The sequence below is a fragment of the Schistocerca gregaria genome, chromosome 1 (genome assembly GCF_023897955.1).
Source record: "Schistocerca gregaria isolate iqSchGreg1 chromosome 1, iqSchGreg1.2, whole genome shotgun sequence".
NCBI lineage: Eukaryota > Metazoa > Arthropoda > Insecta > Orthoptera > Acrididae > Schistocerca > Schistocerca gregaria.
Window position 1 is genome coordinate 1,118,115,412 of NC_064920.1, and position 72,089 is coordinate 1,118,187,500.

The 72,089-nt window shown below is 42.5% G+C and overlaps 3 protein-coding genes across 3 annotated transcripts; all 3 read right to left on the minus strand.

The window, feature by feature from the left end:
* Positions 1-18,413: 18,413 nt before the first annotated feature.
* LOC126283678 (ejaculatory bulb-specific protein 3-like) lies at positions 18,414-19,399 on the minus strand. The gene has a single exon (XM_049982291.1). It carries the CDS (start codon positions 19,374-19,376, stop codon positions 18,981-18,983), a length of 396 nt encoding a protein of 131 aa, XP_049838248.1. The 5' UTR covers positions 19,377-19,399; the 3' UTR covers positions 18,414-18,980.
* A 21,155-nt stretch (positions 19,400-40,554) lies between these two features.
* On the minus strand, positions 40,555-41,488 carry LOC126283661 (ejaculatory bulb-specific protein 3-like). The gene has a single exon (XM_049982290.1). The coding sequence runs from the start codon at positions 41,441-41,443 to the stop codon at positions 41,048-41,050; it is 396 nt and encodes a 131-aa protein (XP_049838247.1). The 5' UTR covers positions 41,444-41,488; the 3' UTR covers positions 40,555-41,047.
* Positions 41,489-58,876: 17,388 nt separating this feature from the next.
* LOC126283629 (ejaculatory bulb-specific protein 3-like) lies at positions 58,877-59,853 on the minus strand. Its single transcript, XM_049982288.1, has one exon. It carries the CDS (start codon positions 59,796-59,798, stop codon positions 59,403-59,405), a length of 396 nt encoding a protein of 131 aa, XP_049838245.1. The 5' UTR covers positions 59,799-59,853; the 3' UTR covers positions 58,877-59,402.
* Between the last annotated feature and the right edge of the window lie 12,236 nt (positions 59,854-72,089).

Consider the following 72,089-nt stretch of genomic DNA (forward strand, 5'->3'; position numbering starts at 1 on the left):
CAAGAATGGCTCTGAGCACTATGGGGCTCAACTGCTGAGGTCATAAGTCCCCTAGAACTTAGAACTACTTAAACCTAACTAACCTAAGCACATCACCCACATCCATGCCCGAGGCAGGATTCGAACCGGCGACCGTAGCGGTCTCGCGGTTCCAGACTGTAGCACCTAGAACTGCTTGGCGACTTCGGCCGTGCACGTTATCCATCTTTTCTTATAGCTTATACCCTTTTTACAGAGAATTTCGTACACCGCCGTTTGACACTATTGAGCACTTTTTTCCAGGTCTACAAAATGTATGAAGGTGTTGACCTTTTTTCGTTTTTTTTCAGTCTTGTTTTCATTTTAACTGCAACGTCACAACTGTCTCTAGGGTGTCTTTACCTTTCTTAAAATGTCAATCAGATAGCCTTTCTTTTCCATAGACCTTATGTCTGTGGGTCTTGTAAACTCATTTCTTCCTCCTCTCATTTTTACAGTTTGTGTATTGAAACCGCAAATTTGATCTGAAAGTACTGTTGGTGTTCGACAGGTAACCCAACAAAATTTCCTTCGAATGCAGGCTGATTTTTTTCAGTGTTCTAACGATGATGAAGTCTCACGCTCCTTTACAGAGCGTAGGGGAATGACGCGGGAGACCCGCGCCGCCTTACTAGGCAAGGTCCTAGTGGAGGTGGTTTGCCACTGCCTTCCTCCGACCATAATGGGGATGAATGATGATGATGAAGACACAACAACACCCGGTCATCTCGAGGCAGGAAAAATCCCTGACCCTGCCAGGAATCGAACCCGGACCCCGTGGTCGGGAAGCGAGAACGCTACCGCGGGACCACGAGCTGCGGACAGGGTTCTAATACACAATATTATTTCCTACACTTTTGACTGCAAAACACCATTTTTTTAACAATATTCTTTCAATGCGACGGAGTTACGCCATCTTAATGTGTGCCCTCATGATATCGCTCTAGGGGCGGACGTCGGAACCGACGTCCTATTGCATGAACAACCACTCTATCAACCACGTACTGATTCCCTCGGAGTGATTCCCGTAAAAGTGTATCTTTTACTGAGCAAACAGGCGATCGTTGGAAGGTGCGAAATCTGGGCTGCAGGTTGAGATGATTAAGAACAATTCAATATAGTTGTGTGAACTCCTGTCAGGAACGCACAGTTGTGGAAGGTCGTGCATTGTCATGGAGAGGACAAGCTTGACGAGCTTTCGTCTGTCTTGAAGTCACAAGCTAGTACGTCGTGGCAGAACTGATGACTTGTTTGATACTGGCATGTCGTTCACATGTTACATTATTTTCGTGTAAACGTTTCACTTTAGTTTCGTGAATGTCATTTTATCCCACACGTCGGACTCGCAGGCATATTTTAGCGTCCAATGGCGAGTACGTTACTAATCACCAAGCATCCGTTGTGCCTCGGCGTTCGCTATATTTCTAACAGTCCACACAAAGCAGAACAGATGGGTATTATTAGTCTGTCTCAAAGACATCGCCCTTGTATTCGTTTTGTGTTAAAAGTTTCCACGCTTTTAGAGAACATACACACAGTGTTTCGTACACGGTATTGTCGTCAACCGTGTCTTTTTCACTATATAAAATCCAATATCTGCACTTCACTGAGTACAATAAAAAGTTTCAGTTTCACAGTTTGACATAGTTCAAGGTTTATTGCACAGCTCGCGGTGGTGCGGTAGCGTTCTCGCTTCCCACGCCCAGGTTCCCGGGTTCGATTCCCGGCGGGGTCAGAGATTTTCTCTGCCTCGTGATGACTGGGTGTTGTGTGATGTCCTTAGGTTAGTTAGATTTAAGTAGTTCTCAGTTCTAGGGGACTGATGACTGTAGATGTGAAGTCCCATAGTGCTCAGAGCCATTTGAACCACTAGTCCTTTTTTTTTTTTAGACTGTTTTGCAGTTCACTCAAGGTTTTTCAGTCCTCTCCTTTACAAATTGCAGTTTATGGTTATGTTTGCATGTATACAAAATGTCTCTAACAGATTTTAGATAATACTATTCTATGGTGAGTCCCATGTCATGCCTTCATTTTTTGCTCACTTGTCTCCCAGAGCCAGCCTTGACTTAACAGAAACTTTGCCCAAATTGTTATCTATGTATTATTTATTTATTTATTAATTTATTACATCTAAGACGTTCATATAGACTCAAAGTGCAGGCTACTATGTTTAGTGCTGCCTAACGAATTGCAAATGAATCATAATTATTTAAAGAAAAATTCTTAGTAATTTTAATCAAGGTTGCATTTTACAGGGGCCTATCTTTAGACGCGCATGTTAAATGCTCAATTTCCTGCACACACGACACATGAGGCATCTTTGGTGTCAGCGCATCCTACTCTCAAGTTCGCCTTTAAAATCAATGCTCACACATCACCCATGTTTTCAACATGTATCCGAAGGGCATTATATATAACATTTATATCTACATAATTCAACACCAACAATAAATAACACTTTTTCTAGACACTAATGATAAAATTCAAATTCTTTCAGCATTTTTTGCTGTCATGTTCAAATGGCTCTGAGCACTAATGGGACTTAACTTCTAAGGTCCTCAGTCCCCTAGAACTTAGAACTACTTAAACCTAACTAACCTAAGCACATCACACACATCCATGCCAGAGGCAGGATTCGAACCTGTAGCGCCTAGAACCGCTCGGCCACTTCAGCCGGCTCTTGTTTACAAGATTTAGTTATCCGTACAATCGCTTTGTTGACACTTCTGTGGTATGTTCATTAATTCATCCTTAATGTTAACTCCATTATTGTACCATAGCGCTTTTAGATTTGCGTCTTGTGTATGGAATGAGCTCTCATTACAAGCTCTCACAGCCAGCAAAGGAGAGCAGGCTATGGTTGTTTTGGTGTGACGCATCGGTTACAATGAGTGGACAATAGTCGGTCCCCTCCACTATCTTCACACTATGATTTTGATTATTATTACGATTGTTGAGTGTGCTGTTTTGCTTCCCCTGTGGTGTAGTTTGATAAGTAGTGTTATTTCGATATTATTGCTGGTTGCTGTAACCAGCCGTCCTATTCGGAGGTTAGTTGGACTTCTATGTCCATTGTGGTGCCGTATTTGGTTTCCACTGCGCTGGTTGTTCATTGTACTTGCAACCCTGGCTACGGTTACTCCGCCACTGCGGGTTACCGTTACCATTGTATCCGTGGTTCTTGTGCGAGTCGTGACGTCATTTACAACATTGATTCGTATACCCATTACCATTATTCGGCCCTCTATTCGGTTGCCTCCATTCTTACAGTTACCATTACTGTTAGGTGTTCGGTTAATACCGTTGCAGTTGTTTTCAGCATTTTGCTTACTACAACATGCATGATTAAATTTACTTTCGCTTTTCATGTCTTCGATAAGCAAATCTACAAAGTCAAAAAGCTGCATAAACTGTTCAATGTCATATTCCGGTAAGTTAATAAAGTAATTTTTTACGCCACTAGGTGATTGCATTTTAATTAGCCGTATTACGTCCCGGTCAGTCACTGGTTCATCCCAGTATCTAGTCTTATTAATATACTTTTCAAAATACTTGCCGAGGGTTCCCAGTCATGTATTGAACATTTCAGAACTGTACAACTCTTTCCTTAACATATCCTGGCCTTTCCGTCCATCCCCGTGGACAAAGATTACGGAAGCTTTTAATGAGTACCACACTGTGTACGGTCCCCTTTTCATTGTTGAATGGTTGAAACTGCCTATGTTTAATAACATTACCCTCTTTACGGGGCGGTGAATTACCACTGTCTAGCTCCATTCTTATATCCGGCGGTGAACATTAAGGCATGCCGCACTGTGAATTGCTGTTGTGAACCGGTGGTGCATGCTCTAAGCGCTCTGCCCATTGTTTATGTTATTGCTCATTTCCAACACAGGAATCTGACTGATTACCGGTCTTCGGCTGTCAGCTCCCTTTCGCAGTTCGGTTTAGAGAGCCTGTATAGGAGAGGAGAGCGTGGCCAACCGAACGATATGGCGGCCATTTTTCTGCCAAACTGCAAGCGGGACTTTTGAATGGTTATAACACTACCGTCTGTCACTGCTGTACCAGGTTGTGAAATAAAACAATTTTATTAAAGCAATTATGGTATAACGCAACAGAGCAGTGTTACCCTATGGGAGGAATTTTATTGTGTTGACCGTGTTGTACCTAATGGAGGTGGCTTATGGGAAATGAAAGTCAGAATTACGGAAATATTTTGAACAGTAACAAACAAAATTTTGCCTATCTGCACTGTTTAACAGGTAAAGAAAACGGTCGCCAGCCTAACTAGGCAAGAGAATGATTAACATTCTCGTTCAAGAAAATAGTTATTAGTAACTTGAATGGGTGAACACAACCTATACTTTGTCACACGCGAGTGCAGTGAACTCTTGACACATACATATGTGTACGGTAAGATTGAAACTATCAGTTAAAGCAGCACAAACTATTTGCAGAATTATAACAGATACTGAAACACACTATTACTTTCAGGGCTTACACAAACTGAATAGTCTTTATAACGTTATTATTACTATTAACTGCAGAATCATTAATTGGATATAGGTTAAGTCTCTCTCAGTTAAATACGTTACTATTTAAAATGAAAGTTAATTTGAATCCACTTAAAGGTTGCTCCTCACTATCATTTGACTAAAGAAATTAAGGTTTTCTTAATTAGTGGTCTTTCCGTTACTTGTTACCGAGCGTTAACCCAACTGATAACCTGTGGATCCCATTATATTATTAATAAGCACTTCTAATACACAGGAGAGACAGACACTTAGCAAACTTGAGTATATAACGTTCCACGCGGCAGTTTGCCACTTTTACTAGATTGAGACACAAAATTAACTCATATGTAAGATAATGGCCCACCTTCTGCGATTTACAACAGGCAGTAATGTGATCATTTACTAAGGAAAACTTTATAAGCCTCAGTCTTCAGAACTTTTAATTTGAAGTTGGCAACAACATATTAATAAGCAGTTTTATTGGGAAAATTACTTTCATTAACTTTTTCATTATGTTCAAGAGGCATTAATTAGCAAAAACACTGGTCTTTAATGTTCTTTCAGTAGGGACACTCGGAAATCACTTAAGTTCAAACGGAGAGGAACCTGAGAGCTGTTATGATAAGGAGAAAAATCAAGGTAGTTACATAAACTCAGTTATAAATTACCTTATATTTGAGCACACTAACACATCCATTAAGCTGATCCTTCACTGTACATTGCTATAGTGCTCCATTACAGTGATTGCGCAATGTGGTGGCGATTGTATGTCATTAGGTGGAATTACAGGTAGAATTACTGGACTCAGTCATTTCTTGGTGACGATGATAGATGCAAATTCCAGAATAGTTCCAGCTATTTATCCATCCATCCGAGGCATTGGAAAGTAGCAGAAAAAAGCCTCTCTCGGAACCAGCACAGTATGCAACATTTACATGGCAATGCACAGTTTGGTAGCTCGTCCACGACTGGTAGCTCGCCCTCGACTGGTGGCGCGTCCCCGACTGACTCTCAGCTCCACCTTTTCTACATGGCCCAACACCAATTTGCGCGCTACACAGTTCCGTTCCCGAGGGGAACCACTACACCTCTTACATACAAACTAACTAAGAACCCTAAGTGAGGATCAGCAGTTTACATAACAGCAACCAAATGCATTAAATAAAACATAGCATTTCCACACATTGACATTTCTACAAAAAATTATTCACACAAAAATTACAATTATATACATTAAGTTTTGTTCCCTCCAAATGGGACAAAGAATTTAAATAACAGATACACTACATTGCATAGAATCATATCATGACATCGAAGTTCTTACAAAGAAATGAGTAGACAATTTTATGTATTCGATTCAAACAAACACATTTACAGAAGCTCAGTGATGTAACATTAAATGAAACAAAAACCAAAATAAATCATTGGAGTATTAGAGCTATGGTGTTACATGGTCAGTAGTGGAGTAGTGGAGTACACACTCAGCGAACCGAAAGCACAAGACAATATGGCGCAATCATTCGCTAAATGCCTTTCTTTATAGCTATAATATACTCATAGTAGCCTACTACGTACAGCACAGGAAAATTTGATACAGTGGCTGTAAAAATTATTCGTTACTTGCTTTTATCTCCTTTAATGTTCGTTTACTAGACATATTGCAATGAAAGTAACGTAAATAGGAAAACGTAGTGTATAGCATTTGTTTTGTATCGGAAGTGCATGTGATTTAACGTACCTGTATTACGTCAGATGAATTAAAGTCGTAAGCAGTTGTTTACTTGTGACGTTCAAAAAGTGTGAGACGTATTAGTACTTCGTCTTCAAACTTGTTGCATGTCACAAGTAAACAACTGCTTACGACTTTCTTTCACACACACACACACATATATATAGGGTGTTAGAAAAAGGTACAGACATGCAGTGATTGAGCCGCGAAGGCGACATCGTCTGCTGCTTCAGAGCCAGCAGCACATCAGTGGCGCCGTTCTAGCATACCGTGAGGATAATTCGCAAATCCAGAGCGTAGAGAAACTCCGAGTCACCAATGGATTATATGAAATAGACTAGTTTCTGTCTCCAATTCACGGTTGCACTGTTGAATGTATGTTGTTTGTCGACAATCGTTCAGACGTCCGGTCACTCTATTTTGTCATAATATTTCAGGCAGTTGAGCTGCATGTGACAGGTATATGGTACTATAATAACTATGTTATTCAGAAGTACGGTGCAATGTTCCTTCGGACATGCATGCATATTCGAAACAACATTGCGTGCGGCAACTACAGTCGTTTTGAAATACATGAAATGTATTCTTAGTTGCGAATGTCGACAACAATCATGTGTATAATGAAATGAGAGTGAAAACTTGTGCCCGACGGCTCGCAATTTGCGGGAAATCCTGGTCCGGCACAAATTTTAATTATGGGCATTCCATTATACAGCAGATGCTTGTTCATATTTGAAATTATGAATACATTTAATATAAAATTAACAGGTTAAGAGTGAGTTAGGATTATGTTGCAAGGGCCTAATGATTCACCAAGAGGTGAGCCAATGAACACAGTCATTTTGTACTTGAACATTGCTCATTATAGATTTGGTTTGTGGATTATATGAACATCAAGTTTGCCCATGAATAAATTAGTGTCTAATTTCTCAGCATTTACATTACACACCTATCATTGCTATTAGAATAGATTTTATGACGTATTGCTTGTGAGATTAGTAGCTTTTTGGTTCATCAGATTACTTTACTGAGTTTATTGTGTACTTTGATTTCAGGACTGACTGACGAGATGTGGGATGCTTCAGTGAAACGTGTCAACTAGGTAATCAAACTCACACATACACGGCATATTGCAGTGGATTCCTGATGAAATCTTGCCATTAATATTGTGTAGAAATTGCGTCTATACACATTTTCTCGCTACCGTAACTATTGAGCCACTTGCAGCTCATAAGGATGTCGCACAACCAATGCAAAGATGTGAGAGTGATCTGTATCGTTTTAGAATGGAGATGGACAGATCATTGCGGGCTTTACTGCAGGGATGCACAAATTCGTCCACTGTTTTCCAGGGCTCAAACTGGTATTATAGGTCTCTTATGTTCATCATGAGTTACAGTACCCGTATCATGCCTTCGTTACACGTATCCAGTGGATATTTTACGTGTGTCTGAAACATGAGAATGGTGGTCTTTTCCATGTACGACAGCCCCAAATATCTACACATGACAGACCTCATCCACTGCCTCGATATGCACCTGTCCTGGTCAACGTTCCATGTTGAACTGATTGCGATACAATGTGGGTCCAATGAGATGCGGCGAATGTCGAGAGCGCACCTACATCTCATCACGGTGGACAACTGAACACATATGAAGGCCTTTAGGATACCGTCTCTATATTTTCCAAGGTTAATAAATTTTATTTATTCGAATAACCATTCTGAAGGGTAATTAGGCATGGCCTGTAGGGAAACCAGAACAGGAAAGTACAGAAGCATCTTGGAAGTAGTGTCAGAGAAGAACGTTGGAAATTAGGAGGGCTGTTAAGGCAAAAAGCGAGAAGGTTCTCTGCAGAATCGTTAGGGACAGGAATATACGGGAAACACCGACAAGAAGAAGGGACAGGATTATTGGACATCTGTTGAGACATCAAGGAACAACTTCTATGATACTACAGGGAGCTGTAGAGAGTAAAAATGGTAGAGGAAGACAGTGAATGGGATACATCCAGCAAATAACTGACGACTTAGGTTGCAAGATAGAAAGGTTAACGCAGCGGAGGAATTCATGGTGGGCCCATCAAATGAGTCAGAAGACTGATGACTTGAAAGACATGTATCCGTTCTTGTAAAAAAAGGGTCTTACAGTAGTACAGACAGATAGACAGACAGCAACAAATTGATCGTATAACGATTCTGGTTTCTTCCACAGAGGTAGAGAACACTAAAAAATAGCATTTTTTGCACGGGTCGGCGAGGCATGCGCCGTTTGAGTTGTCTCATTTTTCGAGCGCTGGCTGGAGCAAAGTTCTGAAAACAAAACATTATTTACATTGAAACTGTGTTCCGGACCGAAACTCGAACTCGGGACCTATGCCTTTCGCGGGCAAGTGCTCTACCACGTGAGCCACCCAAGCATGACTCACGCCTCGTCCTCAAACCTTTATTTCAGGCAAAACCTCGTCTCCTACTTTCCAAACTTCACAGAAGCTCTCCTGCGAACCTTGCAGAACTACCACTCCTGGAAGAAAGGCATAGGTCCCGAGTTCGAGTCTTGGTCCGGCACACAGTTTTAATCTGCAAGGAAGTTTCGTATCAGCGCACACTTCACTGCAGAGTGAAAATCTCATTCTGGGTTAATTACATTGCAGATAAACAGGAATAATGCTCAAAATATTGTGTTTATTAGTATTTTCATAAAGACGTGAAAAGCATAGCCAGAGTATAATCTTGGAACCAGTACTCAGAAGCCAGAGAACAACCAAAATATGTGTCTCATTTCCTTATCAAAATCTGGGAAACATACAACAGTCTTAAAAAAATTGATTGATGTGATGAAGACCTGCATGCTGGAGAACAAACTCATTGTGTCGACCGACTCGTGGGGAGGAGAAATAAATCCAAAGCCATACATGAAGATTTTTCTAGACGAAGGGCTGTCCTCGTGCAGTAACAAAGTGACTCCTCCCAAATGTATTCCGCCAGTGCAACCTTGCGATGACTGTTCTAGTTATGAGGTAAACGATTTGCTCACGGAGTTTCAAGACTGCTCACATCCCACACATTGGAGGAATTAAGCATACCTTGAAGATTGTGTCAAAAGACGTTCCATCGTGCATCACCAACTATCGTACCCAACGTTTGGCTAGATGAAGCGTTAGACGTGGTTTCCTGCCGAATTGAGCGAAGAGAGAAAAGTTTCTACGAACGAAAAAGCTTTACTACATAAACGTTAAAGCAACAATGTAATTGTTTAACAATGTAACGTTTATAATGCAAGGTGCTGAGAAAATTTCAGATTAACAGTTTTTACGTCCAGTACCACCCCAGCACATATAAAATCGTCACCTCTAAACTATAGGAGTATCTAATTTTGGGTATAAAGTTCTCGTGTACGCCTTGAATTTCTTCCTGCAAATTTATTTGCAGTTGCAAATTTTCCTTTTGCCTTTCCTCCTCGTTCCTTATTTCGAATTATGTGTAGTGTAAATTAAAAACTAACATTAAAACAGAAGTTGCCAGGTAGGCACTTCACCAGCGACCCTCACGTTTCCATTATGTACACTTTCTGCTGCCCCAAACACCGCCTAGAATCTACAGTAGCCGAAATAAAACATGCCACGCTCGACCACATTCAAACATGCTATTTCTTACACTTCTGTAGTTCCCACTTCCGTTACTTCCATTCCTGGTCATGTCCTGCAAATGCCATGAACTTCAACGAAATCATTGTTGACGAGTAGGCGCGGTCCGCTTATAAGTTGAAATTGTGGTGTCACTGCCAGACACCACACTTGCTATGTGGTAGCCTTTAAATCGGCCATGGTCCGGTAGTATACGTCGGACCCGCGTGTCGCCACTATCAGTGATTGCAGACCGAGCGCCGCCACACGGCAGGTCTAGAGAGACTTCCTAGCACTCGCCCCAGTTGTACAGCCGACTTTGCTAGCGACGGTTCACTGACTTCTACGCTCTCATTTGCCGAGAAGATAGTTAGCATAGCCTTCAGCTACGATATTTGCTACGACCTAGCAAGGCGCCAGTATCCGTACTATTGATATTGTAAATCATGTAATGTCAAGAGCGACGTTATTCATTAATGGATTAAAGTTAAGTATTCCACCAGCTACGTCCGTTTTTCACAATTCTAATTCCCTTGTCATGTTCCAGACCTCACGCCAGCCTGCGTGAGTTGACACCCGTACATTTCGGCCTCCTTTAACAATACAGGGTTGGCTCTCCTGCCAACCACAACATTGGCGACGAGAGTAAAAGTGTTCGTATCGATATTGCCCTGATTTACTTGTGTAATGGCTTCGCCACAATCTCCAGATATACTGTCCGAATTTTATGGCTTACAAAATCAGCAGACGCAGGCCTTACTGGATGCCCTTGGACAGCTCGTCCAGGGTCAACGTGCGATGCAAAACGATGCGGCAGCAGCCGCTTCACCGCTACCGCAGCCATAACACGCTGTTGCACCCAATTTTCGACCTTTTGATGCTGCACTGGAAAGCTGGACGGAGTGGTCACGCCAATTTGGATTCCATCTCGCCACCTACAGAATTCAAGGTAACGAGCGGCAGCTATTTCTCCTTTCTTCAGTAGGTGTGACCACGTACCGTGTGATAGTCAAATTATTTCCCCGACGCGACGTCGCAACTCTGTCCTACGAAGAAATTTTGTTTGCATTGGATACATATATAAAAGAATCAGTCAATGTAGTTGCCAAACGGTATACCTTCTTTCGTACAAAATTTACGACAGGTCAGACTAATAGGGAGGGGGTTGCAACCTTGTAAGGCCTTACTAGAGATTGTGCTTTTGAGTGTCAATGTGGACTCCCTTATTCAGATACTATGGTACGTGATGCAATTGCACAGAGCGTTTCTGATGTTCGTATAAGGGAACAGATTTTGAAATTAGTCAATCCCTCCCTTTAACAAGTGATGGACATATTGGATCGGCAGGACACACTTGACTTTGCTCCGGAATCATTCCAAACTTCGCCAACAGTGTGTCCGGTTAACCGGCCCGCCGGGCGAGCTGCACGGAGCAGTAAACAGTCCTCGCGCCCGGCCGCGCCGCTGCCGCCAGGCTCTCAGCCACGTGTGCCGCGCAGGCAAGAAAATGAAATGATCAAATCATGCCCGCGGTGTGCTACTAAACATTCGCGTAATAAAAAAGGACATGTTCAGAGTGTTTGCCAGAAAAAGCTCAGATCGGAAGCTCAAAACCGTTCCAGGCCCTTTGCTTCGCGCCGGAATCGGCATCGAACCAAGGATACTCAGGCTCGCGAAACTTCGCCCATGGAAATTCATGTAGTTCATTCCATTCCGCCCAGTGCCACACTCTCTAACAGTAACTGTGTTCGTCCCGAAAATAGTGTGCGTCGGTATCGCCGGAACTCCCGTCAAGTCGCAAGTGATTATGTACCAGTGTCAGTTCACGTTGTACGAGACAGTCGCTCTCGTCGTCAGCAGGACAATATACTTTTTGTAGGCATGGACATTAACGGCAAAGTGATACCATTCCAACTCGATATCGGAGCTGCAGTTTCACTGCTCAATTAAGACACTTACAAACTGCTGGGCACACCTCCGTTGCGTGCCGCAAATGTTACGTTAATTAGTTACTCCGGACAAAAGATCCCTGTGTTAGGACAGTGCAGCCTTCTTGCAACATACAAAGGTCAAACAAAACGTGTGTCATTTTACGTCCTTCGTTCGTCTTCTGCAGTGAACTTGTTTGGTTTCGATTTATTTCAGTTGTTTAACTTGTCTATAGTAAAGTAGGTCCTATCAGTGATCCAGACTGTGCCTTCAGACCGTGTTTCTCGTCTATGTGAAGAATTTGCAGACATTTGTGCACCGGGCCTCGGTTGCGCTAAGAACAATAAAGCACATTTGGAACTGAAAGTAAACGCGCAACCGAAATTTTTCAGAGCGCGCAATGTTCCCCACGCATTGCGTGATGAGGTCGCAAAAACATTACACGATTTGGAATCACAAGGTGTGATTGAACGTGTGCAGGCTTCTCGCTGGGCATCACCCTTAGTAATTTTGACAAAACCTTCCGGCAAATTGAGACTTTGTGTGGACTTCATGGCAACAGTGAATCCACCGCTAGCGATTGCAACTATTCCTTTACCCCGCTCGGAAGATCTTTTTGACAAACTGTTCCCGGGTAAATATTTTTCGCAGTTGGACCTCGCAGATGCGTACTTGAAAATACCGGTGGAGGAAGAATCCCAACGCGTTTTGGTGGTTAACACGCATCTTAGTTTGTATCAATTCAAACGACTGCCATTTGGGTGTGCATCCACCCTTGCATTGTTTCAGCAATATCTACAAACTGTTTGTGCGTCGCTCACTACTGTAGCAAATTATCTGGACGATATTGTGATCTCTGGAAAGCGGACGAAGAACATTTGGCCAATCTCAGGACATTATTTCAGGTCATGCGACAAAATGGTCTTCGCTTGTGAAAGGGCAAATGTGTGTTTTTTGCTCGGGACTTGTCATACCTGGGACATGTACTCAATCTCCTAGGCATACATCCCAGTCCCACGCACCTTCGTGCCGTACAAGACTTGCCGTCGCCGCAGAATTTGAAGCAGCTACAAAGTGTGCTGGGAAAAACAAATTATTACCATCGCTATGTACCACTGGCCTCTTCCATTTCAGCTCCGCTTCATCGTTTACGCCGTAAGGGGGTTCCGTTCGTCTGGACGACGGCATGCGAACGCGCCTTTCGCCAGTTGAAATCGGCGTTGCTTTCCAATACTTGCCTTACGCCATTCGATCCCCAGAAGCCCCTCTTGTTGATGGTGGATGCATCGGATTTCGGGATCGGTGATGTGCTTGCGCACATTGATGGATCGCACGATCGCCCTATTGCCTTAGCGTCCAAATTGCTCTCGTCTGCTCAAAGAAATTATTCACAGATCGAGAAAGAAGCATTGGCTCTCGTATTTGGTGTTACAAAGGTTCATGATTTCTTGTATTGTCGTCACTTTACCATTATCACAGACCACAAACCTTTGACATCGCTTTTTCATCCGAACAAGCCTGTACATCCGCGTACAGCGCAGAAATTCATTAGCTGTTCTATTTTCCTCTCGCAGTACCGCTACGATATCTTGTATCTAAGCACGAAAACGCCGATGCGTTGTCCCGCTTGCCTGTTGCTGAGGATAGGGCATTCGATTCCTCCGAACTTGCTTGAATGTCCATTGATGCGAAAACCGATGATGTGGTCGAATCGTTTCCGATTGATTTTCGTCGTGTAGCTACAGCCACAGCTGCCGACCCTGTCCTAGCTACCGTTTTGCGTTTTGTTGCTACGCAATGGCCCTTGTCAAAGTCACGGATCGGGGACCCGTTGGTTCGCCGATTTTTTGCTCACAAGGAGAGACTTTTTGTTCGACGTGGTATTTTGCTGTTGCCTTCTGATAATGATCAGTCCAGGGTCGTGGTACCACGTTCGTTACAGTCCTCTGTCTTACAGCTTCTCCACCAAGGACATTAGGGTGTAGTGAGAACGAAACAACTTGCTCGTCAGCACTGTACCTGGTTCGGAATCGATGCCGCAATTACGAATATGTGCTCTTCTTGCATGGTGTGTGCCAAACAACAATCTGCACCACCGCGGAAATTCTTTGCATGGCCAAAAGCCACTTCCTCTTGGGAACGCTTACACATCGATTTTGTTGGTCCATTCTGCAATTCTCGATGGTTGGTTGTGGTAGATTCACTCAGTAATTTTCCTTTTGTTGTCCGGATGTCTTCCACGACGTCATCTGCCACCATCCAAGCGTTATCCGCTATCTTTTGCATTGAAGGTCTTCCACAGACTATTGTTTCCGACAATGGCCCACAATTCATGCCGGCAGAATTTCAGTCAATCTGCAAGGCAAATGGTATTCAACATCTGACGTCCGCGCCGTTTTCGCCACAGTAAAACGGTGCCTCTGAACGATTGGTCAGGACTTTCAAGTGGCAGATGTTGAAGTTGAAAGAGTCGCATTCTCCGGAGGACGCATTATTGCTCTTTTTCTCCTCGTATCGCTCTCAGCCCCGAGATGTTCACTCTCCAGCTGAGGTGCTCCACGGTCGTCATGATCGAATCTTGATGTCTTTGCTACATCCGCCAAATCAGGTTCCTGTGCAGCGGCAGACACCTGCTTTTGCGCCAGACGACGTTGTCTACTATCGCCACTATCGAGGTTCACGGCGTTGCCTCGAAGGGAGCATTCTTCGCTACCTCGGACGCGCTATTTATCTGGTTTTGGGGGCCTCTGGTGAGGTGCGTCGGCATCTCAATCAGCTGCGCCTCTGTCGTCGCACGGGATCTGCCGCTCGCCGTCTGCTTTCAGCGTCGGAGCCGTCCGGTCGGCGCCCCGGGGACCCATCTACTGGCTCGCCTCAGCCCCAGGTGTTACCGACGCTGCCTTCCATTTTGCCCCATGGCGACGCGCCACCGCCGCCGCCGCTGCCGCAGCCGCCGCCGCCTGTTGTCCCGCCGGCGATGCCCGCAGTGGACGCGTCGCTCCAACCGCCGGGCGCCTCACTGGGTCACGTGCCGCCGATCGCTTCCCGTGACCAGTTGTCCTCCGACATGGAACTCTTGCCCGCTCCGGACCATATGTCGTCTTCGTCCGTCAGTTGCCCCGGCCCGATGGAGGTCGACCCTTCGGCCCCTCCTGTCTCTCTACGGGCGCATACACCGCATGTTGGCGTGCACTCTTGAGCAGGTTTTCAGGCGTTTCCTAGCTCCCCGCGGTCCGAATGGCAGGGTACGGGTGGCACAGCCTCGCCTGTTGGTAGGCTCCCCACCTCGTGGCATACGTCAACATGCGGTCCTCCCCGCGGCGGGTGGTAGCCTTATGCCACAACCGTACCCCGATTTGCGGGGGAGGTATGTGGTGTCACAGCCAGACACCACACTTGCTAGGTGGTAGCCTTTAAATCGGCCGCGGTCCGGTAGTATACGTAGGACCCGCGTGTCGCCACTATCAGTTATTGCAGACCGAGCGCCGCCACACGGCAGGTCTAGAGAGACTTCCTAGCACTCTTCACAGTTGAACAGCCGACTTCGCTAGCGATGGTTCACTGACTTCTTCGCTCTCATTTGCCGAGACGATAGTTAGCATAGCCTTAAGCTACGTTATTTGCTACGACCTAGCAAGGCGCCATGATCAGTTTCTATTGATATTGTAAATCATGTAATGTCAAGAGCGACGTTCGTCATTAATGGTTTAAAGTATGCCACCAGCTACGTCCGTTTTCACAATTCTAATTACCTCGTCATGTTCCAGACCTCACGCCAGCCTGCGTGAGCTGAGACGCGTGCATTTCGGCGTCCTTTAGCAATACAGGGTTGGCTCTCTTGGCAACCACAACAGAAATCATAAATATTATTATCATATTTATAATACTGTTATTAACAAAAATATTACCTTTTGGAATTAAAATAGATTATAAAATCCATAACTAATATGCTGCAGTTCAGAGAAGGCTTATGACACTCTGACATGAAACGCTTGTTGTCAGTTATGGAATGATGAACTCTGTATTAGTTTTAGATATATACGCAAACTCTTATAAATGAATTAGTGAATAATACGAAAAGAGGTGCCTAACCAAATATTCTAAACCTGTACACAGATGATTATCACTAGCATGAGAATCCCATCCTAATATCCCATCGATCCACATCTCTATTCACTGATATTTGGTGACTATATACATAATACTGTCTTTTGACTAGCTGGAGTTCAACACCAATGTGTCTGAAGTTGGTGCGTTGACTGGCATTTCCAGCTCCTGATATGGCGAAGAAAATAGAAAATGTAGATTGTACAGAGAACTACTGTAAGACGAAATCATAAATTTAATCAAGAGTTGTTGTTGTTGTGGTCTTCAGTCCAGAGACTGGTTTGGTGCAGTTGTAACTACTGCTACCTACATCCTTCTGAGTCTGCTTGGTGTATTCATCTCTTGGTCTCCCTCTACGATATTAACCCTCCACGCTGGCGTCCAGTATTAAATTGATGATCCCTTTGTGCCTCAGAACATGTCCTATCAACCGATCCCTTCTTCTAGTCAAGTTGTGTCACAGATTTCTCCTCACTCCAATTCTATTCAATACCTCCTCATTAGTGACATGATCTACCCATATAATCTTCAGCATTACTCTGTAGCACCACATTTCGAAAGCTCCTATCCCCTTCTTGTTTAAACTATTTATCGTCCATGTTTCACTTCCATACATGGCTACACTCCACACAAATACTTTCAGAAACGACTTAATGACATGTAAATCTGTACTCGATGCTAACAAATTTCTCTTCTCTAGAAACGCTTTCCTTGCCATTGCCAGTCTACATTTTATATCCTCTCTACTTCGACCATCATCAGTCATTTTGCTAACCAAATAGCAAAACTGATTTACAACTTTAAGTGTCTCATTTCCTAATCTAATTCCCTCAGCATCACCCGACTTCATTCGACTGCATTCCATTATCCTCGTTTTGCTCTTGTTGATGTTCCTCTTATATCCTCCTTTCAAGGCACTGTCCATTCCGTTCAACTGCTCTTCCAAGTCCTTTGCCGTCTCTGATAGAATTACAATGTCGTCGCCGAACTTGAAAGTTTTCATTTCTTCTCCATGCATTTTAATTCCTACTCCCAATTTTTCTTTTGTTTCCTTTACTGATTGCTCAGTATACAGATTGAATAACATCGGAGATAGGCTATAATCCTGTCTCACTCCCTTCCCAGCCACTGCTTCACTTTCATGCCCCTCGACTTTTATAACTGTCATCTAGCTTCTGTACAAATTGTAAATAGCCTTTCGCTCCCTGTATTTTACCCATGCCACCTACAGAATTTGAAAGAGAGTATTGCAGTCAACATTGTCAAAATCTTTCTCTACTTCTACAAACGCTAGAAACTTAGGTTTTCCTTTCCTTACTGTATCTTCGAAGATAAATCGTAGGGTCCGTACTGCCTCGCGTGTTCCAACATTTCTAAGGAATCCCAACTGATCTTCCCCGAGATCGGCTTCTGCCATGTTTTCCAATTCGTCTGTAATAATTCGGGTTAATATTTTACAACCGCGACTTATTAAACTGGTAGTTCGATAATTTTCACATCTGTCAACACGTGTTTTCTTGGGATTGGAATTATTGTATTCCCCTTGAAATATGAGGGTATTTAACCTGTCTCATACATCTTGCTCACCAAATGGTAGTTTTGTAAGGGCTGTCAGTAGTTCTAATGGAATGTTGTCTACTCCCTGGGCCTTGTTTCGACTTAGGTCTATCAGTGTTCTATCAAACCCTTCATGCAAGTGTATTTGATGCATACGTTTAAAGTTGTGTAAACCCTACGGCTATAATGTCTCTAATCTCACGATGGTTGATTAACATATCGATTATGTGACCAATACTTTAAACAGGCAAATAAGGCACACCTCGAGGTCCTTTACCACTGTACAGTTGTCTAAGTAAGGCGTTTTCAACATATTTTGCGACCTCACAGCCCTTTGAACTTACGTGTGCAATGTCAGATCTATTTCGATGTCCACCAGTTCGGTTCACTGAATGTTTTGGAACACTGAATATTGGTGAACTTAGTCACAGCGTGCTTCGCAATAACTGAATAGTCCCCATCCTCACTAAATTTTGTTGCTGTTTTGAAGACTTAAGTGCAGCTGTTGAACTTTGAAATTCCGTGGCAGATTTTAGTCATTTTTTGGTCAGCTTAAACATTCTATGAAATCTTCAGTTCCTATGGCGTCAAGTTAACAATCAATCTGAAGCCAGTATTCAAATACAAATTTATCTAATTTTATTTGAATAAACATGTTGTCTAAGATAATCCCATCGGTTGTTGCCCACATTTTTATCATATAGAGTTGTTTGTTATTACTTATATTTAATGAACATTAGTCATTTATAACTCATTTAATTATATTGCTAATGAATATGCTAGCAAATACGCTTCATATGTGATCCACACTTCTGTATCGACCCAAAGTACTAAGGCTGACTGGGCACTAACCATATCTGTTGACAAGACGTCGTCAAATTGCAGCTCTCACAGTATACATATTGAACAACTCTAATGTACCTTCAGCATTACTATGTGGCTTGTTATTAAGACAAAACAGCTAATAATTACACACATAAACTTTATTTCGAAGAGTGCATTACAGTCAATAGTACATTTTACCACAATATACAACAGAGTATGTGAAATGAATATCTAATATACAATAAAAGTTAGCTGATGTATGACAAATACATCCTGTAGCGCTAGATGGTTTCTTATTCTAAGATAAAAAAAAACACTCCTTAGAATTTCCATTCAATGAACTGAAAACAGCAGAAACTTTCATTTTGAATAATGCAACTACAGTTCAGAACAATTACATTTTTAAAAATCGGACCAGTCGGTATTCTGATAACTTGACTTAGAGACGTTGATGGAACTCTTAGCAGTGTACGTAATGTAGTAAATTGACAACAGCAGATGCAAATGTCATAAGGAAATTGTTACCACATTTGTAAGGACATTAAGTGACATCATATGATCAATGGTCGTTATTGCTTAGTTGTCAACGATTTGTGACTTCTTCTGAAGAGAGTTGGCAGAATGAATACAAGGCGTCCAATTAGGTGTCTGGTGTTCTCTGTGGTGCAGCTCGCTTATGAAAGTTCTTTCAGATGGTGCTCGTAGCGCTCGAAATAGGTGCCGTCGGGGTCGTACTTGGCCTTCAGCTTCTCAAACGCGTCCTTCTTGTTGTCTTTTATGAACTTGACAACCTTATCCACTCTCGCTTTCTGCTTATCATTGCATTTCGCACACTCAGTGTGCAAGGCGTCCGGAATGACTCCCTTTAGTTCCTTACCCTTTGGGGTGCATCGTTCGTCACCATCGTCCAGCAGGCAGTCAATGTAATTGTTGAAGAGCGGATCATTATTGAGGATCTCGTCCAGGTCTACGGTGTCGTACTTGGTGGAGTACTTCCCTTCGTCGGCGGAAGTCAGTGGCGCCACAGTGGCGACCACGAGAATGAGTAGTGGAGTTAAGGCCTTCCACATGTTTACCGGTAGCTGTCAGGGGACCTGGGTAGGAAGTACCTAACTGGACTGCAGGAGTCGAGTGCTAGCCTAAAGAGATCTGCTCTCTTATAAAGGTAGCCAGAGGTGGGTGTAGACACCCCAGTTTCCATACATGAATCATCTGCTGGCCGAGTTAGCAGGGCCATTGCTGTTATCTTCGTACGTCTCGTCAGAGGGGGAGATGTTGAGGTGCAGTAGCGTAGCATTTCCACTGATGAACAGATATCGTATTCTTCCATCTCCTCCGCACTCTCCTGCCTCACGGAGATAATTGGCCTTACAGCCGTGTCCAGAAGAACCTAAATTCCAGTTCTGATTGCATCATTTCGTGGTGCCCACGATGCATTAGAGATGAACGTTAGAGTTTACAAAATAATTTTTTCCTTCAGTCACTTTCAATCTGCAGTAATTACCCTGATCATATGCAACGTAGCGAGTTCACTGGGAACTTAAAGCCGCAAAACTGTTTCCTCTTACTTCACTACTGTGCTTATTGCAATGTAGATGGATACACGAAATTTGTATGAGAAACGAACTCTGTTGAAGTCGCTATGTCTTACCTGTTAAATAGAAACGACGTAAGTCAGCAATTCACCGTCAAAATTAACAGTCCTTCACTTTCTTTGTGTTTAAGTGCGTGTTGTCTATTTGATACGTTTGTTACTTAGAGATGAACAAGGTTCGATCTTTGCGAATCAATGACCTTGACATCTTCTCTTCTGTCTAATTATCGTCTGCCTGTCACTCTCCTATGAGGAGCCATGTATCTCTAGAGTTTCTATGCAGCTTAACTAATCAGGAATCCACTCCTAACAACAGACTTTAATGCTTGTGTAATAACTCACTCAGTAATAAAACATGCCTGAAATTTACGATGCCAAGAAACGTAACATGGTAACTTGTGGTACAAGCTAGTATAGAGAACTGTGTACCGTATCCTAATACTTTTGTGTAGCAAACATAAATATGTATTTGACAACTTTTTGTAACAACACACTATAATGCATAAATATCGCACTTATCATTTGAAGACAAATGTACCATACTAGAAATGGCATTCACTTAGAAAGCTACACAAATCACCCTAATTACTACGAAAAGGAGTGCATGATATAGAGTCTCCATTACATTTATATGCTTTTTATAAAGGGTGTCCCACAAAATGGTAAATATCGACTATCATAACAAAGATAATTCGAAGCAAAAAGTCATATAAATATGGTCACTGAAGTGCATACCTTAAGAGCTAACAGCACTTCATCTTCGATACAGTAAAACATAACTCTTTTACTGAAAGCCCTTTCATTCCTCAATGTGAAGTGAAATAAAAAAGTGTCCAATAAACAAAAATGTTCAAATGTGTGTGAAATCTTATGGGACTTATCTGCTAAGTTCATCAGTCCCTAAGCTTACACACTACTAAACCTAAATTATTCTAAGGACAAACACACACGCCCATGACTGAGGGAGGACTCAAAACTCCGCCGGGACCAGCCGCACAGTCCATGAATGCAGCGCCTTAGACCGTGTCCCGTAAACATGGACTCTACGTTGCTTACTCTAAGAGTTAAGAGCACTTGTTCACCTTTGCTACTGTGAAACACAACTCTCCTAATGCACACGTTTTCATAGCTCAAGAACACATTCTAGAGCCCATGTTTATAACCTTTTTCTTTTCTGAGTACGCCTCACGACAATCCAATCCCCACGCTGTAATTTATATTTTCCTCATAGATGCATGTCAGTATGGCTAAATCTTCGAGTACATTTTAGCCGCACCCTTGTCTTAAATGGCTCCATCTCAAGCATCAGTTTCTTCGTGTGCTTCATTAACTTTTAAGCATCATATTAAATCTGTTGATCTCATACTATGCAGGAGAATTGCGCTTATGAATCAGGTCTTTTTAATGTTTACTCTTCTTACTTGCGCTGCCATTGGCAAGGTAGTCTCAAGTCATAGTCATCAGTTAAAGTAAAAGAAGAAATGCATATGTACCCTTTTTTTTTGAATTATCGGGATTGTGAATGGTTTGACGTGGCCGTGACGAATTCTTCTTCTGTACCAATATTTTCATCATAGAGTTATAACGCCACCCAAATGCCTATTGTTTTTATTTGATGCAAGATACCTTGATAGATCTCCTGAATTGAATAGTCATCTTTTCTTTCAGGAACTGTTTTTTCAATGCTTTTGAAACTTTATTTAAATTATTAGGTCAAATACCCTTCCTATCGTCACTGTCGTCGGTTAAATTAAGAGACGAGAAGCATATGTACTTTTTTTTTTTTTTTTGAGTGTTCAGAAATGTGAATGGTTTGACGTGGCCCGTGATGAATTCTTCTTCTGTACCAACGTTTTCATCACAGAGTAGCAACTGCAAACTACATCCTCAATAATTTGCTGGATGTATTCCAACTTCTCTCTTCCTCTACAGTTTTTACCCTATACATCTGCCTCTGGTACTACAGACACGATCCCAAGTGCCTTAACAGCTATCGGAACTCGGTACCTTCTTCTAGTCAATGTTTTCCATATGTTCCTTAACCTCGCCGATTCTACGAAGAACCTCCTCACACCTTATCTTACCAGTCCTCTTGATTTTAAACGTTTTTCTGTGGATGCACAACTCACCCTAGTCGATTATCGCCTGGGTTTTCCACAGTCCATGTCTCACTACAGTGCTGTACACCGAACGTGCATCCTCAGAAATTTCTTCTTTAATTTGTGGCCTATGAGTGACACTAACAGATTTCTCTTGACCAGGAACGCCCTTTTTGTCAGTGTTAGTTTGCGTTATATGTCTGCCTTGCTCAGATCATCGTGGAAACCATTGCCGCCTAACTTCGATTGCTTTGTGATTCGCAATTCTGACGTTATGTTAGTCGCTCTTCTCTTTTCTGCTACTTCTCATAACTTTCGCCTTTCTCTGTTTTACTGTCAACTGATATTCTGTACTCATCAATCTGTCCATACCATTCAACGCATCCTGTAATTCTTCTTCACTTTCATTGAGGATATGAATGTTATTAGTGGGTCTGATCATTGATAATCTTTCACCATGAACGCTTCTTCTATGTCCAGGTTCAACAGTGCTGTCGTGCACAGCTATTAATCCGTGAACTTCGTTCTTTGTCTTCCAGTCTTGTTGTTCCACCTTGGTTCTGGTACATATGGCACATTACCGATCATTTCTTATAGCTTGCCCCTTTTTACAGAGAAATTCGTACATCGCCGTTTTACTTTTCTCGGGGGACAAATTGTATGAAGGTGTTTTGATTTTTTTTTTCTTTTTCCGGTCTTGCTTCCATTACCAAATGCAGTGTCTTTGCCTTTCCTAAAGTCAAACTCATAAACTTCTAACACATCCTCAATTTTCTTTTCCATGTACCTTATCCTTGTGAATCTTGGACTTTACGACCAATACCAGTCCAGCACGTATACAATCATCAACTGGAAAATAATAGAATTGTCTAATATTGTGTATAAAGTTCTCGTGTATGCCTTACAATTCCTTGCTGCAAATTTATTTTAAGTCACAAATTTTCCTTTGTATTTAGTTCTCGCGCCTCTTATGAATGTATTAATAAATAAAATGTACTGAGCTTTATTTCGGTTTATTTGCAGCGTAAAGTAAAACTGAAATTAAAACAGTAGTTTCCACGTAGTGATTTCATCAACAACCCTCACCTTTCCATTATGTACACTTTCCGCTGCGCCAAACACCACCTAGAAACTTTAGTAACGTAAATGAACCATGCCACGGCATGACCACATACAAACAAGCTATTTCTTACAATTAGCGACCTAAATTTCCCACTTCAGTCACTTTCATTGCTGGTCTAGTCCTGCATACGCCATGAACTTCACCGAAATCGTTGTTGACGAGTAGACGCGTTCCGAATGCAAGATAAATTCATAAAAACAAAGTTCTTAGCATTTGAAACTGCAGCAGTTCATAGAATGCATAACTAATATGTACCAGTAAGACACTCCAATATGAAACGCTTTTCCAGGTGTGGTATGATGATGTCTGTAATAATGTTAGATAAATAAGCAAACAATCATAAATTATTTAGTGAAGAATACGAAAAGGGGTGCCTAGCTCAATAATTCTAAATATGTACACAGATGATTATCACCAGCATGAGAATCCCATCTTATGATCCCATCGATACAGATGTGTAATCAATGATATTTTGGTAACTCTATATGTGTAATATTGTCATTTGACTATCATAGAACTTCTGCACTAATGTATCTAAAGAGAGTACGCAGACTGGCTTTAGCTCCAGCCACTGATGCGGAGAAGAAAATAGAAGAAGAAGATGGTAGAGAGAACACTGTAAGACGATATCATAAATTTAATCAAGAGTAGTTGATGTGTATGTTTAAAGGTGTGTAATTGCTAGGGCTATAATGTATTTAATATCACGGTTGCTGATTAACATAGCGGACATGTAAACAAGATTTTAAACGGGTAAACAAGCCAGAGCTCGATTCCCTTCGCCAGTGTGTGGTTGTGTTGGTAAGTTGTTTCCTATATATTCTGCGACCACACAGTGCTTTGAACTTAAGTGTATTATGTCAGAAATACTTCGGTGTCCACCAGTTGGGCATTTTGAATATTTTGGAGCTCTGAATATTGATAAAATAAGTCACAGTCCGCTTCTCAGTAACTGAGTAGTCTCCATCATCAGTAAATTTGTTGCTGTTTAACGACTTATAAGTAGGTGCTGAACTTTAAGATTTTTGTTGCAGATTTTAGTGATTTTTTTGCTCAGCAACCAGAATTTAGCCCATATTTGATACTGCCTGTGAGTGATTTACTTAAACATTTTGAGCAGTTTTCAGTTAGGATTGTATCAAGTTAACAATCAATATGAGATCAACATTCGAATATAAATCTGTGTTTATTTGAATGAACGTGTAGTCAAAAATCAACCCATCGGTTGTCATACATATTTTTATGATATAGAATTATTTGTTAGTCTTTACATTTTAATGATCATTAGCCATTTATAATTTATTTAATTACATTGCTAATGAATATATAAGTAAATGTGCTTCATGTGTGGTCGACACTTCTATATCGACTTAAAGCAAGAAAGCATCATCGAGCACCTATCGACTACGTAAGCCAAAAAACAAGAAAAAGTAAGGTCATGCTCTTGCTGTGTGCTAGTTCGTAGCAACTGTTTAATTCTGACTGGGCATTAATCACATCGGTTGTTGCCAAAGGTGCAGTCAAATAGCGGCTTTCTCAATATACAAGTGGAACAAATACTTCTAGGCCACGAGGGGTAGGCGCTCTGTCTAGGGCGTCTTGCCAGGGTTCGTGCGGCTCTCCCTGTCGTAGGTTCGACTCCTCCCTCAGGCATAGGTGTGTGTGTCGTCCTTAGCGTAAGTTAGTTAAAGTTAGATTAAGTAGTGTGTAAGCCTAGGGACCAATGACATCAGCAGTTTGGTCCCATAGGAACTTACCATTAATTTGCATAGTTTTAGAATTACTATGTGCTAAATTACTAAGAAAAAACAAATCATAATTACGAACATTGACCTTATTTAAAAGTGAGAATTACAGTCAATTCTACATTTTAGCACAATATACAACAAAATATGAATATCTAATACAGAATAAAACATAGCTGATATATGACAACTACATGCTCTATCAATATCTAGCTTGCAATTTTAAGATAAACACGTACACTTTAGAAATTCCATTCAAGAAACTGAAAGCAGATAACATTTACATTTTGAGTTATACAAATACGTCTTAGGACAATTAATTTTTTTAAATTGTCTCAAACCATAGGACCATAAAATATTCCAATATGTTGACATGAAGACTGAACGAATTTTTTAGCAGCCTGCATGACATAGTAAATTGAAACAGCAGATGGCAGCATCATAAAAAACTGTTACCACGTTAAGTAATATCATATGTTCAGTGAGAGATATTGCTTAGTTGTCTAGGATTTGTGACTTCTCCTGCAAGAGACTAGTCATAATAAATACAAGTCAACCAATTATGTGTCTGGTGTACTCCACAGTGCAGCTTGCTTATGCAAGTACTTTCAGACGGCGCTGGCAGTGCTCGTAATAGGTGTCATCAGGGTCGTATTTGCCCTTCAACTTCTCCCATATGTCCTTTTTGTTGTCTGTTATGAACTTGGCGACCTTATCGATTCTCGCTTTCTGTTTATCATTACATTTCGCACAGTCGCTCTGCAAGGCGTCTGGAATAACCTCCTTCAGTTCTTTACTCTGTGGGGTGCATTGTTCGTCACCATCGTCCAGCAGGCAGTCCATGAAATTGTTGAAGAGCCGGTCGTTGTTGAGGATCTCGTCCAGGTCTCTGTTGTCGTACGTGGTGGAGTACTTCACTTCGTTGCCGGAAGTCAGTGGTACAGCAGTGGTGACCACCGGAATGAGTAGAGGAGCGAAAGCCAGTGGCTGTCAGGGAGCCTGGGTAGAAAGAACACAACAGCGGTTCTTCTCTCTCATAAAGGTACCCAGAGCCGGTAGTAGACACCTCAGTTTTCGGACATCAACCACCTGCTTCAGGGCCATTGCCGTAATCGTCGTGCTTCACATTGCAGAGGGAGACTCTGACGTGCAGCAGTTTATTAATTATTCCACCAGGCTATATTTTATATTTTCCTCATCGGTGTATGTCAGCATGGCTAAATCGTAGAATACATTTTGGCCAAATCCTTGTGTTAAATGACTCCCTCTCAAGACCCTCTTCTTTGATTTCTTTGTGTTATTTATCTTCCACCGAGAAGTGCAGCTACTGTTTAATCAATTTATTCTGCGGTGTCATTTTCTTCGTCTGCTTCATTAACCTTTAAGGATCCTATTAAGTGCGTTAAACTCTGCAGGAGAATTGAACTTATGAATTAGGCCTTTTTAATGTTTACTCTTCTTACTTGAGCTGCCATTGGCAAGACAGCCTGAAGTCATAGATGTCTGTTAAATTAATGGAAGAAAAGCACATATATCTTTTTTTTTTTGAGTCATCGGAATTGTGAATGGTTTGATGTGTCGCTTGACAAATTCTTCTTCTGTACCAATCTTTTCATCACAGAGTACCAACGCAACCAATTTTTAATTCACACAAGTTGACTTGATTGCTTTCCTGGATTGAATAGTCATCTTTCCTTTCAGGATCTGTTTTCTTTAATAATTTAGCAGCTTTATTTAAATTATTAGTAATAAAATTATCAACAGCCGACCAGTTGCAATGGATAAAGAAATTCTTTACCTAGGTTTCGACAAATATAAATTTGTCTTCTTCAGAACGTAGCAATTTTACACGAATAAGAACTAATGTACTATCGCCATTTTTACAACTGTCGGCATAGATCCATGCGTTAATAATAAAATATAGCCCTAGAATTAGGGTTTGTCACGTAAATATAAAATAGCTCATCGATACAGCAGAGCTCACAACCGAGTCGGTTCTTTATCCATTGCAACTTGTCGGCTGTTTATAATTTTATTACGTGAAACCGTTGCTGTTGTTCAGCTATGTTTAAAACATTAAGTTATTAGGCCAAATGCCCTTCCTATCGCCACATTCATCGGTTAAATTAAGGGAAGAGAAGCCCATGTACCCTTTTTTCCAACCTTTCTCTTCCTCTACAGTTTTACCCTCTACTTCTGCTTCTACTAAAAGAGAAACGATCCCACATGGCTTAACAGCTCTCGGAACTCTGTACCTTCTTCTAGTCAGTGTTTTCCATATGTTCCTTAACGTCGCCGATTCTGCGAATAACCTCCTCACATCTTATCTTACCAGTCCTCTTAATTTTCAACATTCTTCTGTAGAAGCACAACTCAAATTATTTGATTATCTTCTGATTTTTCCATAGTCCATGTCCCACTACAATGCTATGCACCGAACGTACATCCCCAGAAATTTATTCCTGGAATTAAATGCCTACGAGTGACACTAACTGATTTCTCTTGACCAGGAGCGCCCTTTTTGTCAGTGTTAATGCGCATTTTATGTCTTCCTTGCTCAGACCATCGCGGAAACCATTGCCGCGTAACTTCGATAACTTTGTGATTCCCAATTCTGACGTTAAGTTTGTACTCTTCTCTTTTCTGCTACTTCTCATTACTTTAGCCTTTCTCTGTTTTACTGTCAACTGATATTCTGTGCTCATTAATCTGTTCATTTCATTCAACACATCCTGTAATTCTTCTGCACTTTCATTGAGGATAGGATTGTCATTAGTGCGTCTTATCATTGATACTCTTTCACCATGACCGCTTCTTCTAAGTCCAGGTTGGACAGGGACCGTGAACCTCGTTCTTTGTCTTCCACTCTGATTTGTTCCCCCTTGGTTCTTGTACATATTGCACATTACCCATCTTTTCTTATAGGTTACCCACATTTATACGGAATTTCGAACAACACCGTTGATACTCTTCAGCGGTTTTTCCGGATCGACAAATTGTATAAAGGTGTCTAGATTTTTTTCTTCCTTTCCTAAAGTCAAACTGATAGGCTTCTAATACTTCCACTATATTGTTTTCCATGTATCTTATGTCTGAGAGTTTTATAAACTCAGTTTTTTTCTCTTATAATTTTTGCAGTTTGTGTACTGGAACCGCGAATTTGATCTCTAAGTGCTAGGAGCGTTGAATAAGTAATGCAACAAAATACACAATATTATTTCCTACCCTAATGCTTACGGCACCCCATTTTTCAACACAATCTCCTTTCAATCTGACGGCCATACGGCATCTTACTAGGAGAGCCCTAATGCCCTCATAGTACCACACTAACTGCCGACGTCGGAACCGACGTCTTATTGGATCAATAACCTCTCCTTCAGTCACGTGCTGATTCCCGCGGAGTACATCCTTTACTCGTCCAAACAGGAGGACATTGGAAGGTGCGAAATCTGGGCTGTACAGTGGAGGATTAAGAATAATTCAACGATGTTCAGTGAGTTCCTCTCAGGAGCGCATAGTTCTGGCAAGTCTTGCGTTGTCATGGAGAAGGGGAAGCTGATCACTGAAGTGACTGACTGTGATCCATTCATCGCCTCGAATGAGTGTCTACGCACGTACCAGCACAACACGAGTCACGGCTTTGTGCATCCGGCTGGCACGAGAGAGATGGTACAGGTTTGCCCGACCGTGTTATGGTGATAACACACATCTCTCCCAACGATTTGACTCAACATGATTTTGTTCACTGCCAGATTTCTACAGACATTCTGCAAGCGCCTGTAAATATCTTAAACGCTCTGGTTTTCTACCAAAGAAAGTAGATGACGCAGCACAGTTAACGCTGCCATCTTAAAGGCGACGTATAGCGCTGTCACCTATCAGAAATTCATGAAACTATAGGGGCTGAAGCAGCGATATACCTATATGTCCTGCAGCAAATTCCGTACTTTTTCAACGAAACTGGCCGAGGAAAATATGTGTTGCATTTACTTAATGATCACCCCTCGTAACTCACCTCCCTATCTGGGAAGCCAGCAGCCTGTGCTTTAATGTGTAAGAGTTGGTCTTGATCAGCGCTTCCATTGCTTTGTGCTGTATCTTAGTGCAATTGTAGCAAGAAATCTGATCTTTACATTTCTCAATGTCCCTTAAATTTCATAACGTAATTCTTAACCTGCGAATCTGCATCACACGGTGCACATTTGCTGCAGCAAATATTTAGTTGCTACCACTGTTGACGCAACTGCATTTCTCTGAGTTCTTGGTTCGGCCAAGAAGACTTTAATGTGAAACGTTTTCCCTCTGTCATCTGGTGCGTCAAAGAAAAGCAATTCTTCCCAGTTCACGTGCACTGTAACATGTGTCCTACATCTGGCCATATGACGGTCGTGCCTGAGGTGCCATCTTGTTAAGAATTACAGTCATTTATTTGAGGATCTAAACTAATTACAGTTTCCTGTCTGCAGCTCAACATACATACTGGAATCTTATTGGTTAATTTCAGTAGGCAGTCAGTACCTTTCCGAATGGATATAAGGCGACGTTGAAGACAAGTAAAATACATGTATGATGACTTCTAACGAGAAACAGTCATAATTTTTTTATTGATCACCCGATAAAGTAATATAAAACAATTTTTTGGTTATGTCCTCGGGTACGCATTGAAGTCCTCACGCCATAATACCGTAGCACGCCTCTAGAGGAGCCAAGTCCATTTACACATTAAAAACGGAAAGAGTCATCTTGTTTTCTCTTTCAGCTTTAGTTTTTGGAGGTAGTAGTGGAAACTGTATGGGAGACATGAAACACCAACATTCACTACACAAAAATATTATTTGCTATTAAATCTGAATCATGAATACAAAGCCACAAATTGCCATCATGATCTCACAAAATATTATACAATAACAATTTAATCAGTCATATTGTGAGATTATTTATTTCAGTTACTGTTTATAGTATTGTCCATGGCCTAAAGTTTAGTTTATAATGCTGAGTGACAAGTTTGTTGCAGAACATAAATGAAAAAGGTTCAGTTTAACAGTACCTCATCCAAAGTCAAGACCTCACAAAATTTAGCATTATATCGATTTAACCTGCGATACTGTTTAGTTTAATTATTTGTTATGCTTAAGATTGTCCGTTGTGTAAATTGTTATTTCAACGATAAGAAACAAGTCTTATGCACAGTACTCTATGCAACTGCATTGTATCTTGGCTTATAACGTATGGTTATCTAAGAACTAGTGCCCCTTTCAGGTACAGGCCAGTTGTTTCCTTTAGATGGGTCAAAAATCCGGAAAGTACCTTGAAATACAAAAGAATCAGCAGAACAAATGCCGTGTACATGTTACTCAACTTTTAAAAAAGTAAGTATAACGTAGTAAATATACGTTGTTTTCTGCTTTTTGCCAAGGGGTGCCAAGCAGTAAAAGTGATAGGCACAGGTAGCAATGACACCTGTTTGCTTATCGACTAAGAAGCGGTACTTGGAGTCAGAGGACGTGTGTCCACACTACTTGATTACAGACTGAATTGTCAATCTCTTATGATAACAGTAATGTGCTAACAATGACGATGTCCACTAAATCCATAGTGGGCCATGAGGGGGATGGCGCTGACGGCAATAGTGACATAATACAGCGATACTCTGACCTCGTGGGTGGCTGAGAAACAGATCAAGCAAAGCGTAAAAACTCCGGGGTGGCTGTTGGATGTCAGTGAGTGTCGAACGGACGGTGCTCTCGATTAATGGTAAGGCGACTCCGTCCGATGGGGAGCAGAAGCAGCCGGTGTAGAGCCCGGAGTGGGACCCCGCCTAAGAGTAGTCAAATGGCGACTTCAGTTCCAGCCAGGTGATGGAGTCCGTAATTTCGCGGTAGAGCATGCGAGGGCAGCCATGTTTACTACGTCATGAGCATACCGGTGCTGTTCACATCCACTTGAATTCCAGTATGATGTCTGCGTGGAACTTCGAGAAAAAAACCTCGCGGGCTGTTTCCATGCTATCTCCTGGAGTTGACGTAATGGGTGATCAAAAAGTCAGTATACATTTGAAAACTTAATAAACCACGGAATAATGTAAACAGAGAGGAAAAAATTGACACACATGCTTCGAATGTCATGGGGTTTTATTACATCAACAGCAAAAAACAAAGTTCGCAATATGTCCGACGGTTGGAGCTGGACAGCAAAACGTCAGTGACTGGGCATCGCAATCGTGTATGAAAGGTGCTGTAATGAGAGAGAGAGTCAGATTTGTCAGCAGTCGTAGCATATTGACATTACCTGAAAAGGCGCTTTTAGTTAAGCTGCATTATCAGAATGGGGAATATGCTAGTCCAGTGTTACGATCCTATCGCCATATGAAGGGGATGTGAACGGGTAAAGGTCCGTTGACAAATGAAGCTGTGGCGAGAATGCTTTCGAAGTTGGAAGCCATGGGTTGTTTAGACGATAGACCCCGTGGTGGCCGACAGAGCACAAGGCGTAAGGCTCGTGAGACAGTTCAAGAAGAAATGGCGACTGTAGCGGGTTCGTCTATGCACGGGGAAGTCAGCGCTCGTGCAGTCGCACGTCGCACCAGCATTCCATACACAACTGTTTGGTTGGCACTTAGGCGGACCTTCCAATGCCATCCGTACAAAATCTATTGGCATCATGAAGTGTTACCTGGCACTTTAGTGTAGCGGAGTGCATTAGTCTCAAATGGCTCTGAGCACTGTGGGACTTAACGTCTGAGGTCATCAGCCCACTAGAACTTAGAACTACTCAAACCTAACTAACCTAAGGACATCACACACATCCATCCCCGAGGCAGGATTAGAACCTGCGAACGTAGCGGTCGCGCGTTTCCAGACTGTAGCACCTAGAACCGCTCCGGCCGGCCAGTGCATTTGCGGTGTGGGCGTTTCAAAAGATGGCGGAAGATGACGATTGGTTGAGTAACGTGTTGTGGATCTACGATGCTCATTTCTCGCTCCGAGGGTCTTTCAACGTCCACAACTGCAGAATTTGGACTAAAGAAAATTCCAGAACTGTCGTGGAAACTCCATTGCACGACGAGAAAGTCACGGTATGGGTTGGATTTACCACATTACCGTTATCGGGCCTTTTTTCTGAGAGGAAATGCGTGATTCTGGTTTTGTAGCTCCTACCGTTACGGGTGAGAGGTACGCCGTTATGTTACAGAATCGCTTCATCCACAGTCTGGCTGATGAACACCTGCTGTAACGACGATGTTTATGCAGGATGGCGCTCCACCCCATATTGCTAGACGCTTGAAATATCTCTTGCGCGCGTCGTTTGGTGATGATCGTGTAGTCAGCCGCCACTTTCGTCATGCTTGGCCTCCCAGGTCTCCAGACCTCAATCCGTGCGATTATTGGCTTTGGGGTTACCTGTAGTCGCAAGTGTATCGTGATCGACCGACATCTCTAGGGATGCTGAAAGACAACATCCGACGCCAATGCCTCAGCATAACTTCGGACATGCTTTACAGTGCTGTTCAGAACATTATTCCTTGACTACAGCTATTGTTGAGGAATGATGGTGGACATATCGAGCATTTCCTGTAAAGAATATCATCTTCGCTTTGTCTTACTTTGTTATGCTAATTGTTGCTACTCCGTCAGATGAAGCGCCATCTGTCGGAAAGTTTTTGAACTTTTGTAATTTTTTCGTTTCTAATAAAACCCCATGTCATTCCAAGCATGTGTGTCAATTTGTACCTCTCTATCTACATTATTCCGTGCTTTATTATGTTTGCAAATTTATACTGACTTTTTGATCACTTGGTATTGGCAGCAGGAGTCACGACTTACCCGCGGTGCACCCCTGTAGCTGTGGCGTTCGTATTACAGGAGCGCAGCCTGGCATGTATTAGAGGTTGCATATACACTGTCTTTTCAGTTAAATGTGACCCCTTCTCAAAAGCCTGAATAAACACCTTTTGCATCGCGGAGAGCTGCAGAAGTGCTGGAGGAGAGCCAATGATTCCCAGTGCCGTGGCCATCTACACAAGGTTTCAAGTTGAGGATCCATGACGGAAACAGCCTGGCCGAGTGGTCCCACAGAGTCTCGATTAGGTTAAAATCCTGGGAGATAGGTGGACAGGGGACTATGGTACATTTGTCGTGGTACATATTCGATCCACGCACATACGCTGCGAAATGTGTGACACTTTGCTTGTTCTGCTCGTAGACGCCATCGTGCCGAAGAAAAACAAACGGCATGTTCCCAAAGAGTAGGACTACTCGCGTATTGATCCATAGTGCATCCCAGAATGACGAGATCACCAAGGTAATGTCACGGAAACATTGCCCAGAGCATTACGTTCCGTCCTCCGTCGTGGAACCTTGTGACGATTGTTGCAGGATATTAGCTTTCCGACGTTGCACGCTGTACATGCCAATGGCCCTCTGTCGTCTAAACAGGCCAATTGTTTCCCTTCAGTTGAAGTCCATTTGTGGTACTGGCGTGCTAATTCAGCCTCCATTGCCAATGAACAGCAGTAAGCATGGGTGTAGGAGTCTGCTGCGTACGGTCGTCGCATAGAAAGTGATGGTAGCCCGTTGTTTTATTTTAGCATCTATTCGCCAATACACAGCTTTCAGCGCCGTCCTACAGTCCTGTCATCTATGGCACCACAGTTTGTTTTAGCGTCCATTTTGGATAGCACCATTTTGCCATACACCGTATACTTTAATGAAGGAGGCTCGTGAACAGTTTACAAAACTAGACGTTTCACTAATGATCAGGACTTTTGGACAACAGAGAAATAAGACCGTTTCCGAATTACAAGAGCAATTACACTGTTTTTCGCGTCTCACGACACGCTTTATATACCATTCACTGCTGGTGCTGCGACTTTCAGCTTATGAGTTGTTATTGCACGTTCACTTTAAATATAGGCAATGGTGCCATGAATGTGACTTCACGGTGTAAAACCAGTTAACTTGACTATGGAGGGAGCACTGACTACTCAAACTTACAAGTACCTGAGACAAACACTTTTGAAACATACAACGAAGAATAGACCTCTTAAAGGAAGAAACAGTGTGTTGAAAATAAAAATATATCAGAAATAACAACACCTCATGTATAAAATATGTAACAACCATCACCAAAGCAAAACACGAACTCCTCACTTAAGGACAAAGCAATTATGGGCAACCACCACGAGATATTGGCAACCATCACAGAAGGAGGAGGATGGCCTTGTAAGACGTGTATATTTCTATTGTCTATTGTCAAACCACAATTTATGAAAGATGTTCATATTTTATTAATAGCAATAAGTAGGAATAATTAATATTTGTCATGTTGGAAATAATTGTGGTAGCAGGAATGTCTGCACCAAAATATTGTTAGTAAGAGAGACCGCACATTGATATAATTTTAAAAAGGGCGGGAAAGATACATTTGAAGAAAAGAGCGGAAAAGACCGCGCATTGATAAATTTTGTAATGGTAGCAGGGATTGTGTGCACCAGAAAACATTGTGGTAGGAGAGACAGCACTTTAGTGTTCGCAGGAAGTCAGTAGTAAGCGAGATGTGAAGCGAGTTGGTAGTAGGTCTGAAGCGAGAGGTTGAGAGGAACAGTGTGCCTGCCAGCCACCAGCTATGATTTACAAGAGATTATAAACGGATGTACAGAGACATCAACTAACTATTATCATAAGAGGAACTAATATTATCGAATTATTTTCTTTGCGAAACTCGAGACTACAGAAGGTATGTTTTCGCAATGCTAGTTGTAAGATTATTGTAAAACGTAAGTCCCATTTGAACGTTTGTAAAATCATTTCGTTACCAACCCTAAATATTTGAAGCATATTCAGAATATAATTAATTTTTGCCTGAAATGTTGCATTACTGATTGTAATCCATCCCAAAAACCATCAACCTAAAACTCTGCAAAAATTTTATTGTTGTCAAGAAAAGTGTAACTATGAATTACGTAACTTTAGTCAAACTAATTAAAGAATAAAGTCAGCTTTGCTATAAAAGAATAACGTCAGCTTTGGTAATAGATACAGCCACTTATTATGACAGCCCACCAGCAGTTAATAGAGTATAGTAAACCAGAGTAAGTATATTCATGTCGCAGGTCGATGTAGTAGTCAAACGGCGATACAATAACAGTAAGAAAGTTAAAGAACAGTTTTGGGTTATTGCAGGTAACGACTGAGGGCCACGACGACGACACATTCTGTGTTTCGTCGAAATCATCAGCAAATCACTTATAATAAGCAGCATATAAATTTGTATGCGTAGATTGGGAAAGAGAATAACTTTCAAAGGGAAGATTTCATTTGTTATTATTACGCAAGAGATAGAAATCCTAAGGAAAGGTTTCATAGGTTATTGTAGAAGGGAAGTTTGCGAAAAAAAAAGATATATGGAGGAGCCGGGAAGGTTTCAACCTATAAAGCGAAGAAACGGTGTGTTGAAAATAAAAAATATAAGAAATACCAACAACCCTTGTATAACACATGCATTAACCATCATCTAAGAAAAAGACAAACCCCGCAGTTAAGGACAAAACAACTGTGCATAACCATTACGAGATATTTGTATTTATCGTACAAGGAAGAAGACAACCTCTTATAAGAAGAAACAGTGTGTCGAAAATTGAAACATATTAGAAATACCAATAGCTCTTGTATAAAATATGTAAAAATCATCACCTAAAAAAACCACGAACCCCACAGCTAAGGACAAAAAAACTATGCATAAACAGTTTCAGATATTTTTATTCATCACACAAGGAAGAAGATGACCTCTTAAAGAACGAAACAGTGTGTCGAAAAGAAAAACGTTCCATAAATACCAACAGCTCATGTATAAAAAATGCAAGAGGCACTACTTAAGAAAAATACGAATTCACAGTTAAAAACAAAACAACTTTGCATAACCATTACGAGATATTGGTAACCATCACACAAGTAAGATGATGACCTCATAAAGACAGAAGCAGTGTGTCGAAAATTAAAACATAGCAGAGGTACCAACAACTCATGCATAAAATTTGCAACGACCATCACCTAACAAAAACAAAAACTCCATAAAGACAAAACAGCTATGGACAACCGTTACGAGGTGTTGATAATTACCACACAAGGAAGAAGGTGACTTCTTAAAAGAAGAAACGGTGTGTCGAAAATTAAAACATATTAGAATTACCAACAGCTTATGTATAAAATATGTAACAACCATCACCTAACGAAAGCACGATCTCCACAGTTAAGATCAAAATAACTATGCACAACCATTAAGACATTTTTCATTCATTATACAAGGAGAAAGAGGAGCTCTTAAATTAATAAACAGTGTGTCGAAAATTAAACATATCAGAAATACCTACAGGACATGTAAAAATATGCAGCACCTTTCAGCTAAGAAAACAGCAATTCCACAGTGAAGGACAAAACAACTTTGCACAACCATTACGAGATACTGGCAACCATTACACAAGGAAGAAGGTGACCTCTTAAAGAAGAAACGGTGTGTCTAAAATACAAACATATCATAAATACCTACAACTCATGTATAAATTATCCAACAATCATCACCAAAGAAATCACGATCTCCACAGTTAAGGACAAAACAACTGAGGACAATCACTACGAAATAGTGGTAACCATGCACATAAATCCTGAAAGTGACAAGGGAAACATAATACATTACGAGAACATTTTGTCAACATTGCGATTAAACCAGCTTGAAAATGGTGATATATACCCAAATGCCTTACATTTGCTGCCGCGACTCAGTCATCCGTATGGACACAAAATACGCTACCCACTACTGAGCAACTGGATCGTGTAATCCTCCAAAATCTGAATCCCCTAACTAACAAACGCGAGCCATGTAGTCTTCTGAGAAGGACATGTACATGGGGGGAAGAGGCCTTTAACGTAGAAAAAAATTTACATGGGATCTAGTGACAGCATCTGGGCGCATCTACCTCTACCACAAGGAGACCGCAACAAAGTGCTTTGCATATGCTAGATATCCACTCTGAAGACCAAAAAGTTAACTGTCTGAGAAGAACTATGATAATTCAGAAGCTGATGAAGGAAGTACAGGCGATCGTCGTCTTGGTACAGGAACCCTACACGTGTGTTGGTACAATACCTGGTCTCCTAAGGAACTATATGATAATTACAGGGAGCAAACACACAAAGTAGCAGGTATCACGGTAACATAGATCACAAAACTCCGCACAGAACACACTGCAACAATGAAATCACACAGAGATGGGAAACATATGTAATACTCACAGCACTCACACGTCACCACTCATATGCCATTGAACCATTTTCAGACTTAATAAGGAAGTGAGCACGTTTCTCTAGGGGCAAAAGATTACTGATACCGTCGGATATAAACGCCTGATCTAGCATCTGAAAAGCTGACAGGACAGATACCAGAGGACAAACGACGGCAGACAAAAGAAATGAGTGTAGCCTTTTTTGGGTAAGTAAGAGAGGACAACCAACGACATATTGGGGATAAGCAGGAGGTACCAGCAATATATATATATCAGGTCACTCACTTGCAAATTTTGTACACTGTGGTCACATAACAAAAGTTAAACAAACAGCCACTTATCCAGACACACATGTACTCACTCAAGAACAACGAATGCTCCTAGCAGAGCTAAGTGACAAATGTTTAGAGAAACGACTGATAACTTCCCGTTACATACCACCCGTTGTAGTATTGACTACAGAACGCACGTAATAAGTAACTTTGTACTTAGGGTCCAAACTGCTGCAATCCCACAAACGAACAATAGACGGAAATAGCAACTAACGTGCTCCACAGAGCTGATGACAATAAGAGAGGACTCACGTATGAGGAGATTATACTGCCCAAGAGCAAAGAACAGCAACAAAAAGGACTGACCGCAAATGTACCGTGACGCCAAATAACGACACAATAATCAACTAGACGACGACGAACCATTGGGACAATTCTGAAGAAACGAATTTACGGGAAAGTATATGGATAGTGCCTTTTAAATTACGAACACAGAGTATAAAGGCACCAGTGGTACTGTCAATAAGCGATCAGATGTTATTGCTACACAGAACTGGAGATGGTCGTACCTGCAAACAAGCTCCTTCCCAACGATGATTATACACACAACGAACATTATCACATGGATGTCCGTACACAAATGGACAGTCTTTATGAAAACGATTAATTGACCAACAAATTTGCTCAGGAAGTACTTACGCTGGCAGGCACACCACTTAAACATTGCAAAAACCCCAGCACAGGTGGCGCACACTCAGAAACCTTAAAAAGGCTGCAACACAGGACCTTAATGACCCAAAGCGTAGAGACCCGTTTCCCTTAAATGTTCAGTTCGCTAAGGTGCAAGACTGACTAGAGTCACTCATTCAGCTCCATGGCATCAATCCTCACCATTGTGCTTACAGGTCACAAAAATCAATAAACGACTCAGTAAATCGAGCATTAGAGGTAAATCAAAAAGTGGAAGATAAGTATGTTGTAGCAGTATTGACATTGCTGGTACTTTTGATAACCTTTGATGGCCTCCGCTATTAGCAAGTTTCAGAGAGATGCTAGTTCCAACTGCTCTATATATAAGAGTGTACTTGATTACTCTGAACATAGAGATGTAGACTGCTGAGCAGGCCACCAAACGGTTCCAAAGAAACCTACAAAAGTCTACACATAATTATAGATTGATAGGTCCAAAATCTGGTATATCGCCATCGAAGCTCTCGTAAACAAATGGAATTAACGGGGTAGTAATATGTGCTGATGACCTCGCGAATGTGGTGTCTGCGAATTGCAGAGGACAATTACAGAATAACACTAGGTAAATTTTCATGAAAGTAGTGACTGGTGCAAAAACAACCAACCCACAGTCGAAGTTAACAGAAATAATGTACTTATTACTTGCCAGTGTACTCAACGTAACCCCATCAATAACTTGATATCATCACCACCCAACACAAGCAGTGTCATAATACGTGGTTATACACATTAAATAAAACTAGCATTAAATTAGCACAAACCACTTAGGATTGACAAAGGAACAAATTTAATGCATAAATTGGCAAGTTTGAATATTACGCAATATCCCCTTTGTACAGACCATTTTAAAGTCATTATGCACATTTCACATAGCCCTGTTGGAACCTACCACATTCCTACAAAAACAGTGCGACTCGTAGGCAAAGAGGCAAGCTGCTCAAAATGTTGAGAACTTTTGACACAACGTCGATGGAGGCAATGTGAGTGGTGTTGGCAGTGTACAGTGTACCCCACCGAAATTACCATCACTCAAAGGGCAACAGTTAAGTAGCTGAGAATACACATTTGCATACAACTGATTATCACCAGCATGAGAATTCCATCATATTTTATCATCAATTCAGTGTATCCACATGTTAAATTAATGATATTTTGGTAACGATATACATGTACTATTGCAATTAGGCTATCGTGGGACTGCAGCACTTATGTGGCTAAAGATGTTTTACTGACTGCCTTTAGCTCCAGCTCCTGATGTGGCATAGAAAATATGGAAATTAGATCATTAATACTACATTTAGAGAGACACTGTAAGACGAAATCATAAACTGGCAGAAGAGTACTTTATGTGTACGTTTAAAGTAAGTGTATGTAAGTGTTAGGCCTATAAATATCTAATTTCATTGTGGTTGACAACACAGTCATCACTAACATGGTCATGTGAGCAAGATTGTAAATATGCAGACAAGCCAAAGCTCGAGATCCTTTGCCAGTGTGCGGTTGCATTGGTGAGGTGTTACAAGAAGTTGTGCAATGACATAGCCGTTTTGGCTTATGTCCGTTATGTCAGACTCGGTGTCCACCACTTCAGAACTCTGAGGATTTGTATCTCCGAATGTTGTTGATCTAAGTAACAGCCCTCCTACAAGTCATTCAGTAATCTCCAACAGTAGTAAATTTGTTACTGTTTAAAGACTTTTATTTAGTAGTGAAAGTTTGAGATTTCGTTGCGGATTTTAGTGATTTGTTGCACAGCTATGAACATTTATTCCACATTTGATACTGTCTGCAAATGCACTGCTTAATTGTTCTGTGCAGTCTTCTGTTAGTATTATGTCGATTTACCAGTCAACATCAGGTTAGCATTCAAATATAAATTTATCTGTGTTTATTTGGAGAAAATATGTGGTCATTGTTTACCCCATTGTTTATAGTCTACATCATAATGATATATTTCTTAGTCTTTACACTTTAAAGATCATTCCCCATTACTAAATTATTTAATTATTTCGCTAACGTAAATGCTCAAAAATACACTTCAAAAGTAGTCCATATGTCTACATGTTCCTAAACTAACAATGCATGATCGAACCCCTTCTGACCAAGAGAGCCAACAAAAAGCAAAAAAAAAAAAAAAAAAAAAAAAAAATATATATATATATATATATATATATATATATATATATATATATATATATAAAAATAAAGTCTTGCTCTTATCCTCTACTGGCTTGGTACCAACTAACTGATATCATGTGCAGATTAAGCACATTTGTTGTCGCCAAAGCCGCAGTCAACTTTCAGCTTTCTCACTAAGCAAGCTGAGCAACATTAACGTACCCATTTCTCTATTTTTAACATTAGTATGTCGTATATTATTAAGAAATGTTGTAATGACAAAAATAAACTTTATTTCAAGCAGCAAATTACAACCAATCCTACAGTTTAACAAAATAGACTACAGAATATGCGAAATAAATTTCTAATACAGTATAAATATTAAGTGACCTACAACAGCTACATTCTTTAAAAATGGTTGTTTGGTAATTCAGAGATGAACAAGCACTCTTTAAATTTTCCAATCAAACAACAGTAACTAGATAAAACTTACATTTTGTATGATGTATTTACATTTCAGGAAGTGTCTGAGAACATCGGAGACATCGTTATTTTAAGACGCTGCGGAAATTCTTAATACATGACATAGTAAACTGACAACAGCAGCTGAAAGTATCATAAGGAAATTGTTACCACATTTGTAAGGGCATTAAGTAACATAATATGATCAATGTTGTCAACGATTTGTGACTTCTCCTGAAGAGACCTTGCGGAATACAAGGCATCCAATTAGGTGTCTTGTGTTCTCTGTGGTGCAGCTCGCTTATGAAAGTTCTTTCAGATGGTGCTCGTAGCGCTCGAAATAGGTGCCGTCGGGGTCGTACTTGGCCTTCAGCTTCTCAAACGCGTCCTTCTTGTTGTCCTTTATGAACTTGACAACCTTATCCACTCTCACTTTCTGCTTCTCATTGCATTTCGAACACTCAGTCTGCAAGGCGTCCGGAATGACTCCCTTTAGTTCCTTACCCTCTGGGGTGCATCGTTCGTCACCATCGTCCAGCAGGCAGTCCATGTAATTGTTGAAGAGCCGATCATTGTTGAGGATCTCGTCCAGGTCCACATTGTCGTACTTGGTGGAGTACTTCCCTTCGTCGGCGGAAGTCAGTGGTACCGCAGTGGCAACCACCAGAATGAGCAGAGGAGTGAAGGCCTTGCACATCTCTGCCGGTAGCTGTCAAGGAGCGTGGGTAGGAAGAGCACAAGAGGACTTCAGAAGTCAACTGCCGGCCTGAGGGGCTCTACTCCCTTATAAAGGTAGCCTGAGGCGGGTGTAGACACCTCAGTTTCCGGACATGAATCACCGGCTGGCCGTGTTAGCAGGGCCACTCCCGTAATCTCCGTGCATCACATCGCAAAGGAAGACCTTGAGGTGTAGCAGCGTGGCGTTCCCACTAATGACAAGATGTCGTAATCTTCTGTCTCTCCTGAACTTACTGTCTGTGGAGCACAACTGGCCTTCCTCCCACAAATACTGTTTTTAATGTTACATATTCAACGTTTATAACATATATCTAAAGCTACTAAACTCGTATGTCAGTGAGATCGTACTCAAAAGACCTGAAAATTCAATTCTTGTGCCGTGATGCCTGATTACTGCATTAAGTGGTGTCCATAAAGCATTAGAAACCAACGACAGTGTTTATAAATAGTTTTGCGGAATCGGTCACTTACATTTTCCAGTAACTATCCTGCCATTGTCCTATGCAACTAAATGAGGTAACTGGGAAATTTAAAGCTGAAAACTCTATTTTCTCTGATTTGATTAACCTACGAACTGCAACGTAATAGCTCGACGAAGTTTTTGTTTGAAATCAACCTTGTGGAAATCGCTGTGTCTTACTACTTAGGTACAATTAACACGATACGGCAGTTGGCTGCCGTTGTGAATAGACTTTCACTTTCTTCTGTGATTAAATTCGTCTTACGTGCGTGGTTCTGTGACGTTAGTTGGAGAGACATAGTAGAGGTATGATGTTTCTGAAGCAATGACACTCATGCCATCTGCCTGGTTATTGTTTGCCTGTCTCTCCTACAAGTATGTGTCTTTCTCCAGAGTTTCGATGCAGCTTAACTAATTGGGCTCCTGCACCATACAGTTTATGTAATACCTATGTAATAACTCAAGTACGTAAAAAACGTGATGCTTGACGTTTACACAAGACCACGAAAGTTAACAACCTAACTTCTGGTACAAGCATGTACCAAGAACTGTGTACCAAAACGTAATACCTTTGTCTATCAGTGATAAACGTGTGTTCGATAGTGTATTATGACAAGAGTGTAACGCATAAAAATCACGTTTACATTTGTTAAGACATATGTATTGTACCAGAAATAATGTTCACTGTAACGGAAATGGAGAACACCTTAAAAGCTTCACAAGTGATCCTAATTGTGTTGGAATGATAGGATGACGCAGAGCCTCATTTCCATTACATTGAGATATATTTACACACGGTGTCTCGGGAGAATGGTCAATATCGAGTGATATGACAAGAACAGTGTGGGTAGCAATGTGCAGCTCTTTGCTGATGATGCTGTGGTGTACGGAAAGGTGGCGTCGTTGAGTGACTGTAGGAGGATACAAGATGACTTGGACAGGATTTGTGATTGGTATAAAGAATGGCAGCTAACTCTAAATATAGATAAATGAAAATTAATGCAGATGAATAGGAAAAAGAATCCTGTAATGTATGAATACTCCATTAGTTGTGTAGCGCTTGACACATTCACGTCGATTAAATTTTTGAACGTAACATTGCACAGTGAAATGAAGTGGCAAGCATGTAATGGCAGTTGTGGAGAAGGCGGATAGTGGTATTCGGTTCATTGATAGAATTTTGGAAAGATGTGGTTCATCTGTATAGGAGACCGCTTATAAAACACTAATACGACCTATTCTTGAGTACTGCTTGAGCGTTTGGGATCCCTATCAGCTCGTATTGAGGGAGGACATAGAAGCAATTCAGAGGAGGGCTGCTATATTTGTTAATGGTAGGTTTGATCAGAGTGTTACGGAAATGCTTCAGGAACTCGGGTGGGAGTCTCTATAGGAAAGGAGGCGTTCTTTCCGTGAATCGCTACATCTACATCTACATCCGTACTCCGCAAGCCACCTGACGGTGTGTGGCGGAGGGTACCCTGAGTACCTCTATCGGTTCTCCCTTCTATTCCAGTCTCGTATTGTACGTGGAAAGAAGGATTGTCGGTATGCTTCTGTGTGGGCTCTAATCTCTCTGATTTTATCCTCATGGTCTCTTCGCGAGATATACGTAGGAAGGAGGAATATACTGCTTGACTCTTCGGTGAAGGTATGTTCTCGAAACTTTAACAGAAGCCCGTACCGAGCTACTGAGCGTCTCTCCTGCAGAGTCTTCCACTGGAGTTTATCTATCATCTCCGTAACGCTTTCGCAATTACTAAATGATCCTGTAACGAAGCGCGCTGCTCTCCGTTGGATCTTCTCTATCTCTTCTATCAACCCTACCTGGTGCGGATCCCACACTGCTGAGCAGTATTCAAGCATTGGGCGAACAAGCGTACTGTAACCTACTTCCTTTGTTGTCTACTAAGGAAATTTAGAGAACCAGCAGTTGAGGCTGACTGCAGTACAATTTTACTGCCGCCAACTTATATTTCGCAGAAAGACCACAAAGATAAGATAAAAGACATTAGGGCTCGTGCAGAGGCGTATAGACAGTCATTTTTTCCTCGTTCTCTTTGGGAGTGGAACAGGGAGAGATGGTACCCTCCGCCACGCACCGTATTGTGGATTGCGGAGTATGTATGTAGATGTAGAACAGCCATTCGAAGCAAAAAGAGCCAAGCGAACATGGGCTCTAGAATGCATACGTTGAAAGCCAAGAGCACTTCACCTTCGATACGGTGAAACAAATATATTCTACTGCAAGCTCTTTTAATTCCATATTTTGAGAGAGAAGAAAGAAATTGTCCATCAGACATGGATTCTAATTTGCATACCTCAAGAGTTATGAGCACTTGTTGAACTTCCCTACTGTAAAACGCAGCTCTCCTACTGAAAACCTTCCCATAGCTCTTAGGGTATGCAATTTGAGGACACTGCTTATTAACCTTTTTTTCTTGCCAAGGTCCAGGTTGACAAGTCCCTGTCGTGCACAATTGTTAATCCGTGAACTTCGTTCTTCGTCTTCCAGTCTTATTGTTCCCCAATGGCTGTTGTACATATTGCACCTTACTCATCTTATCTTACAGCTTCCACTCTGTTTTCAGAGAATTTCTAACATCATACATATTGCACATTATCAAGAATGGCTCTGAGCACTATGGGGCTCAACTGCTGAGGTCATAAGTCCCCTAGAACTTAGAACTACGTAAACCTAAGTAACCTAAGGACATCACCCACATCCATGCCCGAGGCAGGATTCAAACCTGCGACCGTAGCGGTCTCACGGTTCCAGACTGTAGCACCTAGAACCGCTCGGCGACTTCGTCCGTGCACATTATCCATCTGTTTATATAGCTTACCCCCTTTTTACAGAGAATTTCGTACACCGCCGTTTGACACTATTGAGCACTTTTTTCCAGGTCGACAAAATGTATGAAGATGTTGACTTTCTTAGTTTTTTTCAGTCTTGTTTTCATTTTAACTGCAACGTCACAACTGGTTCTAGGGTGTCTTTACCTTTCAATCAGATAGCCTTTCTTTTCCATGGACCTTATGTCTGTGAGTCTTTTAAACTCATTTCTTCCTCCTCTCATTTTTACAGTTTGTGTATTGAAACCGCAAATTTGATCTGAAAGTACTGTTGGTGTTCGACAGGTAACCCAACAAAATTTTCTTCTAATGCAGGCTGATTTTTTTCAGGGTTCTAACGATGATGAAGTCTCACGTTCCTTTACAGAGCGTAGGGTAATGACGCGGAAGACCCGCGCCGCCTTACTAGGCAAGGTCCTAGTGGAGGTGGTTTGCCGTTGCCTTCCTCCGACCGTAATGGGGATGAATGATGATGATGAAGACACAACAACACCCGGTCATCTCGAGGCAGGAAAAATCCCTGACCCTGCCAGGAATCGAACCCGGACCCCGTGGTCGGGAAGCGAGAACGTTACCGCGGGACCACGAGCTGCGGACAGGGTTCTAATACACAATATTATTTCCTACTCTTTTGACTGCAAAACACCATTTTTTAACAATCTTCTTTCAATGCGACGGAGTTACGCCATCTTAATAAGAGGGCACGTGTGCCCTCATGATATCACTCTAGAGGCGGACGTCGGAACCGACGTCCTATTGCATGAACAACCACTCTATCATCCACGTACTGATTCCCTCGGAGCGATTCTCGTAGAGTGCATCCTTTACTGAGCAAACAGGCGATCGTTGGAAGGTGCGAAATCTGGGCTGCAGGTAGAGATGATTAAGGACAATTCAATATAGTTGTGTGAACTCCTCTCAGGAACGCACAGTTGTGGAAGGTCGTGCATTGTCATGGAGAGGACAAGCTTGACGAGCTTTCGTCTGTCTTGAAGTCACAAGCTAGTACGTCGTGGCAGAACTGATGACTTGTTTGGTACAGGCATGTCGTTCACATGTTACATTATTTTCGTGTAAACGTTTCACTTTAGTTTCGTGAATGTCACTTTATCCCACACGTCGGACTCGCAGGCATATTTTAGCGTCCAATGACGAGTACGTTACTAATCACCAATCATCCGTTGTGCCTCGGCGTTCGCTATATTTCTAACAGTCCACACAAAGCAGAACAGATGGGTATTGTTAGTCTGTCTCAAAGACATCGCCCTTGTATTCGTTTTGTGTTAAAAGTTTCCACGCTTTTAGAGAACATACACACAGTGTTTCGTACACGGTATTGTCGTCAACCGTGTCTTTTTCACTATATAAAATCCAATATCTGCACTTCACTGAGTACAATAAAAAGTTTCAGTTTCACAGTTTGACATAGTTCAAGGTTTATCGCACAGCTCGCGGTGGTGCGGTAGCGTTCTCGCTTCCCACGCCCGGGTTCCCGGGTTCGATGTTCGATTCCCGGCGGGGTCAGAGATTTTCTCTGCCTCGTGATGACTGGGTGTTGTGTGATGTCCTTAGGTTAGTTAGATTTAAGTAGTTCTCAGTTCTAGGGGACTGATGACTGTAGATGTCAAGTCCCATAGTGCTCACAGACATTTGAACCACTACTCCTTTTTTTTTTAGACTGTTTTGCAGTTCACTCTAGGATTTTCAGTCCTCTCCTTTACAAATTGCAGTTCATGGTTATGTTTGCATGTATACAAAATGTCTCTAACAGATTTTAGATAATACTATTCTATGATGAGTCCCATGTCATGCCTTCATTTTTGCCCACTTGTCTCCCAGAGCGAGCCTCGAATTAACAGAAACTTTGCCCAAATTGTTATCTATGTATTATTTATTTATTACGTCTAAGACGTTCATTTAGACTCAAAGTGCAGGCTCCTATGTTTAGTGCTGCCTAACGAACTGCAAATGAATCATAATTATTTAAAGAAAAAATCTTAGTAATTTTAATCAAGGTTGCATTTTACAAGGGCCTATCTTTAGACGCGTATGTTACATGCTCAGTTTCCTGCACACACGAGACATGAGGTATTTTTGGTGTCAGCGCACCCTCCTCTCACGTTCGCCTTTAAAATCAATGCTCACACATCGCCCATGTTTTCAACATGTATCCGAAGGGCATTATATACAACATTTATATCTACATTATTCAACACCAACAATAACTAACACTTTTTCTAGACACTAATGAAAAATTCAAATTCTTTCAGCATTTTTTGCTGTCATTTACGCTTGACTAAGTCTTTAGTATATACACAAACTTATGTCATACGTCACATATCTGAACATCTTAAATGATTTCAATAGCAGTAGTGCTTTGCACTTGGTATAATTACTCGCATAAACTAACTTTTAATGTATGGTTTTCTCCACATACAAGTATTAAAATATTCTGTCCTCACAATAGGAAAAAAAATTACATCACTCGTTTAAACTACTTATTAAAAATGTAGGTACTGTTCTATTGAAAAAACATTTTTAAATCTGTATGCGTGTACAGTTCTTTGATTCCCACCTCCTTTTTGGACTATGGAACCGTGTAGTTAGCATGGTAAAACGACTTACTATGAGGCAATACTTCCATGTTGTAGTACCGCCGGCCGCGGCCGTCTCACGGTTCTAGGCGCGCAGTCCGGAACCGTGCGACTGCTACGGTCGCAGGTTCGAATCCTGCCTCGGGCATGAATGTGTGTGATGTCCTTAGGTTAGTTAGGTTTAAGTAGTTCTAAGTTCTAGGGGACTGATGACCACAGCAGTTGAGTCCCATAGTGCTCAGAGCCATTTGAACCATTTGAGCTTTGTAGTACCCAGCATCTCCGAGCGCACATTCTCACATTGTATTAGCAATTGAGTCAATTCCTTTTATTGTTCAAGAGACAAATATTCCGATACTAACACTTTCCTACACTTCTGGAAATGGAAAAAAGAACACATTGACACCGGTGTGTCAGACCCACCATACTTGCTCCGGACACTGCGAGAGGGCTGTACAAGCAATGATCACACTCACGGCACAGCGGACACACCAGGAACCGCGGTGTTGGCCGTCGAATGGCGCTAGCTGCGCAGCATTTGCGCACCGCCGCCGTCAGTGTCAGCCAGTTTGCCGTGGCATACGGAGCTCCATCGTAGTCTTTAACACTGGTAGCATGCCGCGACAGCGTGGACGTGAACCGTATGTGCAGTTGACGGACTTTGAGCGAGGGCGTATAGTGGGGCATGCGGGAGGCCGGGTGGACGTACCGCCGAATTGCTCAACACGTGGGGCGTGAGGTCTCCACAGTACATCGATGTTGTCCCCAGTGGTCGGCGGAAGGTGCACGTGCCCGTTGACCTGGGACCGGACCGCAGCGACGCACGGATGCACGCCAAGACTGTAGGATCCTACGCAGTGCCGTAGGGGACCGCACCGCCACTTCCCAACAAATTAGGGACACTGTTGCTCCTGGGGTATCGGCGAGGACCATTCGCAACCGTCTCCATGAAGCTGGGCTACGGTCCCGCACACCGTTAGCCCGTCTTCCGCTCACGCCCCAACATCGTGCAGCCCGCCTCCAGTGGTATCGCGACAGGCGTGAATGGAGGGACGAATGGAGACGTGTCGTCTTCAGCGATGAGAGTCACTTCTGCCTTGGTGCCAATGATGGTCGTATGCGTGTTTGGCGCCGTGCAGGTGAGCGCCACAATCAGGACTGCATACGACCGAGGCACACAGGGCCAACACCCGGCATCATGGTGTGGGGAGCGATCTCCTACACTGGCCGTACACCTCTGGTGATCGTCGAGGGGACACTGAATAGTGCACGGTACATCCAAAGCGTCATCGAACCCATCGTTCTACCATTTCTAGACCGGCAAGGGAACTTGCCGTTCCAACAGGACAATGCACGTCCGCATGTACCCCGTGCCACCCAACGTGCTCTAGAAGGTGAAAGTCAACTACCCTGGCCAGCAAGATCTCCGGATCTGTCCCGCATTGAGCATGTTTGGGACTGGATGAAGCGTCGTCTCACGCGGTCTGCACGTCCAGCACGAACGCTGGTCCAACTGAGGCGCCAGGTGGAATTGGCATGGCAAGCCGTTCCACAGGACTATATCCAGCATCTCTACGATCGTCTCCATGGGAGAATAGCAGCCTGCATTGCTGCGAAAGGTGGATATACACTGTACTAGTGCCGACACTGTGCATGCTCTGTTGCCTGTGTCTATGTGCCTGTGGTTCTGTCAGTGTGATCATGTGATGTATCTGACCCCAGGAATGTGTCAATAAAGTTTCCCCTTCCTGGAACAATGAATTCATGGTGTTCTTATTTCAATTTCCAGGAGTGAATTTATGAGTTCCCTTTTTTCTTCGGTGTTCTCATTTGTAAATTCATTGTATTATTATTTTGGTTCACATAAGAATACGTTTAATGCATAACCTGTAAACTTTCCTAATTCACTCGAAAGCTTCGGCAGTATTTGACGTGGTTTTCTTGCGTGCGTGACATTGGCAATACGATTCGCTTATCATTGTTTACAAGAAAAATGGTTCCAATGGCTCTGAGCACTATGGGACTAAGGTCCTCAGTCCCCTAGAACTTAGAACTACTTAAACCTAACTAACCTAAGCACATCACACACATCCATACCCGAGGCATGATTCAAACCTGCCACCTTAGCGGTCGCGTAATTCCAGACTGTAGCGCCTAGAACCGCTCGGCCACTTCAGCCGGCTCTTGTTTACAAGATTTAGTTATCCGTACAATCGGTTTGTTGACACTTCTGTGGTATGTTCATTAATTCATCCTTAATGTTAACTCCATTATTGTACCATAGCGCTTTTAGATTTGCGTCTTGTGTATGGAATGTGCTCTCATTACAAGCTCTCACAGCCAGCAAAGGAGAGCAGGCTATGGTTGTTTTGGTGTGACGCATCGGTTACAATGAGTGGACAATTGTCGGTCACCTCCACGATCATCACCCTATGATTTTGATTATTATTACGATTGTTGTGTGTGCTGTTTTGCTTCCCCTGTGGTGTAGTTTGATAAGCAGTGTTATTTCGATATTATTGCTGGTTGCTGTAACCATATTCGGAGGTTAGTTGGAATTCTATGTCCATTGTGGTGCCGTATTTGGTTTCCGCTGCGCTGGTTGTTCATTGTACTTGCAACCCTGGCTACGGTTACTCCGCCACTGTGGGTTACCGTTACCATTGTATCCGTGGTTCTTGTGCGAGTCGTGACGTCATTTACAACATTGATTCATATACCCATTACCATTATTCGGCCCTCTATTCGGTTGCCTCCATTCTTACGGTTACCATTACTGTTAGGTGTTCGGTTAATACCGTAGCAGTTGTTTTCAGCATTTCTCTTTTCATGTCTTCGATAAGCAAATCTACAAAGTCAAAAAGCTGCATAAACTGTTCAATGTCATATTCCGGTAAGTTAATAAAGTAATTTTTTACGCCACTAGGTAATTTCATTTTAATTAATCTTATTACGTCCCTGTCAGTCACTGGTTCATCCCAGTATCTAGTCTTATTAATATACTTTTCAAAATACTTGCCGAGGGTTCCCAGTCGTGGATTGAACATCTCAGAACTGTACAACTCTTTCCTTAACATATCCTGGCCTTTCCGTCCATCCCCGTGGACAAAGATTACGGAAGCTTTTAATGAGTACCAAACTGTGTACGGTCCGCTTTTCATTGTTGAATGGTTGAAACTGCCTATGTTTAATAACATTACCCTCTTTACGGTGCGGTGAATTACCACTGTCTAGCTCCATCCTTATATTAGGCGGTGAACATTAAGGCATGCCGCACTGTGAATTCCTGTTGTGAACCGGTGGTGCATGCTCTAAGCACTCTGCGCATTGTTTATGTTATTGCTCATTTCCAACACAGAAATCTGACTGATTACCGGTCTTCGGCTGTCAGCTCCCTTTCGCAGTTCGCCTTAGAGAGCCTATATAGGAGAGGAGAGCGTGGCCAACCGAACGATATGGTGGCCATTTTTCTGCCAAACTGCGGGCGGGACTTTTTAATGGTCAGTAGTGGAGTACACACTCACCGAATCGAAAGCACAAGACAATATGGCGCAATCATTAGTTAAATGCCTTTAGTTACAGCTATAATATACTCATAGTAGCCTACTACGTACAGCACAGGAAAATTTGATACAGTGGCTGTAAAAATTATACGTTACTTGCATTTATCTCCTTTAAAGTTCGTTTACTAGACATATTGCAATGAAAGTAACGTAAATAAAAAACGTAGTGTATAGCATTTGTTTTGTATCGGAAGTGCATATGATTTAACGTACCTGTATTACGTCAGATGAATGAAAGTCGTATGCAGTTGTTTACTTGCGACATGCAAAAAGTGCAAGACGTATTAGTACTTCGTCTTCAAACATTCTGCATGTCACAAGTAAACAACTGCTTACGACTCAATGTCAGAGATCATTTTATTACTTCTTTTCAAATCACATTAATCATGGAATGGAAACACACAGCAACAGAACGTACCAGCGTGACTTCAGAAACTTTTTTACAAGACATGTTCAAAATGTCCTCCGTTAGCGAGGATACATGCATCCATCCTCCGTCGCATGGAATCCCTGATGCGCTGATGCAGACCTGGAGAATGGTGTATCGTATCACAGCGGTCCTCAATACGAGCAAGAAGAGTCTCTACATTTGGTACTGGGGTTGCGTAGACAAGAGGTTTCAAATGCCCCCATAAATGAAAGTCAAGAGGGTTGAGGTCAGGAGAGCGTGGAGGCCATGGAATTGGTCCGCCTCTTCCAATCCATCGGTCACCGAATCTGTTGTTGAGAAGCGTACGAACACTTCTACTGAAATGTGCAGGAGATCCAGCGTTCATAAACCACATGTTGTGTCGTACTTGCAAAGGCACATGTTCTAGCAGCACAGGTAGAGTATCCCGTATGAAATCATGATCAGTGCTCCATTGAGCGTAGGTGGAAGAACATGGGGCCCAATCAAGGCATCACCAACAATGCCTGCCCAAACTTTCACAGAAAATCTGTGTTTATGACTTGATTGCACAATTGCGTGCGGATTCTCGTCAGCCCACATATGTTGATTGTGAAAATTTACAATTTGATCACGTCGGAATGAAGCCTCATCCGCAAAGAGAACATTTGCACTGAAATGAGGATTGACACATTGTTGGATGAACCATTTGCAGAAGCGTGCCCGTGGAGGCCAAACAGCTGATGATAGTGCCTCCACACGCTGTACATGGTATGGAAACAACTGGTTCTCCCATAGCAATCTCCATACAGTGACGTGGTCAACGATACCTTGTACAGCAGCAACTTCTCTGACGCTGACATTAGGGTTATCGTCCACTGTACGGAGAATTGCCTCGTCCATTGCAGGTGTCCTCGTCGTTCTAGGTTTTCCCCCGTCGCGAGTCATAGGCTGGAATGTTCCGTGCCCCCTAAGACGCCGATCAATTGCACAGCATTAGGGTTATATATATATACATATACATATATATATATATATATATATATATATATATATATATATATATATATATATATATATATATATCATCAACCGCATCAGTACGTAGCATCAACAAGTTAGTGTTCATCACGAACGTTGTTTTGCAGTCAGTGCAATGTTTACAAATGCGGAGTTGGCAGACGCCCATTTGATGTATGGATTAGCACGGGGCAATAGCCGTGGCGCGGTACGTTTGTATCGAGACAGATTTCCAGAACAAAGGTGTCCCGACAGGAAGACGTTCGAAGCGTTTGATCGTCCTCTTAGGGAGCACGGAACATTCCAGCCTATGACTCGCGACTGGGGAAGACCTAGAACGACGAGGACATCTGCAATGGACGAGGCAATTCTTCGTGCAGTTGACTATAACCATAATGTCAGCGTCAGAAAAGTTGCTGCTGTACAAGGTATCGTTGACCACGTCACTGTAAAGAGAGTGCTACGGGAGAACCAGTTGTTTCCGTACCTTGTACAGCATGTGCAGGCACTCAGCAGCTGTTTGGCCTCCACGGGCACACTTATATATATACTGAATACCTCTCGTAGATAACAAACGAAAAAGATTACAAAAATCAGGTAATGTTAAATGTAGGCAACTGTAATAACGACCATTTATAACAAGAAAACTACTGTATCCCTTCCACCCCCAGTAAGTAGTCCTATTAAAAACGGTCTTCAAGAATACCTACAATTATTTACTACGACTAATGTTTCAGCAACCTCTTCAACTGCGGAAAAAGTGCTTATAACTTGCCAGCGTCAACAGTCAGGCAATAATACTAAAATCAAAATAATGCCTCTATTGGAATAACCAAATGCAGCACAACCAGGCGTCGTTTAGGAACGTCTGCGGAACAGATGTCAAAAACAATACTGTACAATTACTAATGTGTTTACTTCAAACATGTAGGCCTACCGACGTCATCACAAAACGCTTCATTATTTCAACTCGTATTTAAGATCACAAGCGCTAATTACGTACTAAAAACGATATACAACTTAATCGAACATGCATTCACAACGCATAACAAGTCTCCAAATAATTCAAATACCTTTTAATCGTTTCCAAAAGTCCTCTGAATTTCAGTTCAACGCAAAGGCATGGCAAACATAGGAAGGGCGACAGACGTTTGTCAGAAAAGTGGCGCCAAAACTTATCAACCAACCATGGGCAACTTTACCTAAGGCCACTCTCTCTGTACACAGGCTCTCTATTTCGGTTAGTCTCCGAGCGACATCTGTTTGCCAAACGAGTAACTCTGCTGGTACATGTGACTCTATCTGACCTAATTCAACTTGAATTGCGGCAGGGCTGACGTCGGTTTTCGCGCTCAGACCCGCTGACCCTTGTTCAACAGCTGATTTTGTGCTTACTTCGATCTTTGATGAGATTTAGCGATCCTGTACAGATATCCATTCTTCAAACTCTTTTTCGACCTTTAGTGCTTGGGCGTCTAGATATTTGGCTATGTTCTGACGTGTCTCAGGCTTTACATTTTTGACACGACTTACCAAGTTTTGAACATCGTCTTTAAGCCTAGTGTGAGCTATTTGTAAATATTTCAGCTGACTAGTTGAGTTTTGGACTAGATCCGGTATTTTTTTGCACACACCACGCATTTCTACAAGTTAGGAATGTATGCTACTCAGTTTTTTCTCTAAAAGTTGTTCTCTTTGTTCAAGTTTCCAGTCCCGCTCTTGTTGTTTTTTCTATAACATTTGTTCTCTCTGTTCAAGTTTCTGATCGAGTCATTGCAAAAAGTGTGCGAAGGGGTCGGGAATAGGTGAACACACCGGTGTTCCACCCATCCTACCACTTGACTCGTCCCGTTGCACATTCATTGAAGTTATTGGTATCACTTGTCCATTACTCAGTGGTGCATTCATTATTTGGTACCCACAGAGCCTCGCCCTCCCCCCCCCCCCCCCCCCTCCCTTTGGAAAGTATGTTTCACGATGCGGTGGCATGGGATTCACTTATATTCTGAACATTGTTTCCTACTTCCATATCTAGCAAATGTTGTTCGTCGGATACTCGTGCCTTTGCCTGACCTACTTTAACCATCATGGACTTGTCATCTCTGTACAGGAATCCTACACGTGTGGTGGTACAATAACTGGTCTCCTGAGGCACTGTATGATAATTACAGGGGAAAACATACAAATCAGCAATCGCAGTCGCCAATACGCGTATCACGGTGACATAGATCACAGAGTTCCGCACAGAACAGGTTGCAGCAGCTGGAATCACACTGAGATGGGAAACATTTGTAATTTCATCAATACACTCACAACAGTCATACGTAATCTGACTCAAATATTATAGAATGATTTTCAGACATACTAAAGAACTGAGCAAGTTTCTCTAGCTGCAAAATATTTTTCGTACCTTCGGATATAAACGCCTGCCCTACCCTCTGACAAGGTAACGGGACGGATACCAGAGGACAAACGATAGTAGACACATTAAATGAATGTATCCTTTTTCGGCTAAGCAAGGCAGGGAAGCACCGACATGTTGTGTATATGCAGGAAGTTATAATACACACAATATAGATATCTCTCTAGGTAATGGAACATCTTTCAACACAGGTCACACATTGGCAACTTTTGTGCTCTGTGGTCACAATACAATTATCAAACAGCCACATACACACACATACACACACTCAACAACGACGAATGCTGCTAACAGAGCCAGCTGGCAAATGTTGAGTGACAGGACTGACAACTTCCCATTACATACTACCCGTGAAAGTATTGACACACAAAAAACACGTAATAAATAACTCATACCTCCCCAGCTAGCTGCTCGGCCTAACGCGCTGCTTCCCGAGCGGGAAGACGTGCAAGTGCCCAGCACGAAACCCCCCGCCTGTTTGGTGTCGAGATCCGGTGTGCCGGCCAGCTTGTGGACGGTTTTTAAGGCGGTTTTCTATCTCATCTGCCTCGGCGAATGCGGCCTGGTTCCTCTTATTCCGCCTCAGTTACACTATGTCGGCGATTGCTGATCAAACACTGTCTCCGCCTGTGTGTACAGAATCATTACTGTACCACGAAAACATTTGGGGTTACACTCGTCTGGTATGACACCTGCCTGGGAAGGGGGGGGGGGGGGGGGAGGGGCACTGGGGGGCCAAATAGCATAATGACCCTAGGTTCGGTGAGCGGCAGCAGTGAGGTGAGTGGACTGCTGAGGCCTGTTGTGGGGTTGGAACCAGTGAGTGTACGGCGGGAAGAAGCCTCTCCGTCGTTTCTAGGTCCCCAGTTCAATACACAATACACACAATAAGTAACTTTGTACAAAGGGTCCCAGATGCTGCATATCCCACAAACTAACAATAGACGAAAATAGTAACTAACGTGCTCCACAGCGCTGACAACATTAAGAAAGGACTCACATATGAGGAGATTATACTGTCCAAGAGCAAAGAACTGCAAGAAAAAGGACTGCAACTGTACCGTGACGCCAAACAATGATACAATAATGAATTACACGATGAAGGACCATTGGGACAATTATGAAGAAACGAATGGGTAGCGCCTTTTCAATTACGAACGGAGAGAATTGAGAGGTCAGTGGAACTGCTACCACTAAAGCGATCAGATGGTACGACTACACAGAACTGGAGATGGTCGGCCGAGTATCCGTCAAACAAGCTCCTTCCGAACCATGAACACACACACACGACCAACACCATCACATTGGCCTCTGTAGACAAATTGACATTTTTTATAAAAACAGGATTATCTCGTTCGCTCAGGAAGAGCTTACGCTTGAAGTCACGCAACCCAAGTACTCCAAAATCTCGAGCCCAGATGTAGCATACTCGGAAATCTTAAAAAATGCTGCAACGCAGGACATTACAGACCCAAGACGTAGAGGCCCATTTGTCTTAATAGGTTAAGTGGGCTAAAATGCAAAGCTGACTACTCACCAGCTCAACGGCCTCACTGCACACCACAGTGCTCCCAGGCCAGAATAAACAATAAACGACGCAGTCAATCGAGCATTAGAGATAAATCAAAACGTGCAAGACAATATGCCGTATCAGTAATGACAGCGCTGGCGCTGTTGATAACCATCGAAGGCATGTGCTATCAGCAAGCTTGCTTTTGCTTTGGTGATAAATTTATATGGATCCAAACTGATGAGGTCATCGGTCCCTAGACTTACGCTCCACTTAATCTACCTCAAACTAACTTACGCTAAGGACAACACACACACCGAAGCCTCAAACCTCAGACAGTTGAAATGGCGAGGTGCCTCAGACTTCGCGGCTTCCCCACACGGTTGTTGGCAAGTTTCAAAGAGATGCCAGTTACAGCTGTACTATATAGAAGAGCCTACTTGATTATTGAAATCATAGAGATGTAGAATGGCAAGCAGACCACAGAAAGGTTGGGAAGAACATCACCAAAGTCTACCTGAAAGGATGGATACGTAGGCCTCTATTCTGGGTCTTTTGCATCAAGCAGCTCGTAGTTATTGGGGTTGTAACATAAGCTGACGATCTCATGGACATGGTATCTGCGAACTCCAGAGCAGAGTTAGATAGTAATACAAGTTAACTTCTCATGGGTGTGCCTGTCTGGTGCAAAAACAACAAACTCACTATCAAAGTAATTAGGAACGGTGTACTTTTTCCAGAATGAGAAATGGTTCCGAGTTCGAGTCTCAGCCCGGCACACAGTTTTAATCTGCCACGAAGTTTAATGTCAGCGCAAACACCGCTGGAGAGTAAATTCTCATTTTGGAAACATCCCCAGGCTGTAGCTAAGCCATGTCGCCGCAGTATCCTTTCTTCCAGGAGTACTAATTCTGCAAGGCTCGCAGGAGAGCTTCTTTGAAGTCTGGAAAGTAGTAGACGAGGTACTGGCAGAAGTGAAGCGGTGAGGAGGGGACGTGAGTCATGCTTGGGTAGCTCAGATGGTAGAGCACTAGCCCACGTAAGGCAAAGGCCTCGAGTTCGAGTCTCGGCCCGGCACCCAGTTTTAATCTTCCAGGAAGTTTCGGTGTACTTTTTACTTGATGGTATACTGAAACGAAGCCCCATCAATAATCTTGATGACATCAGCATATGAAGACAAGCACTGACAAGGTATCTAGGTATACACATTAAAGAAAAACTAGCACTAAACTAGTACACAACAATGACGATCGAGAAAGAAACGAAATTAATGAGTAAATTGGCAATACTGAGTACTACGCAAGACATACCACTTCTAAAGTCATTACGCACATATCTGGTTGTCCTGTTGGAACCTATCGTATGTTTTAGGGAGAGCACCTGGCCGCTTACACTGTGCCTTGCGACCAACAAACATAGTGCGAGAAGTGGGTAAAGGAGCAAACTGCTCGAGATGTCAGGGACTTTTGGCACAAAGTCGATGAAGGCACCGTGAATGGTGCTAGCACGGTCCTCCACTGTTATCACCATCGATCACAGAGAAGCAGCAAAATAGTTAAAGAACGTCGCATCTACACCTTCTTCCCCAAAACCTGGGAACAGGAGAGTCAAAATCATATCCATCCAAAACGTGTCATGGTTCATTTTGTTGTGAGCCATGACCCACACACAGCACATCCACGCTGTGTTGATCTAGGCCAGACAGACACATCTGTACACAACTGACTATCACCAGCATGAGAATCCCATCCTATTATACCGCCAATCCACATGTTTAAGTAATGACGTTTTAGTAATTCTGTGACTGGAATATTGTCATTTGACTATCGTAGGACTGAAGCACCAATGTGTCTGAAGACAGTCCGTTGACTGCCTTTGGCTCCCGTTCATAATATGGCTTCGAAAATAAAGAAATTGGACCGATAATAATAAATGTAGAGATAACACTGTAAGAGGAAATCATAAAGTTATTCAAGTCTATTTGATGTGTATGTCTAAGTTGTGTAAATGTTCGTCCTGTAATATATCTAATTTGACGGTGGTTGACTAACACAGCAGTCAAGAGACCAAGATTTTAAAAAGGCAAGCAAGCCAAAGCTTGAGGTTCTTAGCCAGTGTGCCGATTTATTGGTAAGACGTTTTCAACATATTTTGAGACATGGTCAATGATTATCCCATTGGTTATGGCCCATTTCATTATACTACTGAATTATTCCTTAGAGTTTACACTATAATGGTTATTAGCCATTTGTAATTTATTTGGTTGCTTCGCTAATGTACATACGCTTCAAATGTGGCCCACACATTCACATTGGCTTAAACCGACACTGTATAATCGAATACTTTTTGATCAAGAGAGACCACAAAAAATTTAAAAAAATTATAAAATCTAAGCTCTTGCTCTTACCTTCTGCTGGTTTGGTAGCAACTAACTGACATCATCTGCGGAATAAGCACATTTGTTGTTACCAAAGCTGTAGTCCAATTGCAGCTTTCTCAAAATGCATGTTAGCAACGTTATTGTACCCATTACTGTTTCTTTAACATTAGTATGTCATATATTATTAAGAAATTAGAGGTAGTAATGACAAAAATAAACTTTATTTTGAACAGCGCATTACTGACAATCGTACAGTTTAACAAAATAGATATCAGAAAATGCGAAAAAAATTTCTAAAACAGGATAAAAGTTAAGTTTCCTACAAAAACTACATTCTTTAGCAATAGCTGTTTGGTAACATAGAGATGAAGAAGCACTCTTTAAAATGTATAATCAAACAAATGAAACTAGATAAAATTTTCATTTTGAATGATATAATTACATTAAAGACAGTTAAATTTCTGAAAGTGTCTGCGAACAACAGACACATCGTTATTCTAAGACGCCCCAGGAAATTCTTAATATGTCACGTAATAAATTGACAACAGCAGCTGTAAGTATCATAAGGAAATTGTTACCACATTTGTAACGACATTAAGTAACATCATATGATCAATTGCAGATATTGCTTAGTTGTCAACGATTTGTGACCTTCTTAAGAGAGTTGGCGGAATGAATACAAGGCGTCTGATTACGTGTCTGTTGTTCTCTGTGGTGCAGCTTGTTTATGAAAGTTCTTTCAGATGGTGCTCGTAGCGCTCGAAATAGGTGCCGTCGGGGTCGTACTTGGCCTTCAGCTTCTCAAACGCGTCCTTCTTGTTGTCTTTTATGAACTTGACAACCTTATCCACTCTCGCTTTCTGCTTCTCATTGCATTTCGAACACTCAGTCTGCAAGGCGTCCGGAATGACTCCCTTTAGTTCCTTACCCTCTGTGGTACATCGTTCGTCACCTTCGTCCAGCAGGCAGTCCAAGTAATTGTTGAAGAGCCGATCATTGTTGAGGATCTCGTCCAGGTCCACATTGTCATACTTGGTGGAGTACTTCCCTTCGTCGGCGGAAGTCAGTGGTACTGCAGTGGCGACCACCAGAATGAGCAGAGGAGCGGAGGCCTTCCACATCTCTGCCGGTAGCTGTCAGGGAGCGTGGGTAGGAAGAGCACAAGAGGACTGCAGAAGTCAACTGCCAGCCCGAGGGGTTCTGCTCTCTTATAAAGGTAGCCAGAGGCCGGTGAACACACCTCAGTTTCCGGACATGAATCACCTGCTGGCCGAGTTAACAGGGCCACTGTCGTAATCTTCATGCGTCACATCGCAAAGGAAGACCTTGAGGTGCAGTAGCGTGGCGTTCCCACTAATGAACAGGTATCGTAATCCTCTATCTCCCCAGCACTTTCCTGTCTGCGGGAGTTACTTGGCCTCTCATAAGTACTGTTTTCATTGTTACGCATTAGCCTTTTGTAACGCACATGGAGAGCTAACGATCTGGTATGTCAGTGAAGTCGTATTCAGAAGACGTGAAATTCCAATTCTTGGCCAGCGATGTCTGAAAACGGCATTTTGTGGTGTCCATAAAGAATTATAAACGAACATCAGTGTTTATAGAATAGTTTTGGTGCTTCGGCCGCTTACTTTCCCTGTATTTATCCTGCCACTAACCTACGCAACCTAATGAGCTAACTGGGAAATTAAAGCTGAAAACACTATTTTCTTTAACTTCAGTAACGTACGAATGCTAAGCAGATAGCTCGATGAAATTCCTGTGAAAAATGAACCCTTTTGAAGTCGCTTTGTCTTAACTAATAAGTACAATGGGCGCGATTTGTCACTTAGCTGCGATTTTCAACAGAGTTTCAATTTCATCAGCATTGAAATCAGCCTTACTGCGTGATACTGTTATGTTACTTAGAGAAATGTAGTAGACATGTGAAATTTCTGAAATAATAACACTCATGTCCTCTGATTGTTTATTGTTTGCCTGTCACTCTCCTGCGAGGAGCTGTTTTTCTCCAGAGTTTCATTGCAGCGTAACTAGTTACGAAGCTATACGGTACAGTAGACTTAATAGTTATCTACACTACTGGCCATTAAAATTGCTACACCAAGAAGAAATGCAGATAATAAACGGGTATTCATCGGACAAATATATTATACTAGAACTGACATGTGATTACATTTTCACGCAATTTGTGTGCATAGATCCTGAGAAATCAGTACACAGAACAACCACAGGTACAGCTGCCCATGCAGCTTCAAGACGATTGTGACGAGCCAGTTGCTCGGCCACCATTGACCAGACGTTTTTATTGGTGAGAGATCTGGAGAATGTGCTGGCCAGGGCAGCAGTCGAACATTTTCTGTACCTGGAGAGTCCTATACAGAACCTGTAACATGCGGTCGTTCATTATCCTGCTGAAATTTATGGTTTCGCAGGGATCGAATGAAGGGTAGAGCCACGGGTCGTACGTAACACATAGAAATGTAACGTCCACTGTTCAAAATGCCGTCAACGCGAACAAGAGGTTATGGAGACGTGTAACCAATGGCACCTCATACCATCGCGCCGGGTGATACGCCAGTATGGCGATGAAGAATACACGCTTCCAATGTGTGTTCACCACGATGTCGTCAAACACTGATGCGGCCATCACGATGCTGTAAACAGAACCTGCATTCATCCGAAAAAATGACGTGTTGCCATTCGCACACCCAGGTTTCTCGTTGAGTACACCATCGCAGGCGCTCCTGTCTGTGATGCAGCGTCAAGGGTAACCGCAGCCACGGTCTCCGAGCTGATAGTCCGTGCTGCTGCAAACGTCGTCGACCTGTTGGTGCAGATGGTTGTTGTCTCGCAAACGTCCCCATCTGTTCACTCAGGACCGAGACGTGGCTGCACGATCCGTTACATCCATGCGACTTCTAGTGGTAAGCGCCGTTGGGATCCAGCACGGCATTCTGTATTGCCCTCCTAAACCACCGATTCCATATTCTGCTAACAGCCATTGGATTTCGACCAACGCGAGCAGCAATGTCACGATAAGATAAACCGCAATCGCGACAGGCTACAATCCAACCTTTATCAAAGTCGGAAACGTGATGGTACGCATTTCTGCTCCTTACACGAGGTATCACAACAACGTTTCACCAGGCAACGCCGGTCAACTGCTATTTGTGTATGAGAAATCGGTTGGAAATTCTCCTTATGTCAGCACGTTGTAGGTGTCGCCACCGGCGCCAACCCTGTGTGAATGCCTTGAAAAGCTTATTATTTGCATATCACAGCATCTTCTTCCTGTCGGTTATATTTCGCCTCTGTAGCACGTCATCTTCGTGGTGTAGCAATTTTAATGGTCAGTAGTGTAATGACTCATCTACGTATCAAACGAGACGTTTCGTGTTCACGCAAGACCACGAATGTTAAAAAACTAGCTTCTGGTACAAGGGAGTACTGAGAAATTTGTACCAAAGCGTAATACCTTTTTGTAACAGTGATAGATGTGAGTTCGATAATGTGTTATGACAAGAGTGTGATGCATTAAAATCACAGTTGCCATTTTAAGAAAAATCGTTTGGATCAGAAATTAAGTGATCATTCGAAGCAAATAAAGTGAAGTAAACATGGGCTCTAAAATGCATACTTTAAGAGCCAAGAGCACTCCATCTTCGATATTGTGAAACAAATCAATTCTACTGCAAACTCTTTACATTCCATATTTTGAGGTAAAAGAAAATACTGTCCTGTCAACAGGGGCTCTAAGTTGCATATCCAAAGAATTATCAGGACGTTTTCACATTTGCTACTGTGAAACACAACTTTCCTACTGAACACGTTCTCAAAGCCCTTAAAGTATGCATTTTAGGTTAAATAACCCGTTTTCTTCGCATGATCATTTTTGTCATATGCCACGGAATTTCGTGGGTACTTAGCACGACAGTCCTATCACCAAGCTGCGTTGTATGTTTTCCCCATCGATCTATGTCAGTATGACTAAATCCTCGAATACCTTTTGGCCGCACCATTGTGTTAAACAACTCCCACTCACTCCCCACTGAAAACCAATTATTTTGTGTTTTTATCTTATTTATCCTAGATCTTCAAGTGAAGCGATTGTTTAACAAATTTATCCGGCAGTATCAATTTTTGCGCGTGTTCCGCTAACTTTTAAGCATTGTGTTAAATGTGTCGATCTCATACTACGCAGGAGAAGTGAACTTACGAATTATGTATGTTTAACGTTTATTCTTGTTACCCGTCACACCACTGGCGAGATCAACCCAAAATCATAGCAACAAATAGTAATAATACCGTCCAAGTGCCGAATGACGTAAGTCGTGTTGAGTGCTTTCCTGAACTAGTCTCCATTTCGTCTTTCGAAGTCTGTTTTCTTCATGATTTTGCAATTTCATTTAAATTAGTGCATCAAATGCGCCTCCTATCGCCACAGTCGACAGTTAACTTTGTGGAAGAAAAGTCAAGCTTTTGATTGGTTTGATGCCTCTCGGCGCGAATACCTCTCTTGTACAAAACTTTTTATCACGGAGCAGACTTTTTATCACGGAGCAGCGATTGCAGACTACTTAATCAATTGAAGGGCTTATTTCAATAGTGGTACAAGTCCATTTTTGTTCATTTTGAGATACAGAGTCCTGAAGTTAAATGAGCGCTGAAAAATTTGAGGTTGAGATACCAGAAATATTCAGGCATATGGCTTCTTGCTAGAGATGAACCTTTGTTTCTCTTTCTTTGGATCATTAATTTCAGAACCATTATAGGCAGAAAAGTGGAGGTAGTGGACTTGTACCACTATTGAAATAAGCCCTTAAATTATTTGTTGCATGTATTCCAATCTCTGTCATCTTCTTCTTCTTCAGTTTTAAGCCTCTGAAGCTCCCACTAGTACCATGAAAGTTATTCTCTGATGCCTTAATAGGTGTTCTACTATCCTGTCCCTTGTTCTTGTTAATGATTTATATATACTCCTTTCCTCGCCAATTCTGCGGAGAATTTATCATCCCTTACCTTATCAAAGTACCAAATTTTCAACATTCTTATGTAGCACCTCATGTCAAATGCTTCGATTCTCTCCTGTTCCGTTTTACCCATAGCCAACGCTTCACTACCATACACTGCTGTGCTCCAAGCGTACATTTTCATAGATTTTTCCTCAAATTAATAAATATGTTTGACACTAGTAGACTTCTCTTGGCCAGGAACGCACTTTTTGTTAGTGCTAGTCTTCTTTTTATGTTTTTCCTGCTCAGACGATCATGGGTATTTTGCTGCCTAGGTTTCAGAAATTCTTAACTTCATCGGCTTCTTCGTCTGCAGTTTTGCTGTTAGTTTTGTCACTGTTATCATTCCGCTACTTCTCGCTACTTTCGTCCTTCTCCGCTTTTCTCTCAATGCATATTCTATACTCATTACACTGTTCATTCCATTCGACAGATCCTGTAATTCTTCTTCGCTTTCATTGAACACGGCAATGTCATCAGCGAATCTTAATATTGGTATCCTTTCAGCTTGAATTTTAGTGTATCATCAACATTCCTGTTAATTGTTTCATTGCTTCTTCACTTTATACGTAGAATAGTAGTGACAAAAAACTACATCCCTATATTACACGCTTTTGATCCGAGCACTTTTGAACTTATTGTTCCCTCTTTTATGCCATAAAAATTGTGTATTATCCGTCTTCCCCTACAGATTACCCCTATTTTCAGTCCGAAATCACAAAATATTGCATCATTTTCCATTGTCCAACACTTTTCCTAAGTCAATAAATCCTATGAATGTATCTTCACTTTTCTTCACGTTCGTTTATCAACCGCAACTTTAGAACTGCCTTTCTTGAACTTTTCCCTTTCCTAAGGCCAAACTGGTCATCACCTATCTGTTCCTCAATTTTGTTTTCCATGCACCATATCTCTGCGAATTCTGTAAAATCAGTACTGTGTCGTATCTTATTTTAGTACTTCGTGTACTGGAGCTGCGAAGTACCTTCCTCTCTCATAAGATAGTGCCCTGGTCGTTAAGGTGTAAGAGCAGGTCTCCAACAGCGCTTCTGTTTTTTTGTAGTGTATCTTAGCGTACTTGCAGCAAAATATATACACTCCTGGAAATGGAAAAAAGAACACATTGTCACCGGTGTGTCAGACCCACCATACTTGCTCCGGACACTGTGAGAGGGCTGTACAAGCAATGATCACACTCACGGCACAGCGGACACACCAGGAACCGCGGTGTTGGCCGTCGAATGGTGCTAGCTGCGCAGCATTTGTGCACCGCCGCCGTCAGTGTCAGCCAGTTTGCCGTGGCATACGGAGCTCCATCGCAGTCTTTAACACTGGTAGCATGACGTGACAGCATGGACGTGAACCGTATGTGCAGTTGACGGACTTTGAGCGAGGGCGTATAGTGGGCATGCGGGAGGCCGGGTGGACGAACCGCCGAATTGCTTAACACGTGGGGCGTGAGGTCACCACAGTACATCGATGTTGTCGCCAGTGGTCGGCGGAAGGTGCACCTGCCTGTCGACCTGGGACTGGACCGCAGCGACGCACGGATGCACGCCAAGACCATAGGATCCTAAGCAGTGCTGTAGGGGACCGCACCGCCATTTCCCAGCTAATTAGGGACACTGTTGCTCCTGGTGTATCGGAGAGGACCATTCGCAACCGTCTCCATGAAGCTGGGCTACGGTCCCGCACACCGTTAGGCCGTCTTCCGCTCACGCCCCAACATCGTGCAGCCCGCCTCCAGTGGTGTCGCGACAGGCGTGAATGGTGGGACGAATGGAGACGTGTCGTCTTCAGCGATGAGAGTCGCTAGTGCCTTGGTGCCAATGATGGTCGTATGCGTGTTTGGCGCCGTGCAGGTGAGCGCCACAACCAGGACTACATACGACCGAGGCACACAGGGCCAACATCCGGCATCATGGTGTGGGGAGCGATCTCCTACACTGGCCGTACACCTCTGGTGATCGTCGAGGGGACACTGAATAGTGCACGGTACATCCAAACCGTCATCGAACCCATCGTTCTTCCATTCCTAGACCGGCAAGGGAACTTGCTGTTCCAACAGGACAATGCACGTCCGCATGTATCCCGTGCCACCCAACGTGCTCTAGAAGGTGTAAGTCAACTACCCTGGCCAGCAAAATCTCCAGATCTGTCCCCCATTGAGCATGTTTGGGACTGGATGAAGTGTCGTCTCACGCGGTCTGCACGTCCAGCACGAACGCTGGTCCAACTGAGGCGCCAGGTGGAAATGGCATGGCAAGCCGTTCCACAGGACTACATCCAGCATCTCTACGATCGTCTCCATGGGAGAATAGCAGCCTGCATTGCTGCGAAAGGTGGATATACACTGTACTAGTGCCGACATTGTGCATGCTCTGTTGCCTGTGTCTATGTGCCTGTGGTTCTGTCAGTGTGATCATGTGATGTATCTGACCCCAGGAATGTGTCAATAAAGTTTCCCCTTCCTGGAACAATGAATTGACGGTGTTCTTATTTCAATTTCCAGGAGTGTATAATATAAGAACAAATCTCTCGTCTTTAAGTTCCCCTGAAATTTCATAACGCTGCGAATCTGAAATAAAGAGTTCTCATTGTTTCAACCATAGAAAATATATTGTTACAAGTATTATCGATACAACTGCGTTGGTCTGATTTCTCCTTTAATGCCCGAAGATGACTTTAATGGGAAACGCTTTCCTTTTGTAATACGGTCCATCAATGGAAAGCGTTACTACCAAGTCAACATGCGCAGTGACGTGTGTCCAGCATTCGTCTATATGTGCTTCAGGTATAGTGGTTAACCGTGCCTGAGGTAGCATCTTCTTAAGAATTACAAAATTTTGCTTGAGGATCTAAACTAATTACTGGTTTTCGTCTCAAACTGAAAACAGACACTGAAAGCTTAGTGGTTAATTTTAGAAAACAGTCTATACATTTCTCAGTGAATACAACGAGACGTTGATAACAAAGCAGATGTACGATAACTTATGATTTATTTATTTCACCGCCCGGGATTAGCCGAGCGGTCTCAGGCGCTGCAGTCATGGACTGTGCGGCTGGTCTCGGCAGAGGTTCGAGTTCTCCCTCGGGCATCGGTGTGTGTGTTTGTTATTAGGATAATTTAGGTTATATAGTGTAAGCTTAGGGACTGATGACCTTAGCAGTTAAGTCCCATAAGATTTCACACACATTTGAACATATCTTTTTTCGGCTAGCGCCCCCCGTCGGGCAGGCCGTTCGTCGGGTGCCGGTCTTTCAATTTGACGTCACTTGGCGACCTGCAGTCGATGAGGATAATAGGATGATGATGAGGACAGTGCAACACCCAGTCCATGGGCGTAGTAAATTCCTCGACCCAACCGGAAATCGAACCTGGGCCCAGAGGATTGACAATACGTCACGCTGACTATTCAGCTACCGGGGCGGACAACTTATGATGAACAATAGTCAAAATGTTTTGATTGATCAGACGAAAAAATTGAACTACATGGAGCACATGAAACAGCAATAGGTCCAGTTGCACAAGATAATTATATGAAAACGAAAATAAAATCAGTAACACGAGTATAAAGTCATAAAATATCATCAACAGTTAAGAGTGAATACGACACCAGTATATGCAGCTTCTTTTCTGTCCATTGACGAGGGTGCGACAGATGAAAAGTGAAAGGCATAGATAGCGACAACAGATGTTTATTTGTTAACTAAGAATAAGAACATAATACTGTTATGAAGCAGGCAAAAAGGAATACAGACGTCTCAAAAATGAGATCGACAGGAAGGGCAAAATGGCTAAGCAGGGATGGCTAGAGGACAAATGTAAGGATGTAGAGGCTTATCTCACTAGGGGTAATATAGATACTGCCTCCAAGAAAATAAAAGAGACCTTTGGAGATAAGAGAACCACTTGTATTAATATCAAGAGCTCAGATGGAAACCCAGTTCTAAGCAAAGAAGGGAAAGCAGAAAGGTGGAAGGAGTATATAGAGGGTCTATACAGGGCGATGTACTTGAGGACAATATTATGGAAATGGTAGAGGATGTAGATGAAGATGAAATGGGAGATACGATACTGCGTGAAGAGTTTGACAGAGCACTGAAAGACCTGAGTCGAAACAAGGCCCCCGGAGTAGGCAACATTCCATTGCAACTACTGACGGTCTTGGGAGAGCCAGTCCTGACAAAACTCTACCATCTGGTGAGCAAGATGTATGAGACAGGCGAAATACCCTCAGACTTCAAGAAGAATATAATAATTCCAATACCAAAGAAAGCAGGTGTTGACAGATGTGAAAATTACCGAACTGTCAGTTTAATGAGTCACAGCTGCAAAATACTAACTCGAATTCTTTACAGACGAATGGAAAAACTAGTAGAAGCCGACCTCGAGGAAGATCAGTTTGGATTCCGCAGGAATATTGGAACACTAGAGGCAATACTGACCCTACGTCTTATGTTAGAAGCTAGATTAAGAAAGGCAAACCTACGTTTCTAGCATTTGTAGACTTAGAGAAAGTTTTTGACAATGTTGATTGGAATACTCTCTTTCAAATTCTGAAGGTAGCAGGGGTAAAATACAGGGAGCGAAAGGGTATTTACAATTTGTACAGAAACCAGATGGCAGTTATAAGGGTCGAGGGACAATAATGGGAAGCAGTGATTGGGAAGGGAGTGAGACAGGGTTGCAGTCTCTCCCCGATGTTATTCAATCTGTATATTGAGCAAGCAGTGAAAGAAACAAAAGAAAAATTCGGAGTAGGTATTCAAATCCATGGAGAAGAATTAAAAATGTAGAGGTTCGCCGATGACAGCAAAGGACTTGGAAGAGAAGTTGAACGAAATGGATAGTGTCTTGAAAGGAGGATATAAGATGAAAATCAACAAAAGCAAAACGAGGATAATGGAATGTAGTCGAATAAAGTCGGGTGATGCTGAGGGAATTAGATTAGAAAATGAGACACTTAAAGTAGTAAAGGAGTTTTGCTATTTGGGGAGCAAAATAACTGATGATGGTCGAATTAGAGAGGATATAAAATGTAGACTGGCAATGGCAAGGAAGGCGTTTCTGAAGAAGAGAAATTTGTTAACATCGAGTATAGATTTCAGTGTCAGGAAGTCATTTCTGAAAGTATTTGTATGGAGTGTAGCCATGTATGGAAGTGAAACATGGACGATAACTAGTTTGGACAAGAAGAGAATAGAAGCTTTCGAAATGTGGTGCTACAGAAGAATGCTGAAGATTAGATGGGTAGATCACATAACTAATGAGGAAGTATTGAATAGGATTGGAGAGAAGAGAAGTTTGTGGCACTACTTGAAGAAGGGATCGGTTGGTAGGACATGTTCTGAGGCATCAAGGGATCACCAATTTAGTATTAGAGGGCAGCGTGGAGGATAAAAATCGTAGAGGGAGACCAAGAGATGAATACACTAAGCCAGATTCAGAAGGATGTAGGTGGCAGTAGGTACTGGGAGATGATGAAGCTTGCACAAGATAGAGTAGCATGGAGAGCTGCATCAAACCAGTCTCAGGACTGAAGACCACGACGACGACGATGAGAACGAGTGGCCACACTACTTCATTACAAACTGAAATGTCAATCCCCCGTGATGCTGGAAATGTGCAAACTATGACGATGTCCAAGAAGCCATCGTGGGCTTTGAGCAGGACGGCACTAAAGACTATAGCGTTAGGATTCCGCAGTGGTGTGGGCTGGTGGGCGGTTTAGAAGCAGGCAGAGCGAAATGGTGCACTAAGGAGTGGCTGAGGGAAGTCCAGCGAGTACCGAATGGTTCATGATGCGGGCAAGACGACTCTGTCCGATGGCCAGCAGTAGCAGCCGGCATTGAACTTGGAGAATGCCCTGGCCGCAGAGTAGTTGAGCGTCGACATGAATTTTCCTCAGCGAATGGATACCGGTGCAGTGTTACTTGGGAGGGTGCTTTCGCGAAGCAACATAGTCAGCAACGACTGCAGGAACGTCTACTACGGCATGAGCGCCGTATATTGGAGCGGCTTCCACCCCATGACGCTATGGCGGCTGCGTGAGGATTGGAGGAAAATAGCATAGCGAGTTGTGTTTCAGGCGTTGTGTGAATCGATATGTCAAGCCATGCCCCGTACAAGGTTAGATTTGGAGAGCGCGGTCCGCACGAAAATGGCTGACATCGAAATAAGATTCCAAGGAATAGAAAAGCAACTGACATCACTGAAGAGAGGAAAGTCCATTGGACCTGATGGGATACCAATTCGATTCTACACAGAATATACGAAAAAACTTGCTCCCTTTCTAACAGCCGTATGCCGCAAGTCTCTAGAGGAACGGAAGGTTCCAAATAATTGGAAAAGAGCGCAGATAGTTACAGTTTTCAGGAATGGTCCTCGAGCAGATGCGCAAAACTATAGGCTCTGACGTCGATCTGTTGTAGAATTTTAGAACATGTTTTTTGCTCCTGTATTATGTCATTTCTGGAAACCCAGAATCTACTCTGCAAGAATCAACGTGGATTCCGGAAACAGCAATCGTGTGAGACCCAACTCGCTTTATTTGTTCATGAGACCTAGAAAATATTAGATACAGGCTCCATGGTAGATGCTATTTTCCTTTCTTCCGGAAGGCTTCCTATAATTCCGCACTGTCGCCTGATAAACAAAGTAAGAGCCTACGGAATATCAGACAAGTTGTGTGGCTGGATTGAAGAGTTTTTAGCAAACAGAACACAGCATGTTGTTCTCAATGGAGAGACAGCTACAGCCGTTAAAGTAACCTCTGGCGTGCTACAGGGGAGTATTATGGGACCATTGCTTTTCACAATATATATAAATGACCTAGTAGATAGTGTCGGAAGTTCCATGCGGCTTTTCGCGGATGATGCTGTAGTATAGAGAGAAGTTGCAGCAGTAGAAAATTGCAACGAAATGCAGGAGTATCAGCAGCGGATAGGCACTTGGTGCAGGGAGTGGCAACTGGCCCTTAACATAGGCAAATGTAAAGTATTGCGAATACATAGAAAGAAGGTTCCTTTAGTGTATGACTATATGATAGCGGAACAAACACTGGTAGTAGTTACTTCTGTAAAACATCTAGGAGTATGCGTGCGGAACGATTTGAAGTGGAATGATCATATAAAATTAGTTGTTGGTAAGGCGGGTGACAGGTTGAGATTCATTTGGAGAGTCCTTAGAAAATGTAGTCCATCAACAAAGGAGGTGGCTTGCAAAATACTCGTTCGACATATACTTGAGTATTGCTCATCAGTGTGGGATTCATACCAGGTCGTGGTGACAAAGGAGATATAGAAGATCCAAAGATAGGCGGCGCGTTTCGTCACAGGGTTATTTGGTAAGCGTGATAGAGTTACGGAGGTGTTTAGCAACGTCAAGTGACAGACTCTGCAAGAGAGGCGCTCTGCATTGCAGTGTAGCTTGCTTTCCAGGTTTCGAGAGGGTGCGTTTCTGGATGAGGAGTCGAATATATTGCTTCCACCTACTTATAGCACCCGAGGAGATCACGAATGTAGAATTAGAGAGATTCGAGTGCACACTGAGGCTTTCCGGCAGTCGTTCTTTCCGCGAACCATACGCGACTGGAACAGCAAAGTGAGGTAACAACAGTGGTACGTAAAGTGCCCTCCGCCACGCACCGTTGGGTGGCTTGGGAGTATAAATGTAGATGTAGATGTACGAGAAGCGACAAGGCCTGGACTTGGTTATCTGGCGGCCGACGTGATTGGTTGTGAGAACGCAGGTCGCGGTGAAGTGCACGGGAGGAGTCAGTTTGAATTCGGAGTGCGTGCTGCTCGTGGTGACCCGTGTTTCGGATTCTATGGTTCGTGACCGATCTTTCTCCTGTAAATGCTGGGCCTGTTTCCGAGAAGGTCGTGAGGAGGCAACTTAGCAGATCGACTCGGGCACACTTCGAGAGGAGCAAGAGGGAGGTAGATGTCTGCTGCACTGCCGGACGTTTGGAAAATGCCTTGAGTTATTCTTCAACTGACACTTCACAAGATCTTCCCCGTGAGCGCGTTTGGGAACGCTCGTATTTCTCGGGGATGACTTTAATCGAGGAAGAGCAATCTCTGAGCGGTGAATGCTTCCATTGTTTGGCCTTTTCAGTGTCCCTCCCGTTGCGGTAGGAGCCTGTGACTCAACTTAGCGAGCTACATTGCCTGATGGTTGGTTCTTCAGCTCAGCCTCCTCTTTAAGAATTTCGTGGCTGCCACCCACGTACTGTCTCCAAATCTGAATGTAACGGTCGGCAGTAGCGTGCGCGTCGCTTCTGACCGCCTCCTGTTGGGCCACACTGGTATCGCTTTTGCCTCAAACTGCAATAATTTACTGTGGCGATGTTTGTTAAAGTTTGTTCTTTCCCTGTTACCTATCTTTTATGTATT

Bases quoted from the DNA above. Each gene is read 5' to 3' on its own strand.
- LOC126283678 (XM_049982291.1), bottom strand. From the start codon at position 19,376: ATGTGGAAGGCCTTAACTCCACTACTCATTCTCGTGGTCGCCACTGTG.
- LOC126283661 (XM_049982290.1), bottom strand. From the start codon at position 41,443: ATGTGCAAGGCCTTCACTCCTCTGCTCATTCTGGTGGTTGCCACTGCG.
- LOC126283629 (XM_049982288.1), bottom strand. From the start codon at position 59,798: ATGTGGAAGGCCTCCGCTCCTCTGCTCATTCTGGTGGTCGCCACTGCA.